At 32.9% G+C, this 62,785-nt stretch overlaps 1 protein-coding gene and 1 pseudogene across 1 annotated transcript; both read right to left on the bottom strand.

The window, feature by feature from the left end:
* Nucleotides 1–10,173: 10,173 nt before the first annotated feature.
* On the bottom strand, nucleotides 10,174–10,292 carry LOC112485032 (annotated as a pseudogene).
* Nucleotides 10,293–18,990: 8,698 nt separating this feature from the next.
* Nucleotides 18,991–60,671, bottom strand: TYRP1 (tyrosinase related protein 1). The gene is made up of 10 exons (XM_006918362.1): nucleotides 60,665–60,671; nucleotides 59,465–59,473; nucleotides 36,411–36,470; nucleotides 35,530–35,984; nucleotides 34,180–34,502; nucleotides 31,517–31,721; nucleotides 27,622–27,789; nucleotides 25,317–25,496; nucleotides 20,178–20,324; nucleotides 18,991–19,344 (listed from the first exon to the last, which is right to left on the bottom strand). The coding sequence occupies exons 4-10, from the start codon at nucleotides 35,912–35,914 to the stop codon at nucleotides 19,139–19,141; spliced, it is 1,614 nt and encodes a 537-aa protein (XP_006918424.1). The 5' UTR covers nucleotides 35,915–35,984; nucleotides 36,411–36,470; nucleotides 59,465–59,473; nucleotides 60,665–60,671; the 3' UTR covers nucleotides 18,991–19,138.
* Between the last annotated feature and the right edge of the window lie 2,114 nt (nucleotides 60,672–62,785).

A 62,785-nucleotide genomic window follows, 5' to 3' on the forward strand; every position in this document is an offset into this window, starting at 1 on the left:
TTTGGGTTTCCCATAGCTTTGACTATGCATTTGATTTACAGCCATTGTTTACCCATACAACATACTCTAGAAGTTTATTATCACTTATTTTTCAATCATTTCCATGTAATTTAACATACTACATGAGTCTAACTAGTTTAAATTTTCTCTTTTGTAAGGAGAGAAAACAAATCTTTTTCAGTGTTTCAGGGGCCTTACTGAAATACCCCAAAGTTATTTCTAGGTCAAGAGTCTGTTTATAATTTGAATTTTGGGAAGTTTGTCAAAATATATCAAAAGGTTTGGACATTCAACTAATAGGATCATAAGTCATTATGAAATAATACTAATTATCCATTTAACCAAAGTGACAATAAATGATTTCAAAAACACAGTGGTTTCCCTATTATAATTAATTCTTGTAGCTCTAATTATATATATATCAGAATTCTAAACCTTTAAAACTCTTAATTTCTAGTGAAAACTAAGAAGCGATTGTGAACTCTCTGTTATACCAGTATATTTTAGATTGACAAGTTTATGAACACATTTCATAATATCTAAAAATATATATTTCTCACAATACAATTTTGTCAATGTGGCACAAGACATGTTTACTAATAGACCCAAATATCTTTAATTCCTTTATAATAAGAAGCAGAAAGTGAATAAACTTGTGCTCAATAATTAATGTTTCATTATTTTATCTTATTTGGAAATGATCTAGACATTCAGTGGCTATCCACCATTTAATATAGCTAGCAAAACTTTAAAGTTTCAAGTTACCAAAGAGATTTAGGAAACCAGATTTTAAATACACATACCATATAATTATTGCTAAAGAGTTTACCTATAAAGATATGTTTTATCCTACTTACATTTATTTAATTTACTTGCTCTTAATTATATTTAGATTACTTATGGAATTTCATTATACTGAGTTATTTTTCTTGCTGACAAATTTTGCAACAGAGATAACATGAGTTTATTTGGCTAATAAACCCAGGTAGAATAAAAGTATTATAGTTAATGCTGAGGGCTCTAAAAATATGCCTATTTAACAAAATTAAACTCAAACCAGCTTTAATATCAAATATTTTCGAATATCACATGATTCTGAAAAGCCTTTGGGTTAGTTTCTGCTATATTTTTGATAATTCTCATATAAGCACTTGTTTGTTTAAGCCAGTTTGAGAGAGTTGTATTATAAATTAACAATACCATCCAGAGGTAGAAAACACCACACAACACATATGAATATACAGACAGACACAGAACTCCTTGCGTTCATTTTTTAATTGCTGCCGTAATATGTCCATTCCCGTAAGACATTCATGAGAAAAGTTGACATATTTTTAAAACAGAAACCCTGTTTAAACATTCCAATTTTCATAATTTTATCAAGCCTTACATTTCTGTGTTCTTTTAATCTAATTGTAGCCTGATTCAGGGCTTCACCAGTGGTACCACAGTTCATGAATTCTCATATCGAGGAGTCCTAGATTCTCTTTTCTATCCCCTGACCATTTTACACACTTTTTACTTGAGTAAAAAGGCTTTGGGTCAAGCCGAAGGAACATGCTTGGCCTGTTGATTTAAACAATGACTCTTGCCCCAAGCTACCGCTGGTCAGGTCTCTCATTATCATCTCTTCCTTCCAGTCTTTTAATTTCTCAGCACAAGGGTAAATAAAGCAGACTTTGGCGCTCTATAATGTTGTACGACCAATAGTGGGTCAATTTGGCCCACTCAGCCGTTGGTTGTTCTGTATTGTAACCTTTGTTTTAACCCCATCGATGTCTGTTTCATTTTTCTTCTTTTTTTTTTTTTTTTTTTTAAGTAACCATCTAAAGACTTCCACTCTGCTGGGACTAGTCCTATGACTCTCCTTTCTGTTTTCTCTTTGTTTCATCCTTATCGATATGTAAATATGGGTATCTCATCATCTGGTTTGATTTGGAAACCCTTGCTTTTTAAGTGCTTTTAAATGATCTAATCTAATTGGAACATTCCTCATAATTGCCTTGTAATTTTAGGTTATAATTTCCTTGAGGGCCAGCAGCAGTTTGATAGAACTCTAGCCGGAAGCAGAGTTTTAGCCCACATTTCTGTCTGGCCATAGTTCAGAGCTTTCAACCTAACAATTACCAAGCTGAATTCTTAGGACATAAAAGTTTTAGGTTGTCTTTTAGTAAGATTTTGCTATTCTTTTTCTTCTTTTTTTCTTAAATACAGGACAATTGTATTTCCAATGTCCTAACTTTTATAATATCTTTAAATGTCTCAAGGTAAATAGGAAGGGGTCTTAGTAGATGTTGATTTTCGTTCTAATTAAGGTCCTCCATGGGAATCTTAATGATTAGTCACTATAACAATATGAGAGCTCACTAAATATTTTTTCTTTCCCTCGCTCCCTCCCTCCCTCCCTCCCTCCTTCCTTCCTTCCTTCTTCTTTCCTTCCTTCCTTCCTTTTCTCTCCCCCGACCTTCAATATGTAGTGCAAGAGGTGGACACTATTTTTAGGTGATCAATGAAGGCTGATCTTGAGGAGGTGGAATATGAAGTGGGTGGGTTCATCATCTGGCTTTGAGGAGGAGGATCTTAATAGTGACTCAAACTAATAAGCCTTTTATGGCTTAACCAAGCAAGCAAGAAAATACAGAAAGCAAAAACCTTTGTTGCACAGGCAGTAAGGGTGGTGTAGCTCCGGTTTCCCACAAAATTGTGAGACACTTCCAGCCACAAACCCACTAATATGTGGCACCAGGCAGGTGCTACTGGAATGGGATTTTTCCAGTATTATCAAGCAATGAAAGTTGAGACAACAAAGGCCCATTATGACCTAAGGCCCCTTATGACAAACTCCTCTGAGAGTTGCGTGACTGGACAAAGAGGACCAGTAAGACTTTTATGGCTTAACCAGGGCTTGAAATCCCAGTCTTTTTGATTGGCCACCAGATGCACCCTGGTAATTGCACTTTCCAAATGGTGGAGATGAGAGAAAATGTTCTTGCTGGTCATAAAGGCCAAACTCTCGGGACATACAACAATACAAAAGGAGAGACACCAAACAGAGCAAAGAAAAAACAGAATTAACAAAACCCATGAGTACTTATACCAAATAACCAAGGATCACTAAACCCAAGAAACTCGTGTCACAAATGTGTTTTGTTTTTTTTGTTTTTTGTTTTGCTAATCCTAATTTAGGAGGGAAAAAGAAAAAGGACTCTCACCATTCTGCTTCCAGCAGACTTTGCAGGTAGAGACCTGGGAGTTTGACTTGGAAAGTACTCTTATCTTTTCTGGCATGAGCTAACTATGGGGGATAAGAAATCTTTCTCTACCCTCAAGATCTTTTGGCAAATCTAATAGTCATACAAACATGAGATAGAATACATATGTATGGGAACCTTGCATACATGAGAGAGAGACCCTGCATACATAAGGGGTTCAAAGACAGAAAGGGAAAGTGAGGTATAGCTAACGTTCTGAGCTAGGGATGAGTTAAGACACCCTGGAACTTGAGAAGATAATTTCATGGAGAATACATGTTCATTAGTTTGCCCTGCCATAAAGGTAGGTAAAAGTCATTTCTAGTGATTACTCTTGTTATGGACCAGACCCCTAATTTAAATTCTTCTAGATAGTTAAGGAGAGTAGGGGCAGAAGTTCTTCTTGAACCTGCAGCGTCTCTGTTGCTTTTAGATCAAAATAATCTGCATACCATTGAGGCACGCATGTCTTAGGGTAACTTGTTCTCAACCCCTACACTTGCATAATAACAATTAGCTTAGATTGGATCGCAGCTGCCGCTTTAAAGTATATATGTTTCCTGAAGCATTTCATTCATTTTTATTATTTGACTCCTACCATAGCTTTGTGGGACTCTTAACACAGCAAAGTTATTTTGATGCTCACTTATTTTACAATACTTTGCGTGGTTGTTTTTCATTTGTAGGTTTCCTATATCATAAGTCTCCTGAAGCTAAGGCTCGTATCTCGCACACATTTAAAAACTGATTGTGCCTTATGTAGAGTATATTACTTGTTGAATGAATTGAACCAATGAACAAATAAATGAAACCTTTGGTACGTGCTATAAAATTGTTTACTCAAAATCGTTTTTTTATAGTTGCTTTGATTAGTCAACTGAAGAAAGCATGTTAGAACACCACACTGGTAGACAAATAAGAAAATCGCACCATGGATCATAATTACTGAACAGGCCCTGGTTGATTTTTAAAGGTGATATGTGAATTCTGGCCTAGCATTGCACCAACAAAAATTATTTGCTTACAAAGAATTTTGACGAATTCACTTTTGTTCTTTTATTGGTAGAAATATGTTTTGCCACCTGTCAAACAAGACAATGAGAGAAATGCTGAAAACATAATAGAGCTATCACTTTTGCAAAATGCTATTAGTATGTCAAGCTGTGATGGTGAAATTTTGGAAAGAATCTTAACAACAGTTTTAACTTCTATATTTAATTTTGTGAAGGAAAGCAGTAAAGTATCATTTTAGATTCCCTTACCACACATCTTATAATTGTAGTTGTTTTAAGTGAGGGGGAGAAAAAGGTGGATAGCAAATGAAATAATTTTGGGATGTGGAGAAATGTTCATAAAGTAATTAACTTTTAATTATGATTTTTTCTGTAAATGCTCATAGCTGGAAGATAGGCTAGAATTTAAAACACAGTCTTCAATTTTCTTATGTATTAAATTAAACTTATTAACATGTGTGGAATGACGAGAGAGAAAGATCTAGATGTATGGATAAGAGCTGTAAAGTTGGAGTTGCTATTTTAACAAGGGTTCCTTATTTAGAGAGTTCATTTTCCTTTACTGTCCATAACATGGCAGCTTGTGGCAATATGAAATGGGAAAGGCAGAGCACTTAGCATAGAACTGTGGCGTTGATAAAAGTCAGTCTTGTCTTGGTCTCATAGTCTGAATTTTAAATACATGAAATTTGGAGTTAACAGATTTTCAAGCTCTACCATGTAATGTGACATGGCCTCTCTACAATTCATTTTACCTAAAAATGTGAATAAATATCTTACAAATACGAACCTCATAACATGGTTGGTATTATTGAAAATCGTTGATTTAGTCTTCCCTAAACAGCCTCCCTTTTGCCCTCAGGTTTTGGAGACTTTATGGTTCCTCTACCCTTACCTTTCCAAACCTGCTTAAGGGGAAAGGGTTCTGATAAGGTCACTCATATTTAGATGCAAATAACTGATAAGACTTAAGAGTTACCTACCCTTATGTTTATCAGAGCTCAAAGCCTTTGGATCAAAAGAATGAAACTTCAACTGTGGAATTTTAGGAATTAACTACTTATTGAGGGAGATAATTGTTGCTCAGATATTCACTTCCCCATGTTTTTGTGTTCAACTATGGAAGTGGTAAGCAGTCTGCCTATATACTAGCCCACACCCAAGGGCACAATAGTGACAAGTAATATTAAAAAATAAAAACTTTCTGGTTAATTATATTTTTATTTTAAAGACACCAAGTTTCTTCTGTGGCTGCTCAATATTTAAGAAATAAGTACCTAATCTCTATTTAGGAAGGACAGAACTTCTAAATAAAATATTATTGTTATCAAGCATTTTTTTTTTTTTTTTTTTACCCAAGTAGAGTAAGCAGAAGCATAGGATTTCAGGAAGCATCTATAGGGTTACATTTGTCATGTTAATATACAGATCAGGCAAAAGGGCTTTGCTTCCTAAAAGGGAAAGAACACTTTCTTACAGATAAGAATGGTCAAAAAATATATATTAAGTTCAATTTTTAAACCCCATTGAAAGATATAAATATACTTTTTTAAACCCAGAGCCGTTTAGTGGGTTCAACATTCTGAACTGTAATGTGTTTTGGACTGTGGTTTGCTACTAATGGATAGAGCTTTGGACAAATAATTTTCCACATCCTGGACTTCTACCATCTTGCTCCACTATTACCATTAGACTAATAACTCATTTTTAAGTCAGTCCCTCAAACAATCAAATGAGGCAGGGATTGCTATAGGGTCCATATTATAGGTGACCTGTCACACATCAAAAAAGTGGTTGAAATAGATTCCAGCCCAGGCAGTCTATTGGAGAAAAAAAAAAAGCAGCACTTCGAATTTTTAAACTTCTTAAGTTAATTAAACAAGGAGACTTGATGTGGTTCTACTGCTTTGGCAGTTTATAGTATAAACAAACTGAAATCTAAGCCTGTCAAAGCCTCAAGGTTACAAAATCAAAAATGCTAAGGACCACCATCACAAACAGCCCACTAGGCTTGAAGTTATAAACAAGCAAATAATTTTCTTTCCTTGATTCCATACTTTCTTCATATCAGTCTTTTGGCTGGTTCCTGCTGGCAGAGTGCTCCTAACCACTTCCAGTTTGGCGTTCCCTGATTCCAATTGATTTTTGCTCAAATAAACTCTCAAACTTTTTAATATGCTTCAGTTTATCTTTTAACAAACTTTAAGACCAGATGAAATTTATGTTTCTTGATCTAACTTCTTCTACTAATAATCATCAATTACATCCTCACTTTCTTCACTGTGCCAGGTACCTTAAATGTATTATAGGTTGCATAATGTTTAATCTTGTGCTCCTTAAAGATAGGTATAATTATTTAGTTTTTATGCTTGAGACCATGAATCTCAGAGAGTTTAATTGTATCTAACAAGGATTGTGCTTATAAGTCCTCCAGTCTTTTCATTCTGTCTCTCTAGTTGAGAATAACTTGAGTCATCTCAAGAGTGGAAATCCACTGTCATCTCTACTCTTGAAAACCTTTAGGTGATAATACTGTAAATGAAGAGGATGCCAGGTCCCTTCTATTCAGAAATATTGACTACCATAACTGCCTAGTAATTTAATATTTTTCCCATTATACTTTTGTAAAGATCAAAAAGGAAGTACCCAAATTGACTGTTCATATTTTACATTAGTATAAATGGGTAGCAGTGAGAAGATTTCCACTCTATACACCCAAATACACGTGCATGTCTGTATACAAATACATTGGACACCATTCTTGCACTTCCTATTTTTTATGGTCTCTATTGAAAGTAAAATAGTGCCACCTGGTGGAGTATAGAAGATGTGAGAGCTGCCCCTTCAAGTTCGACCACTCAGTTTAGTTCAATTTGATAAATATCTACTTGCTTCTACCCTGCGCTAGGTAATTTTCAGGCTATCTGGTCACAAAATTAAGTAAGACATGGTTTCTGCCCTCAAAGAACAGCAATACCATGAGGCTGCCAGCATGGAAATGGCCAAAGATAAGCCTTGGGCAAATTTCCGTGCAGAGGAGGACTTGCACCCTATGCTTTAGTTGGGCTTTCCAGGGAGGCTATCTTGAATGGATGACTCTTGCCTGACCAGACTCCTGAAAAGTAGTGAGACGCAAACATGGTGGACCAGAGGGAATATTGTGAACAATAGCACATAAGTAAGAAAAATCACTAGTTTTTCAGAAAGGCAAGGAGTTTGTAGTCCTAGAACTCATAATTTGGGAAGAAGAAGAAACAGAAATGAGCCAGCAGAGCTATCCCAGATGTCACAGAAGGCATAGAGGTCATGCTAAGGAGAGTGCTCTTTGCTGACTGTTTTAAGTAGGGCAGGGAGACAATTAAGATTTAGTAGATCAATTTGTTGGCAGAGGAGAAGATAGATTTCACAGGGGGAAGGAGAGTATGGCTGATCAAGCTTCAGATTTCCTTAGTCAGGGAGAGGCAGGGCAAAGGGAAGTTACAGGAGGACCATGTGGTATTGGACTCACATTTCCAAAGAGCCTCAGGTATAGATCATTGATATCATCTTGAAATGAAATTATGCAACCAGACTCAGCTAAACACTGACAGTTTGAAAGAATCCATTATGAAACAATTTTAAACTTGTGTTCTAATATTTAGCCATATTTCTTATAATACAGTCTTAATTGTTTGTTTTATAATTGTCTTATGAATAGCACAATTTTACTTGTATTGAGAATTATTCAGCCTAAGTACTTAATGTAGCCTAAGTACTTAATATATATGTTACAGTTTATAACTGAGTTGGATTTTTTTTTTTTTTACTTGTTATTATACTGAATGTCTCACAAAAATGAGAATATCTAAGTCCTCTTTTTAAGTTCTGGAAAAATCCAGGTAGGCAGTGGTAAAAGGGTTAGAGGAAGAGAATTAAAAATATTTTGGAGGATAAACAAGCAGAGATGGTGTGGATTAATTATAAAGATGGGTTAGCCAACTGGCAGTTAAAGGAGAAAGGAGGAATCTAAAATGATTCCCAGGTTTCTGCCTAAATGACTCAAGGATGGCGGCACTTTTAACTGAGGCACAGAATAAAGGAAGATGAGGCATTTTTATGTAGAAAAGGAAATAGTTCCATTTTGGATATATAGAATTTGAAGGTTCTTGAGAACAGGTCAAATGAATTTGTCTGTGAGATCACAGTTCAACATATGAAACCAAAGCTCATGGCAGTGGCTAAAGCTAAATACAGAGATTTGGAAATTATCAGCATAGAGGGGTAATTAAAACTACTGGAATGGTTGAGAAAACCTAAGGAGAGTTCTTAGTCTGCAAAGAACAGTGGAATGAGAGCGCCCCCTTGGGACTATTCTTGCATCTGAAATAAGTTTTTACGAGGGCAAGAAGGTTATATTTTTCTTGTGAAAGCTGTGATACATACAGCCACCTTGATTGCCCGAACATTTAAAGAAAAGGTGAAACAAAACAAAACAAAAAAATTAGGATATAAAAGAAGAACTTGAAAAGTTATGCTAAATGGTTAAACCAAAATGTTTATCATAGAGGTAGTTTGAATAGAAACATAGCAGAAAATAAGGATTCTAGGTAGAGAGAAGGGAAAATAATTGGAGAGTGGGAAATTCCATAGCAGAATTCCTACATCAGTTTTATAGTTTTGGTTTAATGTCTTCTATCATTGCCAGAAGAGAGGCTAAGGATAAACTTTTTATGACAGTTTAATGAAGAAAAATAAAGAATTTGGAAATAGCTTCGTTTTTCTCTATTAGTAATAACTGAGCCAGTTTCTCAAAATGGGCCCATTTGTGATAGGCTGAAAAAATAGCCTCCAAAGATCTCTAGGTCCTAATCCTTGGAACTTGTGAATGTTATCTTATATGACAAAATGGATTTTGTAGTACTGATTAAGTTAAGGATACTGAGATGGAAAGATCATCCTGGATGATCTGGACAGACCTTAAATGCAATCACAAGTATCCTAAGAAGAAGCAGAGGGAGATTTAAGAAACAGAAGAGAAAAAGGCCATGCAACACAAAATCAGAGAAACACAACCCTGCTGGCTTTGGAGATGGAGAAAAGGGCCATGAGCCAAGGAATACAAGGAACGAAGCTCTGTAGAAGCTAGAAAAGGTCGGAAAAATGATTCTCCCCTAGAGCCTCCTAAGGAAGCATGGTCTGCCTACACCTTGATTTCAGCCCAATAAAACTGATTTTTCTCCTCCAGAGCTGGAGGAGAATAAATGTGTATTTTTTTAAGTCATCATGTTAATTTGTTACAGTGGCAAGTAGGAAACTAAAACAGTATTTTAAACTTATAAAATAATTGCTCTAGGGATCTCCCAAAATATTCTTTAAAAAAATTCCTTTACTTCAGCAAATTAGAAAAAAATTTTTTAATGTTTTGATAAAGTGCAAAATAAAGGCTCAGAAAAAGTAGACATAGTTCTGGAAAGAAGCCAAATACATAGCGCCCAGCAGTGAGTGATCTGCTGCTCCCAGAGATGGTGAGACCATCTTCTAAAAGCACCAGTCAAGTAAGAATGTTTCTGTCCTTCTTTCCCATCTTGTCCTTTTTCAGGACTGTACCTTTTTTCACTCTCCTCAGGGTTAGCAAGTTAGAGAAAAAAGAGTGGAAGTCAAAAATGAGGAAAGAGGAAAGAAGTTACCTTTTAACTATGAGAGTGACATGATCAGTAGAGTTGGCCATAGGACTGTGGAAGTAAATTGAATAGATGAAAATTTGGTGCTCAGGATAGGATAATATTTTTCCAGCTATTTGAACTGATCATGTTCATCACAAAGTTTAATTTAATTTAATTTAATTTTTTTCTTAAGCAAGGTAACCCTTGTTTCACTGCACAGATTGCAAGGAACTTGTCAGTTTACAATTGCTTACTTTTTAATTTTTACGCCTACAGCACCTGGTCTTCCTAGGTGGCCTCCCTTCTAAGTACTAACCAGGCCCAACCCTGCTTAGCTTCTAAGATCAGATAGGATCGGGCTTGTTCAGGGTGGCATAGCTGTAGACTAATTTCATTTTTTTTTAAGTTTGTCTCCTTTCATCAGAGAGGGACCACTTAACGTTTTGCCATAAATGGAAGGAGTTGTCTGTGAGATCATTAGGACCATATTTCTGAATATTCAGTGATGTCTTTTTAGACCCTTATAGATTGGTAACCCATGTCATCTACCTTTCTCCCATAATTTTCTCACTCAGATGACAGAATAATGCTACTGATGTAAGACATGAAGTACCCTGTGTGTTTAGAAGAGTTAGAGGTTGTGCTGTCTATAGAGTGAGCTCTGGGAGGGATTGTAAAGATTCTAACATCTTATTGTTGTCCTTTGTGATTATCTGCCTGATCCAGATCTCCAGCCTTTTGGGGGGACTACAGTCATACCAGTAGGCAGATAGACATATATACATACATACACGAACCCTTTGCATGTCATATAGTATAAGAATTGGACTGAAGACTTCATGGAAACAATGCTATCAAAGCTTTAGATTAACAGCAATTTTCTATGCCTCATAAATATATTCTCCTAAAATTAAATGTCAAGGTATTTGCTCAGAGAGATAAAACATGATTAATGAAGTAGATGAAGGTATATCAGTATTCATTCTTTTGCTTTTTCAGTTTTCTGAGGGTTTGACATTTTTCAAAATAAAGTGTGGGGAAAAATTAAGAGGTAGGGTGTAATGAATTTCTGAAATGCACTAAATCTCTAGGTGTAGATATTTCACTGATTTTTTTTTTTCTGGTCTGATTATTGGGAGGCATCCAGATGATATGTAACCTACTGAAGAAAAAAAAGAAAAGAATTTTCTATGGCTGAAGGAATAGGGTTCCAGTGTTTTAAAAGATTATATGTTATGATACATATCAACTACACACTCATTCAAATCTTTGAATATTGTTGTATTTTTAAATTTGATGTTAATTTAATTAAACAAATGCATACTGTTGATAAAAATAAAGGTCAAGACTACATGCGAGTGGGCATGTTGGATTGTAGTAGATATCAATAATTATCTAAGTTAAAGTTTTCAAACATTAATGTCTCTACAAAGGAGAGTGTAAATTATGATAGCAACAGTGAATGACAGGGTCTTAAAATTAAAAAAAACAAAAACAAAAACAAAACATTGTGTGTTTGCAGAAATATGTCATAGCCACTTTTTGTTCTTTCTAGTAAAAAATCCATTGTTGTCTGCAGATGAACATTCACAGTTGCAAATTTAGTTCAGTTTTCAAAATAAAAATCTTTCAAATGTATAAATTGTATGGACTGGCAATAAACATTTATTTTACTGTATTCTTGTTCTTTTTTTTTTTTTTATTAATGCTAAGGTGTCTAAGTTCTGGGACTATACTGACATCTAGAGGAAATCATTTTTAAGCATCACTTCTTTTCAGTTTCTTTCAGAGTCCTTGAAATTTCCCATGGTTGGAGCTTATTTATAATACTTTATTTTTTTCTTCTTTTCTAAGCAGACTTTGAATTTAGTTTCTATAGAAAGATCCCATAGTAAAAGGTAGAGTAAATGTAGAGAACAGAGGAAACATTCAGAAACTTCATCCATTAAAGGAGTAAAAATTCATACCAAGATTAAACTGTATCCTTGTCATTTTATAATGCAACATTGCAGATTTCATAGTTGCTTTGTGACATTATTAATTTGAAGATAATTTAAAAATTTGAATAAAATTTGTTTTATTTTTTAAAGCACATATTATGTAGTATATTTGAAGAATAAAGTTTCTAATTGAACAAAATTATAATTTTTTACATGTATGTTTAACAGTTTAGGACTCATTGTTTCTGTCTGCCTATGCTTTAATAATTTATTTATGTATTTAAAATCTAAATTGGAAAATTAGCTAAGGAAATGCATTTCTTCTTAATTTGGAAAACTCGATATGCAGTCTGATTCTATCTTAAATATATATACATTTAGAATTTAAACAGAAACATCACAGTCACTGAACAGGGTCTATTAACATATTGAGAAGAGTTTTAGTCTTTCCATGGTAAAGGGACATACATTCAACATGAGTATGGAAAAGATCTATTTTGAGATTGCCTCACAAAAGCTGTGAAAACACAAAAGAGGCAGACGGAGCAGCCACAAATGAGGCTTCTGAAAGGAAATGTTGCCAAACCCAGGAGCTCCCACAGCTATTTGCATAAGTGCTAGCAAAGTTCCTCAGCCGATCTGGTTCTGCACCCCAGACGCAAAAAAGCAGATGAGGCAGCAGATGACCGTTTACCTTGCCAGAGTGTGTGAACCAGTGAACATCCCCCACATTACTCACTAAGTAACGAGGAGGGGCCTTAGATATGTTCCCCAATTCAGATGGGCCTGCCAGTTGGCCCCTGGGCTTCATTCTGTGTGATCCATACACAGCAGAGACACTCAGGAGGCAATGCAAATGAACCAACAGACAGCACGGAGGTCCCAGCAGCAGCAGGCAAGGTACTGCCTATGCAACAGGGCGTGATGACAGATAATTAGCTGTGACATGCCCCTTGATGGCAGCGGGATAAGAGCATTCAGTTGGAAACCAGCGTGCAACATGGCATCATGAACCACAAGATTTAACTTTGGAGCATAAATTCTTTTTTGGCAAACCATTTTTTAAGGAGATTATTAAAAAGTTAAATTTTCATATGATTCTAAGAATGAAAGTTAAAATTTATTAATCACTTACTATATTCCAGGCATTAGGAGATATATTTACCTCACACTGTCATTTTTAATGGTCTGAAAATTCCTATATTGTAAGAACTGCTCTTATTTTACAGATAAGAAAACTGAAGCTTAAAGTGATGTAACTTGCTCAATGACATTTCCAGTAATAGAAGAGACATAAAACCGGCCTAGGGCTGTTTGGATACAAAGTTGATCCCATAATGCTACCTATCATAAACAGATGTTGAGACGTCCTCCCTCTTCTCTTTCCACCCCCCTACTCTTTGGGTTTACTCAATTTGAGTTAAGTTTTTTCATGTTTTCGATATTTTTACGTCAAATTATTTTTATGTCAGACTACTTCAAAGTGTTGAATTGGTTATTTAAAAAAAATTAATGGACTCTATCAGAACAATTGGAGCAATTTGATGTGGACTGTATCTTAGAAAATAGTATTGCATCCATGTTAAATTTCTTGAATTTTATCATTGTATTGTGGTTATGTACAAGAATACCATTCTTAGGAGAAACACGGAAATAGGGACAAAGGGCCATGATATCTGCTATTTATTTTCAATCTTGTTAAGGAAAGATCTTAATATGTACATAGATATGTGTGGAAATAGAATGACAAAACAAATGTGCAAAATATTGGCAGTTGGTAAATTTAGTTGTGTTGTATGTGGGAGTTCATTATATTTTTGGAACTATTTATAAGTTGGAATATTTTCAAAGTAAGTTAAATTCGAATTTTTACTTTTTTTTTCGGCCTTCTATTAGGCCAGTTTTCCTTTGAAAGCTTTAGGTGTACATTTACAAAGTTAGCCATGACTTTCATTATTTGCAATTTCAGTGGCTGAATGGAGCAGATTCCTATAGCTGGCTAGCCCTTTCACCCTTGTCACAAATTATCAGTGTCTTTGGTACTGGCATAATCATTTATTGTTTGTGAAACCATTTGGGTGATGTGCCACTCGTTCTTCATTTTGTGGCCCGGTAGAGCCTGATGATAAGTGATCATGATGAAGGAGCATAATGTATACGAGAGAGTTCTAGTCAATAAGAAGACACTTTTTTTATTTGTTTGTTTCTTGGGGAATTTTTTTTCCGGCTTTATTGAAACATAATAGATAATTAGTTGCTCGAAGAAGACATATTTTTTGTTATTATTATTTGATTGAGAATTTAAGCCAAGCGAAGATTACTAATCTCACAAGCCATTTTTTCTACCAAAATAAAAAATTGCATTTCTTCTGCTTTGAAAGATCACATGAACATTTTTAAACCAGATGAGGAATAGTAGCAGATGTCTTCACTGTTCATTTCAGTTGGAGGCATTTGATATTCATAATCAACATTTTAAAATATGTTCAAAGCTGCCATCTTGTGGTAATAGTCTGTTCAATTTTTAACAGATACATTGATAAAAGTCTGGCTAAATCTGAAAACTGGAAGGAAAAGCACATTGCAGAAATACATTTTAGGATGCATCAGAAGCCCGTATTTTGAAGTGTACATGAAAACAATACAAGAGTGTATTCCCATGTATAATTTGCTTAATCTAATTGATTAATAACTCATTTTGCTGACAGTTTCTGTTTGAAAGCCATGACAGATTTTATTCATTGTTCTTTTTTTCCCTCTTCCCAAAATTTAGTCTAAAGATTCCTAATTCATAAGGAAAAGATTAAGAATAAATTTCTGCTCAGCGATATTTATTTTGAAATCAATCATTCTTTATTGAGATTTCCAGAAGAGTCACTGTCTTCTTTAAAATTTCCTTTCAAAAAGTCAATGTTCATGAAAAACTACCAACATCCTCTGCTCCAGTTTTCTTCACAAACAGATCACACTTTTGAACACAATAAATGTCAGATCTTCAAGTTACTTCTTTGGATTTTGATTCCCTGTTCTTAAATAATATATTTAAACTATTATCTTAAAACAATGTAGAGGTAACACATTTTAGCATTCTATTTTGGTTAATGAGGACTTGGCTTTTATCATAGCCCTTTTTGGTTAACTTTTCTAGCAGTTTTACCATCCTCTAGATTTCAGCTTAATTTTCACTTCTTCAGCTAATCTTCTGTAGTCTCTTTTCTAAATTAGATACCTCTCATCATGTATTTTCTTTAAAGAAAGCACACTGTGTGCTTCTTTCATATTGCTATAATTATCTTGATTGCTTGTTTATTTGTATGGTAATATTTCAGGTTGCCACATCTCAAATTCATTCTTTTTTATCCCTTATATTAGAGTTTGATTTTATTCAGGATAATAACCAACTAACCAAGAAAAAAAAACCCTTCAATTTTTTATATTCCCTTGCCATATGCTTCTAATGAAATGTAGGCAGAATTCTTAGGAGGATATTCATTTGTGAATAAAAGGAAAATTTCTGCATGGGATTGCTATCAATCTGGAGATGTAAAATCCATTTTTTACAACTCCGGCAGTATAAATAAAAGGATAAAAACCACACACTTTAGTGGTAGTGGAGAAAAGTTATAAAGAAACTGAGTCTTTGAAGCTATCATTGTGCTCCCTTACCTACCTTGGACTCTCTATCTTTCAGACTTTCTGTTTTGTGAGAAAATAATGTGTCCCTAATAGAGTACATTGGTTTTTGTCATTCTCTTCCATTCACTACTAAGCTCTGTGAGACCAGGAGTAGTATGAAACGTGTTTATCCTTGTAGCACTGTATCAGGTTTTCTTAACTTCCAAGTTAAGAAAGTCAGCACTGCTGACATTTGGGGCTAGATAATTTTTTGATTGTGCGGTGTTGTTTTGTGCATTGCAAGATGTTTTAACAGCAACCCTGGCCTCTACCCAGTAGATGCCAGTAGCAAGTAGCAAACCCCTCGCCTCATGTCTCTTTGGGGTAAATCATCCTCCAGTTGAGAAATGCTGCCTAGATGATGGGTTCAGTGCTCAGGATATAGTGGTCAATAGATATTGACTCTATTAACAACATCTTAATTAGTCAGATATGAGGATTGAGAGAGATGATAGAATTCAGAGGTGACTCCTAAGTTTCTCTCTTGGGCTATTAATTGTATCATTGTGTTGCTTGCAAGATGAAGAGGCAATGTTCCAATTTGCAGACATTCCCCTTAAACTGTTTGAAAGCCATGACAGATTTTATTCATTAAACTGTGGCCTTAAAGTTGAATAAATACTCCACATATGACTCAAATATTACAAATTTCTTTATCTGTATTAATGAAGCACAGTACATTAGTATTTGCATAGTATTTTTTCCCCTTTATCAGTTGCATAGCATTTTTCCTCATTATTGGTCACATTGCACTACTGGCTTATATTGAACTTGAAGTCCACTAAAATCTGGTTATTTTGTAAAGAATTCCGCTAGTTCTGGTTTTCCTTGACCCTTTAATTTTGCAATTGTGCTTTTCAAGTGCCAGATTTTGCATTTTTCCTTTTAAATTTTCTCTCTTTCATAACAGGCTCTTTTCTCGGTTTGTTAATATATTATTATTATTTTTTTAATTTCACATTAGCTCTCTCTGCTCAACTTTATGTTTCATTGGTTGGTTGGTTAATAAAAAATTTTGACTAGGAAACACAAAGGACAAAATAGATGAAATTTTGGATATTCATAAAGTGACCATAGAATAAATGTCTCATAACCAAATCTTGGAACAGTTATTTTAATAGCCCAAATCTTCCTTTTCCCTGCATTCAATTTTAAAAATCACATGGAACTGTAAATTATGTCTCTGAAATCTGCTTTTAGGAATGAAGACAGGATATAACTTCAGAGAACACAAAAGTAGTAGCTTTTCATTCTTGATTGTATAGGAAGGTGCATTCAGGCATTTTTACTCTGTTTAGACTATTAAGCTTACCTCAATTTGTGGCACTGGTATGCAATAGATGCTTATATAATAGCAAATGAGTTTAAGTGGTCTGGAACATGCTTTCCAATGAGTGCTTAATAACTTCACTTACCGTGTTTTATAAGAGAACTGGAGAACTGAGAACAGTGGGAAATATCCAAGATCGCAAATGAGTATTATTCACAATGAATGATGTAGTGTATTATAGGGATGGTAATGGTCAACTGATCGAGATAAGTCATAAAATCTTCTAGAGTAGTAAAATGAATAGAAAGAAGGCTTTGAATGAAATAAAAATAAAGCAATACATTTAGGGAGAAATTATCAAAGTTATATTTATAAGATAATGGGTGTAGCTTTCTCTTATAGTTAGGATTTCCTAGAATTATGTTTATCTTTTGAGACAGGTCCTCCTTCTCTCATGAACTACATTAACTAGTCACTTAGCCTCCTTCTATTCTTACCATTAATAAATATTATTTACAAATAATGTAAATAATTATCACAATAACCATTCTCTTCATAAAACACTTTGTGTCTTGCCCCTATTTCCTTCTACCTAGAGGATAATTCTAAATTTCATAAGATTGTGTATAAAACACTCTGATTTTATTCCTAATTTATCTTTCTACTCTCCTCCATGAAAACTATGCTCTAAGCACCCTGACTTACTTTATATTTTTGAATGTTCCATGCTCTTTCAAACTTCTGTGACTTTGCTGATGCTGTCACTTCTACATAGAATGACCTTCTCTCATTTTATATTTGGTAAATCCATTGACCCTCCTTGAGGACCAAGTCAAATGTGAACTTCTCAGTTTCACATTCCTGACTTTCCCTTTCCCAAATTCACGTTACCTTGATCTATGTTTGAAACCTAGTATGTGCTTAATAAATGTTTATAAAATGGGTAATTAGTAAATGACTCCAAATCACTCCAAAGTTTTGAATTGGAAGACTTAGTTTCATTGATGTTTATATAAAAATATCTTATGTTATGCAATAATTTATCTGAAAATCTATAAGTATATAAATGAAAATTCTCAGAGAATGAATTGAGTAATGCTATTTGAAAGTTAAAATAATGCTATTGCTATGTGCATTCTATTTCACTAACACATTTTGTCTACCGGTATACATAGCCTTAAGACTGCTTAATATCAAGAAAATCAGTAACCAATCAGATATACATAACTTTAATCTTGTTCCTGTTTACTGTGTTAGGAATATCAGACTAGCCATTTTTTATAGTGTATGATTACCATTGTTATTCTTTATTTCTTTTTTTAGCCAATTTTAATTAAATTATTTGTTCAATATGACCAGCCTATAGCATTTTTCATTTGGAATATTGTTTCAGTAGCACAGGATCAAAAAGAGAAAAAAATAGTTTATGATAGAAGATAGGAAGAAAAAGAATGGTATTCTTGAAAAGTTGCATAGAAAAAGAAGAACAATGAAATAATATTTTAATATTTTATTTTTAAAATGCATGAAAGGCTGATAAATGATAAGAGAATGCTATTTGAATTAAGCACAATTAACTGAATGCTTTTTGTAGAGCACTATGATGCATGTTCTCCACCTTTATGCCTTCCTGGGGACCTCTACGATATTAGAAGAGGAATTGAGAGGTGAAGTATGGGGATGGTTAGTTCCTTTTTTGGTGAATTGAGAGGTAGCAGAACACAGTGTCAAATAGGTAGTACGAACTATCTCTTAAACAGTGAAGCTTTTACCTCTTCAAAATGTGACAGAGATTGTGATTTTATTGTGTTTTTGAACCTTAGAATAAATAATATATACTGATACCCAAAGGGGAAGACCAGATTGAAGAAGTTGATTGGGATCTCACATATAACACCACATAAATTATTTTAACTGTGGCTTCTTTTATATTTGTTGGTCAATGTCAATGAATGGAAATGTATTTACATTTTAACATTGTAAAAATGCCTACTCATGTATTTTAATCAGGGATTTACTATCAATCATGATTTTTCCTTACACATAAACAAAGCAGAAATAGCTTATTTACATTGTCATATAGCTGACCTTCAAAGCATGCCAAAAATCTTGACACTTGCTACTTAAATACCATGAAGCTGGTGCAACCTACCATTTCAAATAGAGCTGGAAAATAGAGCCCATTGAAAAGATTGTGACTCTTTCCAGCTCTGGAAAATAACATCTAGAGCTTTAATTTCAACATTTGAATGCTTAAAGAAGAAAGTAACAGTAAAAGAAGATACAGTTAGTAACTCAACCAGGAATTTTGTGATACTAATGCATAAGAAAATAGGTCTTTTATAGTTTAGACCATAGACTGATTATGATTCTGGATCGTTTCATATTCTTCAGCGTAGTGTCGATACTGATCAGTGAGGAGAGGCTGATTTGCTTCATCCCTTTTGTTTTTGGCACGAATCAGACAAGAAGCACCACCAAAAATTACTGCAACCAGTAATAAAGCAGCAATTACTGCTATGGTAACAATCTCAGAAATACTAAAATTCCGACCTATTTGAAAAATAAAAGGAGAACAAAAAATAAATAGTATAATAGTTACAACCAAAAATTGAGTACCCTAAATTTAGGCACTTTACAGAAATCCTCATATTTAATTTTTATTGGCCACTTTGCCTTTTATAGCATTTGTCATCTTGTAGGCACTTCCTAACTTCTCATAATGAGTAGACCCTATTGAGATAGTCATTATTATTTCAATTCTAAACATGAGGAAATGATGGCTCAGTGTCTGAGTCACTTGCCAAAGATCACTTGGTTAGTAGGTAGTAGAGTAGGTTTTGGAGCTCGGGTTTTCAGAATTCAAATCCTGTGCTCTTCTACTACACACAACCATCTTTCTTGAGAAAGAAATTTAAAGTTAAAAAGTTTTGAATTTTAAAATCTGAGAAAAAACAGCTCAGGGTATCTCACTCCATTTTTTTTTTTCAGGATAAATAAATGGAGAAAACATTATATAGTAGAAAAGTATGGGTATCTTACATGGGCCTAAGCTCAAAACTCATATTCTCTGCTTACTAAAATTATTATATTTCACAGTTACCCTCTCCAAGCCTTGTCTTTTTAACTTGTAAAATGAGTATTATAATACTTATCTCAGAGAGTTGTAAAGATGAAATGAGATAGTGTGCTAAATAATCAACCAGGCCAGAGTGGGCTCTCAACAAATGTTAAATTTGCTCTCTTTATTCCTACACAAAAGTCCAAATGAAAACTCAATCCAAGTGGAAAATGTACGCCTCAGAAATACTGTGATTCCTTTACTTTAAAGATAACAAATTTGCTTTTGGAAATTTCCACAGTAAAAATACATTTTCAATACTTACTTGGCCATTGAACTTCGTAAGTATATCCCAGATTGTCTGGAGCAGTAACAAACATTTCTGTGTTGGTAATTGGAGGCCAGAATGGTACCATATTGTATTGTCTATTATGTCCAATAGGGGCATTTTCCAGTGGAAATACGGATATATCTAAAATATGCCAAAGGCATCTTGTTAATATTAATATATTACTATGTTCTGATAGTGTCCTGAAACAGTCAAGGGTAACATTAAAAATATTCTCACATTTTACACTGAATAAAGACATAAAAAGTTTTACTATAGCACAACAGAGAATTGCATAAAATGGATTTCAGATGTCTTGAGCATAGTATTAACATGTCATTCAATGGAAGAAGAAAGTTCAAAGGTTGGAAAGTTTCAGTATTTTATCATCTATGATTATTAATTGTTTTACTTTTAAATTGCAGAAATTAATTTGCATAAAATTCGTTAAATATTTTCAAAGCTAAATAAAAGATGGACCTATAGTTTGCTGTGGCATCATCTGTAATTAAATTCGAGAGACAGTTAATCTAATGGAAGTTTGTTTCTCCTTCACTGTGTATATTTCTGTTTAGTATTTTTTATTTTTTCTGTTTACTTTTAGAGAAATAAATATTAACTTATTCCTTGGGGTTTACTCTGTTAGCAAAAAACACTTAAAATTTTGAGTCAAGGTCCTGGAATCCTATTTGCTTCCTGCTACCTCTCTTCTTTCTACAGTAGCGTCCCCTTATCCATGGTTTTGCTGTCCACGGTTTCAGTTACCTGCAGTCAACTAAGGCCCCGAAATATTGATTGGAACATTCCAGAAATAAAAACAATATAAGTTTTAAATTGTGCGCTGTTCCGAGTAGCATAATAAAATCTTGTGCCCTCCTGCTCTGTTCTGACAGCAGTGAATCATCCCTTTGTCCAGCATATCTATTGTATGTACACCTGTCTGTCGGTTACTTAGTAGCCCTCTCAGTGGTGATATTACATTGCTTGTGTTCAAATAACCCTTATTTTACTTAGTAATCACCCCAAAGCCATTCATATAACTTTATTACAATATTTGTTATAATTGTTCTATTCTATTACTAGTTATTGTTGTTAATCTCTTATTGTGCCTAATTTATAAATTAAACTTTATCATAGATATGTACTGATAGGAAAAAAAACATAGTGTATACAGTTACAGGGTTCAGTACTATCTGTGGTTTCAGGCATCCACTGGAAGTCTTGGAACATATCCCCCCAACCCCCCATGGGTAAAGGGTGGGGGACTACTCTATTTAAATACAAGTCACTGGCATTTATATCATTATTGAATTTCTGTTATCAGGGATAAAGATACTGAAATGTTCTTCGTGGCAAAAGATTGTTCTTTTTTGTTGTTCTATATTTATGTTGGTACAATAAAATACCAAATGGAATGTTACAAAACCAGAGTTGGAAGTGGGCTCGGGCACTACATTAGTGTGGAAATATATTTAGAAGAGCTGAATATGAGAGAAAGCTTGTGAAGTATTAGATTTTGTTTACAAGAAGTATATTACCCAGATAGTCTCTATGATCTCATGAAGCACAGAAGAATATTTTAGAATCTAGTTTGAACAACAATTGGTTATAGAAATGGTAGGTAGTATTTATATTTTTGTCACTTTAAATTTAGTATATATTAACGCTAATTAAGTATTTATCTATTAAAATCTGTTGAGCTCCTACAAGTACTAGGCACTGGTCTAGGCATGGGGGCTATAGCATTGAACAAAACAGACAAGAATCCTGCCCTCAAGGAAGTCACGTTTTGGTGTATTATTGCTAATTATTTATTAAGGTTAGATATTAAAATTAATAACTTAGCTTTTTAAACTTCTCATTTTATCTTTACTGAATCCTGACTTGATCAGCTCAACCTGGTTCAGCTCAGCTGTGTGCTAGAGTTATGTCCATTAAGATGAAGGAAAGAATAATAGTAAACATAACAAACAATAATAATTGAATTGTAATCTAACTTTCCTATTCAAGACCCTTTGATGACACCTAATCTCTCTTAGAGTAAAATGCAGCATCTTTCAGCATCTACCCCATGTTATCCCTCTGATGTTAATTATTATCTCTCTCCATTCTCTCCCTTCTCTCCACTCTTCTCCAGACACAGTGCGCTCCTTTGTTCCTTTGTCTTGGGAGGGCGTTCTATAAATTTACATAGTACTCCCTGTCACATTTCTTGTTTTTTGTTTTTTGTTTTGCAAAGACTATGCATCATCTAACATACTGTTTATTTATTTACATGTGTTTATTGTTATTCTACCAACAGGTAGGAAAGTTCCAGGACAGAAAATATTTTTGTGTGTTTTGTATGCTACTGTATTTCTTGGGATACTACCTAGAAAATAGTAGGTGCTCAAATATTTTTTACAGCTTTATTGAGGCATAATTGACAAATAAAATTTTATATATTTAAAGTGCTCCTTGTGTTGATTTACAATTGGCCAACTGGTATAAGAAAAGGTACTCAACATCACTAGTCTTTAGAAAATGCAGATCAGAAGCATAATGAGATATTACCTCAAAAATGTGAAGATGAGTATTATAAAAAGACAAATGATAATAAGTGTTGGTGAGAGTATCAAGGGAACCATTGTGCACTGTTGAAGGGAATGTAAATTGGTACAACCATATGGAAAACAGTTTGTAGGTTCTTCCAAAAATTTAAAATAGAACTATCTTATGATCCAGCCACCCACTTCTAGATGTATATTCAAAGGAAATGAAATCAGTATCTCAAAGAGATATCTACACCCTTATGTTCTTTGAAGAATTATTCACAATAGCTAAGATATAGAGTCAAATAATATTTGTGAAAGGAATTAAGAGTGTGTGTGTGTGTGTGTGTGTGTGTGTGTGTGTGTGTGTGTGTGTGTGTTCTCTTGAGGCTTAATACGTAAAATAGTGATTGGTTTGGGAAATGTATGCACTGTTTCTTCTGAAAAATGCACTAAACTTCCAGGCTGTTTTTTTTTTAAAGCTTATTTCATTTGATTCTCAGTTAAAAAAAAAAAAAGGGGGGAATTGAATTAAATGTGTGCATGGACACAAACTTTACTGATTAGAATTTAACATTATATTAAATTGAGTTTGGATGCTCTGCATTTTACTATCTCTTACATCTAATGAGTGGATTCTGTCGTATATACTACAGTGTGAATGACTGCAATTTCTTTCACCCATAAAATGTATTTCTTGTTCCATTCTGACCCTAATAAGTCTATGATTTTTGAAGCATAATCTGTAAACTTTGCATGCATTTTGAAAAATGATTTTATCCTCCTCTTGTAGACTTATTTTCAATGAAGACTTCTGCTACATGGACATTTAAAAAATTCTTCCAATCTTTTTTTCCCTTCCTAACATAGTTGTTCTATGTCTTTCTCCCTCCCTCCTTTTCTCCCTCCCTCTCTTCCTTTCTCTCTCTTTCTTTCTTTTCTTTCTAATTTAGCTTTCATACAGTTTGTGTTTACATTGGCTTTTCCTCTAAGTTTGTGTCCACATTTTATTAGAAATATACTACAGGCTAGTTCTCTATCATTTATGGTACTTCTTCATTCACTAAAACCAGGTAACTGAGAAACCCTATACTACATTATATATGGCACAAAAAGAGGGAGTAGAAGGAAAATAACTAAGAAACAGAGATATTTTTTCTGGTTCATCAGTAACTTAGATGAAGATATGGAGAAATTTTAACGAATTATTTTGAATGTGAAATAATTTTTTCAATCAAGATATGTAAGGCAAAGGAATATATGTTTTCATAGTTGAAAGAAAACTTCACTTAAGAGACTTGCCAATTACCCAAGATTCTCTATTTCCTCTGAAAAACTAATATCCATGGCATTGTGTATGGCTGAATAGCTGCAGCTCATACATTGCTGTCTAGGTCCCAGAAGTATACGTGTAACAAAGTTTGTTTTGTTCATTCCTAAACCTGTTAATTCCAGTTTACTTGTTATCACTATAAAAATAAACTAGGTAAACGTACATAAAGCAATAATTATGATTTTAAAAAGAGATGTTTTTATAATAAATAAATGCTTTTGAAAGAATTGTTAAAGATGAATGACTGAAATATTGCTATATAATTAGGAATGGACAATATGATTATAGAGGGTTAGAGAAGCATTATGAAATCTAGAATAATACTGTGCTTAGACTGCATCTGAAGGGTTATTAATTTCTTGTTTGCTTTAAACAAATACTATAAATTCTAGATAATTTATTATAGTTGTACATATATCTGTAAATACACATGAAAAATTAGATGAAACTCCTGTCAGTGAATTCATAGCAGATTGACAGGCCAGTAAATAGGTATACATAAGTTATTTGATTGTTAAATGAATTTCTTTTGGAACAAACTATTTTGACTAACTCATCAATTAATAGTCCTTATCAGGTTGAATTAAAGGATTCTACTACACACACACACACACACACGCAAACACACAAATAAGAGACTGGCTGAATTGGATAAATACATAGTTTATCTCCAATATTATGTTTATGTACATGATGAAATAAAGGCACAGAAGCCAAGACTTAGAACACTTTTCTTTTAAAATACGAAAATTTTTGCTGTTTTAACTGAAAGAATATGTTTTGTTTGAAAAGTAATATTTTCGATGATGTGATATAAAAAACAACATTAATTTTTCAAGTTGAGCAAAATTTCCATTTTTGAGAGGCAATAAAGTAATACAATTTGTATTATGAGTATAATTTTTTTTTGGTCTTTTGGAGTATCAAAGAAGAACTCTGTAAAATTTTCCTATTTATATTAGAAAGCAATGAGAATGTTTATTGGAAGATATTAGTAAGAAAAATTTGAACAGCGTAGTAAAAATAAGAAAGGACTACCTGCTTCGTCCTAATGAATGCTAATAAACATCATCTTATAATAACTATTCTGAGAGAATTCTGCATTTTCAAAGTGTTTTTGGAATATTTGGAAACAGCTAAATGTTATAGCTATTTTGTCCTTATTTTGAAGTATAGTTTATGTTTGTCAAGTGCTTAGCCTTAAAGTAGTAACTATGCCATTGGAACAATCTTTTTTGCTGAGCCTGCAAAAAGCATATGAAAGTGTCTCACCAGCATTATATCTCCTCAGCCATTCATCAAAGAGTGCATCAGTGAAAGTATGCAGGAGGATAAAAATAGGATCATTTGGAGATAAATGGGTTTGTCCCCCTGTTCCATTCAAGAATAGATGAGCCAAATTGTGAAGGCTTCGAACAGCAGGGTCATACTTTCCTGTGGGATCACTGTAACCTAGATATAAAAATAAAATGAGAATAGTAAAAACCAGTAAAAATATCTTACTTTTCAAGTCAGCAGTACTGATTATATTGAGAAACAAGTTTTCCTAAGCTTGTCAGGCCAAATTTTACCTTAATATAATAGCATTGTTTCTCTGAACCTATGATTGGTGACATTTGTTTGCTATACCAACAGCTAGGTTAGTTTTAAGCTAGTGGCATAGCATTCTAAATGCAGCCTTTAGGTTAGGAATAGTAACCTGCGAAGGACACGTCAAAATGTATAGAACTCTCTATTTCAACAGGGCAAACATTTGTCCTACATGATATTGAAATCTCCAGCTTCTACTAAAAACTGCTGACACAGTTGGGAGAACACCACTCAGATTGTCCTGGAACCGAAATTGCCAGATGTTACTTTAGTTTCTTACCTTATTCCTTTTGAATGACTGTCAGCATGTTTATTTTTGGAAAGTTATTTTTGTGGAAAAGTTATAATTTCTCAGAGCTTCCTTAACACCTCTGTACTAGTTATAAACATCTGGAAAGCCTGCTGTCAAAACATTTATAGAACTTTTGATAATGATCTCTATTCTATATATGCTTCTATATATATATTTCCATATTGTCTATTATATATGATTTACATATATTATATATCCACATACATATTTTATATATATATATCACATATATAATACATATTTCCCATATTTTATACATATAGTGCGTATATATATGTATATATATCATGTATATATATTAGGGAGAAGATGAGGATAGATCACAAACAAAAATAAAGGGTTCATGATGTGGGATGGAGTTATGTGTGTGTGTGTGTTTGGTTTGAAGGGCCAGAGATGGGAGGTTAGGGAAAGGTTATACATTATTAAAAAAAAAAAAATTAAAATACAATTAACTCACTTGTGTAATCACACTAATTTATTCATTTTCATACATCTTTAATTATTTTTTAATAAAAAAACAAGTTTAAAAATTGCCTGTAAAGTGCATGATGTGTGGCACTAGTCTTTTCATAATTCTATTAGGAAATCAGTATATTTTGCCTTTTGATTAGGTATCAATAAGATACAATCTGTACATTCTTTTAGAAATCAGCACTTATAGCCTTAGTTTATATATACCAATTTAGTCAAAACATAGTGATTATTTATTGAATTATCTCCAAATTAGTGATTCACATATAGTTATTAAAATTAACAAAAAGATAGAACAGTTTGGTATCTAATTTTGATAATAAAAGGTAATAAAATTGAAAATTATCAGATTTATACATCAGGTATCTCAGATCATGGGGAAAGAGAGATCAATTTTGGGAGTGTGGAGGGGCACTCTATCATGTACGACGCTATATATTTAAGGTAAATATTGACAATAACTAGCTTATAATAAAGTTAAATGTTTTTCTATTCTTTTAAAACTTTATATCAAGCATGATTGAGGGGTATCGAAATTTATTTTATAAAGAAATCAAACTTAGAAAATTATGATTTAAATCTGTAGTGTGTTACTAACTAGCTGAATATCTTGGAAAATTAATTTTACTTATTTGGATCTCAATTTCTTCAGCTTTAAAATACTTTGAATTAAATAAGGAAAACCAAATAAATATCACTAGAGGCTAGTTTGAATTTTTAAAGATCTAAAAAATGTTATAGGTTGACACAGACCTAAATAACACATATGCCCAAACCAGGCTTTATTGAATGTCAACAAATTAGTTAGAATTTTTTATTGTTATTCTTTTAAGAAAAAAATTTAATAAGCTATCAAAGTGTTGAATATTATATGCCTATACTAGAATTTGATATAGTTATACACATACTGGCCAGGCACTTATCAAGGAATTTGAATTTAAATACTTTTTAGGTATTTAAGAGATTGGAGAATAATTTCCAAGAGATTCTCCTATGATAATTAAAAGTTTTATTGTCTGACACTTTTCTTTGAGGAAGTTTTTTTCTGATCAGAAAATTGTGACTATATGGTAATAGGTAATACCACATAAACACAGGATCAATATGGCATTCAAAGATTTTTCAAAGAGATCTAAATTTGAATACTTCAGTTTACTGTGATAACTAGATCAGTTCAAAACATTGATTTTGTTTACTTGCCTTCTACTGTGTTTCGGAAACTGTTTGTAGAATTAGAATAAAAAGGAGGCGTGTCAAATAAACCAACTTCCAAGCACTGAATGACATCCTGTGGTTCAGGAAGACGTTGCACCATTGGTCTAGCCACATTTCCAGCTGGGTTTCTCCTAATTGGTCCACCCTCAGTGCCTCGGAAAAAGATGGGGCATGCAAACATTTTTAGAACATTTAATGGTCTTATCATTGCCCTTTAAAATATATACACAGTATGAACACTGAAACAGGTTCTTCTTGGTAGAAGAGTAAACATTTTTCAATGCTTATTTAGTGGTATTAAAGTGAAGAAATCTAGGTTATCATGTCAACTTCTCTGAGAAGAGTAGATGTGATACATAAAATCATCTGAGGGAAGTGATCACAATAACAGAGGTCTTGATACTTTTTAGTCGACATATACTTTTTTCACAAGAATGTATTAAAATGAAAATTCTGTAGAAAATTGAATTTAGCCAAAATAATCTCATAAACCTAAATTCCACACTGAAATCTGTATTTCATACACACACACACACACACACACACACACACACACACACACACACACAGAGTTTTGTGCTTGAATACTGTCAGTTTCAAGCCTTCAGAGAAATAAAAACAATCTGCAATTTCAATCAACGCATTTTTCAGCAATTAATTTCAGAAATAATTAAAAATTTTGAAGGGTAGTAAGACAAACCGGTAATTGTGATACTAGGGGTAATATGATAGATGCCTCTTATGGAAGGCAGAGAGGGTGGGAGATATCTTTCCCAGTTGGTTGGCTCCAGAAAGAATTTCCATATATGGAATAGTAGATATTTTATAAGTCAAGCATTTTAAGCAGATGTAATAACAAGAGATGGTAAGCTTTCTTCTATCTATAATGTAAGCTCCATCAGAGCAAGAAACCTATCTGTTCTTGCTCACAAGTATATCCACGGTCTTGATGCAGTGCTTAGCATATAATAGTTGCTAAATAGTTGTTTGGTGTATGTTATCATATGGGATAGATAATGTTGGCTGTAAAAGAGGGCCTGTTTGAGGGATAGTTTGCCTAGAGTATGTGGTAATGTAAGAGAATAGTGGATGGTAGGGAAGATGGGAAGCTAAACCAGAACCATAATGTGAAGAAATCAAAAAGCACGATGAGAAAGTTATATTCATTCAGGAAGTGGGGAGAAGCCTTAGGTAGATGGGAGGAGAGGATATTGGTTAGAAGCATTTTGCATTAGTCTGTTCCAGTGGTTTCTAGGGAGGATTTTTGTGCCCTAGAGGGGACGTGCAGAATAATCCACTGCGGTGGGAGAGATAATATTATAGCATCTACTCATTTTCATTTTACCTGATTCAGAAAATTTTCTAATTGTATGTTTATAATTAATGTAATGAGTAGTACCTGGTGAGTTCGCATAGCTAACTTTATATAATATTAAAATAAAACACATACCTATATTGAGAGTGGAAAGGGATGTGAATTTTTTAGATGTACATTATCAAAACTTTTTGACAGCACTGGCTAAGCTATCAATTTAAGCTGATATTTTGGAGATTACTGTTCAGGGAGCTATCAACACATCCCAAAAGAAAAAAGTATTGATTACATGGGTTTCAAAAACACTACATCCTCATTTGCACTCATGGAGTTTCATAGCACAGAATTTTGATAGTAAAGATACTAGTTAAACCCACTTAACTAGTGATTTTAACCAAGTGATTTTTTAAATTTGTTTGTACATGGACAACTTCTGCCATTACACCTAATTTTTATTAATCCTTTAAAAATTTTCAATTACAATTGACATTCAATATTATATTAGTTTTCAGGTGTATAGCATAGTAGTTAGACATTTGTATAACTTGAAAGGCAATCTCCCTGATAAGTCTAGTACCTATCTGACACCATACATAGCTATTACAACATTATTGACTATATTCCTTATGTTGCACTTTACATCTCTGTTCCGTTGCACCTGTTAACACTGTGTAGATTGGATTCCCTTGGAATTTCCATGCAGGAATGAATGAAAAGTTCTGAGTGTCTAAAGGAGAAAATATATTTGAGAAGTATTGTAAAGAAAATAATGCTTTTCATATGATGAATCAAAGCATATATTTTAGTGGCTGAAAGAATTTAGTGGTCAATAATTCACTCTTTCAGTTTATATACCGAGTTTGGTGCATTAATGGAATATTGGAGAGATACCATGCAATAAGCATATGAAACATAGATATGGAATGTCTAAGGAAGATTTGACTTAAAGATGTATATATATGGGTGTCCTGTAAAAGATAATCAGAGAAACCACAGGAATGGAAAATTTCATTCAGGAAGAAAAGTAGAGAGAAAAGAATGCTATGAGGATTAAATAAGATATATTAAAGCATTGTGACACCATATCAGACACACAATATGTGTTCAGTAAAACGTTAGTTTCCTTTTTCTCTTTCTTTGGCCTAATAAATAAAATATATTTGGTATTTTTATTTCAAACTAAAGCAAAGAGTAATCTTAAAATTTGTTTCACCTAAAATATTATAACTTCAGTTTTTCATGAAACTGTGTGTCAGAATTATGTTATGTTAAATGACAAAAAAAATTGTGATGAAAACAAAATCTCCTCCTATGCTATTTTATTTATCCATTTAAATTGTGCTATATTTTGGTGTCCAATCATCAGGGTGATCAGAAAATGTCTGGAAAACTTCCAGGCCAAATACAATAGCCTGGTCAGAAAAAGATGATTTTTTTGATATCTAAATAGATCTTGATCCTCAATTTAATTTCTGTACCACAAGGTGAGACTGCTCATTCAGCATGCTGAACAAACAAACATTTATTCTAATTTTTAAGCTTCTACAGAAGAAAATTTTATATATATCACTTCTCTATTCTTAAACACTGCTAAATAATTTTATAATGGTGAAACTCTACCTAATTCCTTTGTTCCATTTAGAATATTCTCTTTTTAAGTTTAGAAGAGAATTCAATAATTGATGCTTTGAAAAATATGTTTAGAGTAAATATTATGAATATAATAAAATAAATTCCCATAATCCTAATTTTTTATATGGAAGAACAAAAGTTCAAAATGGTCAGACATGCCTCAAGAAGAAATATGAGATTGGATAAGGAGACTAATAATTAAGACCTTGTGTTAGTAGCAGGGGGGCAGATAATAATATGATCCAAGGAAGAGAATAGAAAGCTCAGGAACAGATCCATATATAACAGAAACTTAACCTATGGCAGAGGTGGTGTTCAGATCAGTAGAGAAAGGATGTTAAAACAACTGCTTAAGCATTCCTTTTTTGTGTGTTAAATTTTAGAGAGCGGGAAAGCAGCTAGCTGGCAGACATCTTCTATACAGTATATTCCTTTTCTTAAAGGTATTCTCCATATCACCTTTTGGTTTTTAGCCCCCTGACTAGATTAACAGTAACATACTATAATAATTATAAATATATTAATTATGATTATAAATTTGTACTCCCGAGGCTCTTGCAACTGTTTCTGCCTATTTCAAATTTCCTTGGGAAACATTTTTTCTGTGAAATTCCAATTCAAGACACATGACTACTAAGAAGTATTGACTGTACTAATAGGATTAATTTATACAATTAGACATTTCCAAAGTAAGAAAGTGAGCAATACACTGACCGAATTGCTCAAGTAAAGCAATGTAAAATGTTTAGGCACTTTCTGTTTCACGTGGCACACCTTATAGATTGCCTTGAATATCCTAGTAGTGCCATGAATATCTGTACATTGATTCTCTATAATAAAAGCAAATTTTAGTTTGAAGTCCTTAGTAGAATGAAGGGCAGCAAATTTAATCTAATAGAGAATTCTGAATCCTAGATGTCATTTGGAACTTACTGTTACAAAGGGTTCCTAGAGTATCATAATCTTCCAAGGATTCACAGACCACTCTCCATTGAGAAAAGACAGAGTTCGGGCTTATAAGATTGGAATCGAAGTTGCTTCTCGATCCCATCAAGTCATCGGTGCAGATGTCACAGGTGTTCTTCCCAGTTGCAAAATTCCAGTAAGGAAGAGAGAAAGAAGGATTCCGTAGCATTTCCTAGATCACGGAAACTCTGTTAGCATTCTCTGCCTTTATTTAAGTCTCTCCCTTTGCTTGGTTTACTCCTTGGCAGTCTATTTCTATTAGTTCTTTTCAGCCACTTAGGAACCAGTTAGTGTGTCAGTGGTGTCTGAGGTGTTTGGAGGACTTAAATGCCTTATTTAACAAAGCTTTTAATTTACTTCAAGGAGTCATTTTAGATACTAGAAGGAATGAAACTCAACTCATTATATAGAAGTTCTAGCAAGTGATTTTTTTTTGGAGAGTAGGGTAATGATCTTCCTTTTCTTTCTTAGACAGATAATTATATTTCTATTGATTTTACCAAAAATTAGTAATAATAACTTCTTGACATCTCCATCTCCTTCCATTTTCTTATCTCTAATTCAAGCACCACTAACTCTTAATCTGGAGCCAGATCCAGCCTTAAAATAGTTTATGTGGAGCCGTACTTTTTGTTTTGTTTTTGTTTTTTAGTTTAACTTAAATGACTTCAGGCATTTAGATTCTGGTTTGGCCACAGGCTACATAGGTTCTTTCACACTTACCTCTCCGCCTGGGCACTAAAGGTGTTTTACCTAGACCTCTGCTTCAGAATATAAACTATGAAGACTCAGGCTTCTGTCTGAAACTCATACCTACAAGAAATGCTAAAGGAAAGCAGAATATTTCTTTGTGCACACTGCTCTTCAATCCAGAGACCAAATTTTTATTTAGAGCTGATCTCAATTCTAGTAAAAATGCTGGAGTCAAAATCACATGCTTATTTTATTAGGTTTTTAAAAACATATATTTATTGTACTTGTATTTCTCATTTTGTTTTGCCTTTGGGGAGTTATATTTATAGTGTTGAATTTAAATGTAGGGATTGCCATTGTTGTATTCTGCCTCACATGCATTTCGTATGTTACCATTGTTTCACTTTAAACCCTTTCTAGAAAGCATTTCCTTGTCTTCAGGGTGTTTTAGAGGGCCAAAAGCTTTCCAAGGTATCTCCAATTATGGATCTCCAGAGATTTAGAGTCCTCATTTAGAAGCCATTGTTCTGGTTCACAAATACTTGTGACAGCTTCCAAGGGATTATTAAGAGTCAGTTTGTGGTTCAGCAACTGACATTTGGGAACTGGAGCATATTCATGTGGCATTTCAATGGCGCGTTACATTTACATTGCAATTTGTTGGATCCCTTGTGCTATTGGGTTTTAAAAATGTAAGTTATAGAAGCTGACGTTTACATAGGCAAAATTGAAGCTTTTAGTTACTTTCCATTTGCCTTTTCATTTTGGTGTGCTCATGGGGAAATGACTGGAAGGCACGAAGATCTGGAGTCAAATACGAATGACAGATTTATCAGCTCAATCTCCTAAATGTCTTGCTTGTAATCAGAGCTATACAACATGAAGTTCAGAGTATCAGATGAATTTTTTTAATCATTCTCAAACTGCATATGAATAGACTACTTTTATTCAAATACTTTCTGTATTTTAGTGCATTGATTCTCTTCTAACCATTTATTTTCTTGGAATAATTCTGGGCATAAGCATCCTACAATTCAAGATTTTTTTAAATTAATTTTTATACTTTAATGAGGGGAGGGATTCATTTCTGTTATTTCATATAGAAGACAGGTTTAATTTGTGGATTTTCTAGTTGAGATCTAATAATTTAAAATTTTATTTTAGAATTACAATACTTTTCTTAAGAAATAGCAATTGGTAAAGTAAACAATGAGGTATCTATGTTAACAGATACTTTAATGTATTTCGAGCTTATCTGCTTAAAAATAAGCAGGGAATGACTATGTTTGGGTTGAGATTCGGTTTATGCCTAAAGAGCCAATACCTCTTAAGTAAAAATAATATTTAAGTGATGTGATATTTTTAATAGATTTCTTCTGTAAGCCTTAATGTGGTGAAGGGCATGGCAAAAAAAAAAAATGGTGTTCAATGAAAATGTGACAATATGAATGGAAAGGAACTTTTTTCATAATTTAAACCTTATGCTGTATTAGAAAGAATTATCCACCAGAATATTTGGGACTTGGAAGACTGACAAGTCCATAAACACTTGCTTCATCCAAACCAGGAAGGAGCATTGGTTGACATGTGAGAAGAAACACATATGGAATGAGATTATTTTGTTGCAAACTATATGAGTCATTGTTTCAATTACAGAGCTATAGAACATGTCTATTGTTTTAATTCACACCTATAAATGTCTCCTTTGGCTTCCTCATCATTGAGATTACTTTCTTTTTACTTTGCAAAAGATAAAGTTCAGGTAATAAGTAAACAATTAGTACAGGGAGAAACTTAAAATTCCAAAGGCAGATTAATAACTTGAAATTGCAGTGTTATCACATGTTTTGTTCTTCTGGAACACAATGAATCAAACAACTTACAACTAAGGCACCTTGTCTGTAAAGGATCTGAAAATTGAAATATTTCCTGCATACCTGCATGTCTCTCTCCAACTGCAGTAGGTGATACCTGTGCCATGTGAGAAAAGCTGGTCCTTCATGGGAGAAATCCACTTCACCAAAGCTTTTCTGTCCTGCCCCAAGGAAAGTCTTCTTGACTGAATAATAGTGTGTCCAAACAAAGTAGTTATAAATGGAAATGTTCTCAAATTGTGGTGTGTTGCCATCTGGCCCCAATATTTCTTCTGATCTCCTGGTGGCAATGACAAACTGAGGGTGAGTTGTTCGCTTTGCCATATCCAGGGCCTGGACAAAGTACTTCTTTTCTTCTGTACTTAAGTCCAGAAGGTTTCTCCTGACTTTAGGGAATACAAAATTCAAACATGAGAACCTCTGCCTTGTGGAGATGGGTAGAGAATGAGTGTAATAATCTTGTAACACAACATGTCCCATTTACCAATAAAGATAATTTGTATATGTGCTTATATGATTTTATAGTTTTTAAAATACCCCTTACTATCTAGTCCTCCCTCCCACCTTCCCTCCCTTCCTTCCTCCATTCCTTCCTCCTTGCTTCTCTTCCTTTCTTCCTCCCCATGTTACTCTAGAATTCCTTTTAGCTTTCTGTAATCTTACTTGTGGACTTTATGATTGTGTTCTATTTATTTCTGCTCACTATAGGCTTTTTCTTGAAAATTTCTGCATTTTTAATATTGTAAATCTTACAAAAACAAGGTGTGTGGTAGTGGTTAAGACCAGAGACTTATTCTATGACTGCACACATTTCTCTTTAGCCCTAGTTTTTCATCTGTAAAGTGTGTGTAAAAGTAATTCTCTTTACAGAGTTGTAAAGGTTAAAGAGTATACACCTACAAAGCAATTAGACCAGAGCCTGGCTCATAAGAAAGTCAATAAACATTCTGTTAAACTCTTAGTCTGGCACATAGAAAACAATCAAGTTTTGCTGACCATTACTATTTAATGCTTTGTTATTTATTGATATTTAGGCTTCAGGCCCATCTCATCTAAAATGACTGAACTTTATCATCACAGTGGAAAGTTTCTTTGTGGGTCAGGAAGAGTAGTAGAAGACAGATCTCAGTATAAATTCCAGGTTTTCTAAGTACCAGCTATGTAAATTTTACCTTCCTGAACCATACCCGTGATAATTAATGTAACTACCATGAGGAATTACTGAAAGTATAGCCATAAATGTCCTCAGCTTCAACCCCAACCCTTTACACTGAATAAATTACTTAAGCTCTCTAAGCCTCAGTTGCCACATCGGTGAAGAAAGGATTGAATTATATGGTTTCCAGGTGTTCTTCCAGCTCAAATGATTTGGGTCTCGTGCAGGACTGTGTATCCATTTATATCTCTGCTTACCTGTGAGAATCCTTTCGTCACAGGCAGCTCCTCTCCATCCGGGACGGCAGGTCCCACAGTTGTGTCCTGAGAAGTTGCCATTGCAGTGGCATGTCCTATTGAAGAACCGTGTGGGCCATCTCTCTCGATCATCTCTGCCATCATGTGGGTACAGGGGACTGTGGGGTCGGAAGTCTGCAGTCACTGCTTCACACCTGCCCCTCCCTGATGAGGAGCCACAGAGGTCAGTTCCAGGCCCAGACAGTGCAGACAGATCTGGGCAACACACACCATTTCTCAAAGCTTCAATGGTGGCACACTCTCTTGGAAATTGAGCCCATGTCTGCTGAAAAAATAGCAGGGACAAGAAGATACATCCCAGAGAGAGGAATTTATGATCTTTCATTCTGCTTGAAGCAAGGCTCTTGTTCTGCAGCTCTTTGTTTAAAGACTGAGGCACATAGATAAAAATCAAACTGAAAAAGAGAAAGCAAAATGGAATTATGCAAGTTTTTTGTACTGTTATAAATGGCATGAGCCCTTTCCAAGCCCCCTTCAAAATAATTTTCAAATCTGTAAAACATTTCAAACAAATAATAAAAATAGTAATTTACCTTTACAAATTTGGCATTTATAATACCTACATAATTAAATCCCCTGTCCTTGTCATTTAGTTCTCTTCATTTTTAATTTATATTTATATAAAAAAATACTTATACTGTATATCATTTATCAAAAGCATTCATTAGCAGGTCACCACCATTAATTACATTTAACCATGAAGCTGAAAGAAGAATTGGGTGGAGATTTCCAGCAAGTTAATTTTTCATTATGTAAAGTCCCCATCCTAATGGAGTTTTGGCGGGAGTCCACCTACTTCCTACAGAGCTTCTCTCCAGTACCTTAAACTCCTGAGAGGATTCTTTGCTGAACCTCTCTTACAGCTGAGCGTTTTATATTTGCTAGTCCCCTGATGTCAGAGCTGTTAATTGCATGTGGGTTTCTGTCTGATAATCACAAATCTGTTCACCCAAACGGAGAGGGGCTGGTTCTCTTCTCCACCCTTACTAATTGCCTTTCACTTCAGTGAGTTTTTCTGCCCTCTCAGTTCTTGGTTAGCACATGATTCCCTTCCCACTGATTTCCTTGTGATGTTTAAGGTTTTAAGAAAAGGTCAGAGGCACCAATTTGGAATATAACAAATCAGAGAAACTAGAGAGCTTTTGTTTCCATTGTAGAGATTTTTTTTTCCTTTGACATATATCTTCAAAGGATGAAATGAGATTACTTACTCTTTCTTAGTGATATACAAACACTAGGCTAGTGTTTGTGCCCGGTAGTTGTGTACGGTCTTGAAAACAGATGCTGCCATTCTTACAATTTCTGCTGCCATTCTTACAATTTCTAGAGAAAATAATGGATGTAGACAAGGCATCACATACAGTTTACACCAAGTCACATGACATTGGCTCTCATGGTGCCTGCTGGTGTTGACACTCTACCTCCCTTACCTCCACTGTGGTGGCGTACATCTCTGTGGCAAAGCATTACAGGGTCACAGCTGCTTCTGTGGTTTAGGACCACTAAACATCTTCTTTCCTACTTTCTCTGTGAGCAGTGTCTTAAGCCACTGTCGCTAGTTTTAAATTATTTGAGTGGATTGCTAATTTTAATGGCTTCATACAATCAATCATTAACCAATATCTCAAGGTTTCAAATCCACTTACTTGGGGCAAAGTTGATTGTGAACAGTAATGTATATGAAATAATGTTTAGATAGTCTCTTTGGTTGTTTCGATTTTTCAGTCTGATGTCTTGCTGGATCAAAGTAAATTATCATTTTTCTCCCTTGAATAAAGTTAGAAGCAATGTGCCAGTATTGATATCTTAGTTTTGACAAAGATACTAAAGTCATGTGTGTTAACATTAGGGGAACTGGATGAAGAATATATGGAAACTCTGTATTATCTATGTAACTTTTCCATATATCTAAAATTATCCCTAAATAAAATGTTTATAGTAAAAAGCCATTTTAAAAACTAGGTAATCTATTCGTATGTATTCATGTGTGCAGATATAATTAAACTCTAATGTGTCATATTATGATGAAAGAAAAACAAAAATAAAAATAAAAATGAGGCTTTGCCCAACACACATCCTTGTATAATTTCCACAGTTACCTCAGTACACTCTGTGTGCAGCATGATATGTAAATGACTGATAAAGAGACTCTGAGGGCATCAGTATCAAATCACATAATATTAATTAAATATACAAATAAATATAAAATTATCTCATATTTTCCTTCTGGATCCTAATGAATTTATGCAAACTCTAGGAGAGTGTGGGAATCTGACCTTGGGTATCATTACTAAGGATAATTTATTCAATCACATGGAATTCATCTACGACCTAGTGAATTCCAAGTTAATAACTAATAACAATCTTTCCTCAGAGATTCTGACTTATATATCTAACTTCCTATTCACTAAGTCCACTTAGATATCTGATAGGTTAGACCTTTATAAAACATGTTCCTCATTCTTTCCCATCTCAGTAAGTGAAATCACTGTTCACCCCATTTCTTAGGCGGGAAGGGACACATGCAGAAACCATTGTTTCTTCCTCTTTGTTTCATGCAGACTGCTTTTATCAAGCGGTCTAACAGTCTAACTTTGAGCCATTGTTCTCTGTTACTTGGCATATGACAATAACCTAATTTATCCCCTCACTTTCCGTGCTTAACCACACAGAAGTTTATTTTCCATACAAGATGTTATTCTCCATTTAGCATGCTGAGAGAGCTTTTTATTGATTATACCTGATTACTTCTGCTCTCAGGAAAACCCTCAATGATTTCTAAACACACCTAGAATAAATCCAGTTGCTTACAGAAGCCTACATGATCTGGCCCCTCCTATCTCTGACAACCTCCTAGCCTTCTTCCACTGCCTTCCCTGTCATTCCTTTGTTCAATAGCAAGCTTATTACAGCCTCTATGCCTTACACTTACTATTTTCTCCGCCATTTCTTCAGGTCTTTGTATGACTTACTCTGTCACTTCATTCAGGTCTCTGTTCTATTGTTACCTCTTTAGAGCTGCCTGGCCTAACAGTCCCATCTAAGATCTCTTGACACCTAATACCATCATTCTTTATTTTCTTTTTAAGACAGTCTTTTTCATAGTACTAAATGCTGCCTGAAATTTTTATCATTTATTTATTTTCACTTATTGTTTGTTTCACTCACAAGAAGGTTAACTTTTGTCATTCTTTTTCAGTAGTTACCTAAAAGATCTCTAGAGAGCCATATAGGCATTTTTTAAAATGAACTAGGACTAAACATCTGATTTATTTACTCCAAGTCTAGTGGTAATCAGTACTTTCACTGAAAGGAATAGATAACCTACCTCCAGTATTTTTATTAGTTACTATTAATAAGCATCTATTATTTCCCTAAATAGTATACACTTATTATCTCTCATTCTTTCAAAGTGTTACTTTTATTCTTGTTTTTGCAGATGAAGAAACAGCGGCTTATAGAGTTTAAAATCCTTTTAAAAATTATGTAATTTTTTAAGTAGAAATTTCAGGTTTTTAAGCCAACTAAGTTTGGTTCCAAAATGTTTGTGGTTCACAAGTACTGCTCACATTCTGAAACTGGGGAATGGAAAGAGTACGGTATTTCGAATAATAAATTATATCATCCTTGCCTCAGAGAGCAGGTGCCTTTGTTTTTCTGTGTCTCAGCCCTTCATCTGTAAAATATATATAATAAATATATATTGTTAGGGCAAATAAGCTCAGATAAAAATAACCACTAGAGTGCAGACAATCAATCAATACTAGTTTTAATAAGTAAATGAATCAAAGGTAGAAATTTTGAAGTAGGTGAAAAATGCTAAAATTAATACCTTATTCATAACTACCTTACTAGATTCAACTGTATTTTGCACAATCTCTTCATTATTAATATATAACCAAATCAGTGTTACAAATAGTCCTGTGAAATAGGAATTTCACACACCAAAGAGGGATGAAAAGCTGAATTGGCATTCTCTGTTAATAGACCCCCAGCAGTGTGTTCTACCACACAAATACTGACATAATTCCTTAGCTTACTGATGTTTTTAATGCAGAAGGCTGGTGCAAAGTGTAAAAAGAAAAATGTACTTATGTCTTTTCTCTTTGACTGAACGTGGGGGAGTGGTTAAAATGCCCAAATCCTGGAAGTTATTCACAGAATAAGTCAGAAATGAATGTCAGAATACATGTGCAACACTCCTTGGTCCACTGCAGAAATTATTTCTAAGATTTCTTTGGTGGAAATAAAGTTTTATACAGTAATTTTGCCTTATGATAGAACCGTGGGCTAAGTCTGAAGCTTTGCTCTCATCTATCTCGCTACATATGAACCTTACAATACATGCATTTATAGAAAAAGAATACTTATTATTACTAGTTAATAATAGCAAATGCTCAAAGATCTTTAGATAAACGATACTGCTGAATTACATAAATTATCTCTTAGCATTCAAGCATTATTAAACCAAAGAAATAGCTTTGAAGATATAGGGAACTAAACACAGAAAGAGTAGTTAACAAAGAATTAAGAATTGTGCTGCTCAGAAAAACACACAGCAGCATAATAAGACTTAGTAAACATCATTAGGTACATGTCATACATTCATAGCTGATATGAAGGTAGCTCAAGAAAAAGGACTGATCCTATGTTTTTCTTTGAAGTCTTATGGTTGTCATTTATAAAAGACGTAAGAAAAAAATCTTATAATTAAAGACCAGAAATTTAGGCTAAGTTGAAGAGAAAAAGATTCAGGAGCATCTTTATTTTTCCAAAAAAAATTGTTAATGAATATTAATAACTTTGTAATCATTTGTGGCAAATGATATTGAATATATTCATTGTGCATATGTTATTAAATTATATGCTTAGTTGTACTAAGCTTAGATTAATGGTCAGAATTCCAAAGGCATTAAGGCAGTTCAAAGTCATCTGTTAGGCCAGTCATGTGTTTTTACCTCATGGAAAAGCTTAAATTCAGTGAAAGGAAAGGGGAAGAATTTTAGGCCTCTGTTTTTGTGTAAGCAGAAATTCAGTCAAACATACCATCGCTATTTTAGGGCAGAATATTTGAAGTCGAGGTCTCAGATAATATGATCCCTGATAAAATGTGCCATTAATCTCTTAATTGAGTTTTTAAAACTGAACAAAATATTGCAAATACTGGTGTAGGGTAAATTAATAATTTGATTTCTGTTTAGTGAAATTCTCTTGATAAATTAATATTAAAGTATTTAAAGTATTTATTCTACTGATGATTTATATTCTGCTTGTTTTAGAAAATGACCTTGTAAGATTTCACTATAGAGACATTTCTACATGTGTGTTAGGCATCAAAGTCAAAATAATCAAAGATACTTGAGTTTGGAGTAGAACTAAATAGTGCGTTTGTTGTGTAGTTAAAATTATTGTGCTCATTTCCAAAGATTGTGCCTGTGCTGTGATATTGGTAATGATAAAGTTTCCATTATTTTGACCTTTCTAAGTATATCTCTATGGTTGTCATTATGGTCATCTTTTTATTTATCTTGTGTGTGTTAGAGGCAACAACAGGGCTGATGCTCTGAAACGATGGGTAGTATAGTCATTATACCACAAGTGCTTATAAAATTGTTAAATATACATATATAAAAATAATGTGTGTATACATGTAATATAACATAGTACATATGTTATATATAATGTGTTATATATAGGTATATATAGATATGTATATACCTACATTTATATAATGTGAGTATTATATATAATGGATTGGCTCACTTTTTACTTTTTAACCATATTTTGGAAGTATATGAAAAGCAAAATATGCCTATATAATCTATATCAATGATGTTGACATTTTTTCTTTTAACTTCTATTATAATATTCATAATATAAAGTACAAGGATAGTGATAGATTTTACTAGCAAGAGAAATATTTAAAAAGGCATAAGCATTCTAAAAGATGTCAGTGTATACAGAATGAATGCATATACAGAATGATATAAAGCCAATTTTATTAACTACTTCAAAAATCTATGTATGGAACATAACTTTAATTTTTATATATATAATGTACTATTTATAATAGTCACATATATAAAGGTATGTATCATATAATACATAATAGTTATATATAATTTAATATACTTTATATATTCTATGATATATAAAGATATGTAATATATAATAGTTTTTTATACAAATATCTATTTTTGTAACTTTAGTTGCAGTCTGATAGACAAATATGAGACACTCAATAGCTTATAATATCATAATTGTTAATTTTTTGCTCATATGAATTGTAAAATGGATGTTTCTAATCAGAGTGGGTCTCCTGTGAGAGAACATACATTTTTTTCATTTTGTAAATCTTTCATCTTCAACGAATGCTTCAAAGGTCACCATGCATATTTGTATCAATATAGTGAAAAGGGAAGGAGTATGGGGTATTATCATACAGAAGATTTTTTTTTATAGGCCAGACATTAAAGTAGCTTACCTCACTGCAAAGTTTCATTGGCTAGAAATTAGTCATTTGGCCACACTCTACTACAAGGGAGGTTGGGAAATGTAGTCTAGCTACATGCCAAGTAAAAGAGATAGGTTCGATGATCAGCTAATACTCTCTTCCAATGACCAACTATTAGCTATTTTGAAACCTCCAAAATAGGCAGCATAATTGCAGTTATTTTTATTAATGTTGCTGATGGAGGAGTCATCATATTTTTGAGATGTAGATATCATTAGTGATTCGGTTATCTCTCCTGATCCTTTTTTTCCTCTGACCTATGCTCAAGCCACTCATTAGAAGTGGTCTGACAGAATTCCTAAATAAATGTATGTATCATAGAGTAAAATTTTTCACAAACCAGTTAATGCCTCAACCGTAGGAATAGGAACTGGCCTCCTCCCTCAATGAGCTTATATCTAGCTGAGGAGACAAAAATTATGATCCCCACAATATGTTTGCTGAAATGCCTGATAAATGTTACAAAGGAAATGGAAATTTTTTAAGAGATTATTATAGAGTGATGCGTTGTCAAGCTTGTTTTTCATACGACAGTGTGAAATATAGTATTGAAGCTTGGGGACTGTAGTGCTGCTATGGTGTTAAATAATATTTTGTGTTTATCTTGTGCTACTTAATTGGAATGTATATCATATGTTTTTAATATATTAAGGGCAAGGTAGCACACTATGTTGAAGATACCATGATAAGTGCCTCTTTTGATTGATGAAGAAGCATAGGAAGAAGTGAGGACCTCAGTGATCCAGAAGACAAATAGAGGTTGACTGAAAAACATAAGTAAAATTTAAATCCCTGGTATAGTTTATAAAATTTGGGGGAATTTCATGGGCTGGAGAAACCAGGGACATTTCTAGCTGTGAGAAACTATTTATTATATACTTCTAACTCTACAAAATAGGAAGCCCAGAGATCAATGAGACTTCTCAGTGCTGGCAAAATCACGTTTTCTATTTGGGAATATTTCTGGTCCCTAAGCACAAGTGATGCAGTGAAAAACATGAAAAGAGATGCAAAGAGTTGTGGCTGTCCCATTGGAATCATTGACCACTGAGTTTTAGAAGTATCTTTACTTAAATAAATAAAATGGATGTTACCAGAAAATAAATACTACTAACCAAAGGACACTCCCCCAGTTTTAGATTCAACTCCTTTTTATTACTCATTACAATTGGTAATTATTTTACTGGGCATTTCAAGACTCTTCCTTCACTACTAAAGAACATCAGATAATTCAGAAAAAAAATACTAGTTTTGAGTAATGTCAGAAAAACTTTCAAATAGAGAGGAAGCGTCTTAGGAAAACATGTTGATCAATTTTAAACAGTATATTCAAGAGCAGATGATAGGGGAAGCTCAAAGGTGGGAAGTTACTGTCTTTAAAGCAAGTTGTTTACTGCCTATTGACCAAAATGATTTGCTCAAGTTTGTGTACCAGTACAAGCCGGGATTGAAATGTTTTCTTATTCCCATTTCTAGTAATATTTCCACAACAATACAGCTGATTGTGATTGTGTTATCATACCGTTCAAATCAACAGATCAGTTGTAAATAGGATATGGAGATGGAAGGAACAGAGAGGGAACTATAATAATCAGTCACTTGATGTCTAAGGACTGAGAAATTATTTGATAGAAAACGTGTTTCATTTATGAGCTGTTTATATCCTGTCTTAACAAGTATAGTCTATAACCTTTTAATATTTAACTCTTTGTCTAACCCTGGCATAATATTCCAGGCACTATTTGAGTCTCTTTTTCATCAGTGGTCATTATTAAATCTTTTCCTATAATTTGAAATGTGCTCTACCAGTAAGTTATTTTCGTAGGCAGAATTAAAAATAGGCCAGTAGAAATATAGCTCTATATTTTTTCTGAATTGCTCAATGATTTTCCTCCAAAATGCATGAAAGTTTTAAACAAACAAAATAGGAACTTGATAAGAAAGAAAATTAAGCCCAAATGTTAATCAGTAGGAAAGATCAAATGCAAAGCAAATGAAACTTTCTTTTGAATAGATGAAGCATAGTAATCCAATTATAAAATAATTTATGTTCTCTTTTCATAGAATATATGTATTAAATATGTATTCCTGTCATAATTTTCATCCATGAATTTAAAAAGTCAGGTTCTTAAAACATTAGGCACTGCCATCATTGCAGTTTATTATTTTTTATACCTTATGTGGTACACTAATACTTTTACCTGGCTAATAGGTTTAAAGGTATAGCCTAAAATTGGCCAAAACAATTAAGCTTTCTTTTCTTTTGTAGTTAGACATTTTCCACATAAAATTATCCTTTCAAAATAAAAGTATTACATACACACAACCAGAACATAAAGCAAAAAGAAAAACATTAAGCTCCCCCCTGCACTACGCCTCTATCCCCAGCTTCTGAAGAGTAACTTTTAAGAAATTAAAACACTAGTTGACTGATCATATGTGTGTGTGTGTATACATATATATGTATATATATGTATATATGTGTATATATAGTAATTTTCACTAAGCTGTTTTAGCATTTAAAAGTGATCTGTTCTTTTTTCAAGTATTTGTTTATTCTTCGTTCTTAAAATTATACTTTCTCAATTTTTACCTTATTTTCTATAGTTGTTTTTTCTTTTTTAATAAAGTACAAACATTGGCAGTGACAGCCACAGAGTGGAGCAAGTTTTAGGAATTATAAAGAAATAAATTTTAGTTTAACAAATTCAACAAAGAAGAAAATCTTTAATAATGAGCCATGAGCCCCATGTCACTCACAACATTTAAGCAAAAGAAATACTTAATTTTACTTGACCCACCTGCCTTAGCTCACAGAATATTTATGTGGTTACATGCTGGATTAATCATCAGCTGCTATACACAAGTAGAGTTGTTATTTGTTGCTAAAACATTGAAACGCTTTGTCATCAGTAGAGAAATAGCTTCCCAGAGCCCAGTCCAATGAAGTTCTGGTAACATCCTGGAAGAGATTTTCACATTAAGAACAAGTTTGGATCACTGAGTGTTTATCTAACTTGCAGATTCCATTATTGCTTTTAATATCATGATAAATATTATGGTAAAGACTTGTAGTACTCACCCATACTGGTTCTTTTTTCCTTCCAGGCATATGGTGATTATATTTTGCTGCCCTTTTGTAGCTAGGTAGGGCTACAAATTTACCTGGAAATCCTGTATTTTTATTTGCTAAATCTAGCAACCCTAAGTAAGAGTCTTCAAGGCACACATTGTGCCTATGAATCTATAATCACAGCATATTCTATATTCTGAAGAACAATGTAATTTTTTAAAATCAAAGATGAAAGGGCATTGTTTATTTTACTTCTAGATTATTCTCAAAGAATGTGGATAATTTGATATGAATATTCTCAAAGAATGTGAATAAGTTTATATAAATAAAACTGATATACTTGATATACTCACTGCTCCTTAACTCAAGTGCAAAGAACCAGCTGTCACCACTTGGTCTAAGCCAGCACGTGATAACAGCAATAGACAAACCACAGGGCCCATTTCCCTACCGGCATTCAGCTGCATGTGGAACTTTCACCAATTCATTACATTCATTCTTGTGGATGCTACATTGTGTCAGATAATTTAAAAAATTAACATAAATCCTTCTATGCTAAAGCCTTTAAGGAGAATATCAAGTTTCCTTTTTAGTTTTCTGGGGGATGGTGGCGGGGAGAAATAGTTAAGCTATTTCTAATTTACTCAGACTAATCGATTTCCCAACTTTCCAGAAGTTGGGAGAGACATCAGAATTAAGTCCTTTTACTGTTTTTTTTTGTTGTTGTTTCCTAATGCAAAGTATTTGAAATTTAAATTAGGAAAACTCAAATAGCAATGTTTGATTTGTCAGTGACTTGATGCTAGATTTTTCATATGACTTTTAGAGTAAGAGCATGCTTTCAGGCAGAAATAGTTTGCATTCCTTTCTTCTTTTTTCTTTGTAACTCATATGACCCTGGAATAAACCCAGTGTTTTGAGATTGAGATCCAGCCTTTGAATAATTAAGCATCTCAGAGTCTAGATAAATAAGCATGTATTTGTTGCAAGAAAGTAATAGAAGCAGCTTTCTTGGTTTCCATTCTCATTTCAGCTACCATATAATAACTATCTATGGGCTTGTTAATGGGATGGCATACAAAGATAATGAGATATGCCCCCAATTCTCAATGAGCTTAAATCATTAAAAAATGGCACATAATATTAATCATTAAAATGGAGGTAAACAACCAAAGAAATGGGAACATAGAACATGAAGTGATTAATTTTGGTTAATGATCTAGAATATTTTATTCAACAAATTATTGATCATCTATGTGCCAGGTACTGTGAATACAAAGGGAATACATATATGTACAATGGAAAAGTGGTCCTGGTTTCAAAAGTAGTCCTTGTTTATTCCAGTCAAAGAATCTGTGTAAACACACATACACACACACACACACACACACACACCTCTAAGTAAAAAATAAATCCCACACCTTGATAATTAAACAAACAAACAAACACAAATTTAAATAAAAAAACATTGCAAGTTATCATATGTGGTGGAATCAGACACAGGGATGGAAAAGAGGCTAACAACGGAGGGTTGGGAAACACTTTATTTTTAATGAGGAGATCAGGAAGGTTTTTGTGAAAATGTGGCATTGAATATAAAAAGTGTTAAAATACTGCTTAAGATGGTATGTACACTTACAGTGATTTTAAAATTATATCGTTTGTATATCATCTATAACACAGGTGATCAATTTCATTTTCTCATTTCTACTATAGAGAGAAGAAATACTTAATTTTACTTGACCCACTTGCCTTAGCTCACAGAATATTTATGTGGTTACATGCTGGATTAATCATCAGCTGCTATACACAAGTAGAGTTGTTATTTGTTGCTAAAACATTGAAACCCTTTGTCATCAGTAGAGAAATAGCTTCCCAGAGCCCAGTCCTATCAGAGCTCCTTTCTCAGGATGCTTTGTACATTTTTATGTTCTAATAACTACAAGGCTAAAGCCAGGTGCTGCCAGGGGCTTTCAGGACTCTGTGCTTTATATCTTTCTTATTGCTGTTAAAATTTTTGAATATTACTCTTGGTTTTAATCTAATAGTTATCAAAAATAATTGGCCTACTATGGGATACTGGCCATTTACAGAAGTCTCCTAGGAGGTTCCAAGATGAAGAACATTCAAAGAGCTACAGATACTGGTTATATAATCCTAAAAAAATACATAATCAGAGACTGAAGGCTGAAATTGCAAAATTGCAGTTAATTTCCTGTAAAGCTCATGACCATCAGGATTTTACATTCACTGCCTTACTTATTAATGGTTTTATTTCTTTTGCTCCTGGGTCCTAAAAAGTGTATTCTTTTGACTTCATTAATTTGCCGTAGTATGTATCCTTACATACGTTTTACATTTTTCTTAACTAAATGACATCATAAAAATGATTTCATATTAAGAAAATTCAGAAAGCAATATTTGTGATTTGTCAGTGACTTGCTGCCAGAATTTACATGATTTTTAGAATAAGATCATACTTTCAGACAGAAATATCTTATAAAATATACTATGTTATTGAATAGTTTTTATTCATTCTTTATTTTTCTCTTCCCTCTCATTTGTGTGAGCCAGGCTTCGGGAATCTCTACCTGAACAGTAAGAATAACTTGAAAAAGACTGTTTCAAAAGGTTCAAACCAACTGAAGAGATTCCATTTGATTTATTGGCAAGAGAGGAAAAGGGATGGTATCTTTAAGAAGCTGATGGAGAGGCTGTGTTAAGTAAGGAATGCTATAGGATGGAAATGAGTGGAGATATGTTGGGAGAATTGTCTAGGGAGTAATGGGGACCCAGGAAGTGCTCCCTGGCAGAGAGATAGGAGGTGGCCAGTTCTCACAGTGGGTTGGTAGTATGGTGCACATAGTGAAGTGGGACTTGAATCGCAGGATCCTAACCAAAGTAAGATTCCTATGCCCAATGTGTGGCAAGAAATGGAGAGCCACTGGATGATTGTGAGTGCTCACTCATAACTCGGAAAATAAGGATGCCAAGAGTGACTAGGATATACTGAAATGAGCATTTCTTTCCACAGTTTCTTGGCATCTTTTAAAGTTGTATATTTTTATACTTCTGGATGGCAACAGACTTCCATTACTCATTGAAATTTCTCACATTTCGTTGGGGAAGGGGCTGTCTTAAGGAAAATAATACAGTGTTTCTCTTACACCTGAGTTGTGGATCAGGAGCTTCAACAGACATCCTAGAAAGCAGCAGTTTCTGAGAAGTAAACATGTCTAGTTCAGCCCGCATTGTGTTAGGAAAAAAGAATGCACATGTCTTTAGGCCAGGCTTGCACTTCCAATATTCCCTACTCCTCTCGCCCCAATTGTCTCACACCCTCCTATCTGGCCTGAAATTTACAATTTCAACATATCCTCTCCTGCTGACAAGAACATAATAGAGCTTTAGAATCTCAGACTTGATAGTTTTTAAAGACCAAAGTTGTGTCTTTGAAATTAATTATTTTCAAAAAATTTTTAAAACAAGTCATAATTCATCTAATTTTTCAATTTATAGGCCACATTTTTAATAGGATTTGAATCAACTTGTGAGAATATATATACACTAAATACTGAGATTTAAATAATCAATTGACTGAAGAGCAAAGAAATTAGAAAATCAAGATGGGAGAAACTAAGAATGCATATGCTCATATATGTATATGATACATTTCTAAAGAGTTGGCAGCATTGTAGAGCAATTGATTATTTTAAAGACAAGAAACAGATCATGCTGTTCCTTGTTCAGGAACTTCGAATGACTTCCCTTCAAACTTGGAGTAAAATGATAATTACTTCTTGATACTACAGTATGAGTGCTATCTATTCCTGCCCATCTCTCTGACCTGACTGCACACTAAGCCCAAACACTTTTGTAGCCTCCTCAACCTCCCCTTATTTTCTATCAACAGTCCAGATTCTTGCCTACCTTTGGGCTTTTGTTCTTGCTGTTCCCTTTGTTTAGAAACTCTGATTCCAGAGTTTTTTGACAGTTGTCCTGAATTAGTCAGGTCTCAACTCTCAATCATGTCAACTTATTTTTCTCCGTAATATGCTCTCTACTGAAATTACTCATGTATTTCTTGTTTCATGTCTTTCTTTCCATCCTCCATGTCCAAAAAAATGGGTGTTTCACAAGAGAAAGTTCCTTTTCTGTCATTTTCACTGTTGCTTTCCTAGTACCTAGAACAGAACTGTTTTTGAAATATAATAGACGTATATAATAAGGAAACATTGAATAAATGGGTGGGTGAGTAAATTCTGAGTTTTCAAGTACTAAAAAGGAAAAAGGGAATATGATCAATTACAGTCTTTTCATTGTCAAAAAATAAAAGTTCTGATGAAGGTTCAAAGTTTTTCTATAAGTAATAATAAAGAAATTTCACTGATGGGCTTTATATATATATATATTTTTTTGGCTTGTTTTACAGTGTCCTGAAGAGTATCTTGGAGGCATTCTTAAAAAATTAGTTTCCTGTACTGCTATCCAGCCATTGCTTGAGCCCATCAGAAGATAGACAATGAAGCAGGGATTTCTTTTCTTATTCTAAGTGCAACCTTTAAATGTCAGCCATATAAATAAATTTAGTCACCCAGTAATTTCTGCTCTATTGTGTCATGTATAACATCACAAAGAATAAGACCAGCTTAAACTGGGCTGATGTTGTGGTTGTCACTTGCCCCAACCTAGTCCCTCTATTCTTTGTTCTCCATGATTATTCCATGATCCCATTTATCTATCTATCCATCTACCTACCTACCTACCTACCCATCATCTATCTATATTTGTCTGTCTGTCTGTCTGTCTGTCTATCTATCTATCTATCTATCTATCTATCTATCTATCTATCTATCTATCATCTATCATCATCTATCTCTATCTGACACTGGTCAATGTAGCATTAAATTGTGGTACCCAGAACTGTAGCCAGGTTTCTTTAAGTGTGTTTTCTCCACCATGGAATAACATGGGACTCTCAGCACCATTTTTCTATATTCTATTCTTTAATTAAAAATAAATCCTAAGATTGTGTTATATTTTTTTGACAGTCTCTTCATCCACTGAAGTTGTAGTAATTTTAAATGTGAATTTACACATGTAGCTGATAGAGCGATAGCTTCCATCAAATTTATTTTACCTTATGATCTGCTTTTGATATTTGATTGTCCTTGTTATATTTCACTTGCCCAATTTTGCCAATTTTTATAGCCTGATAAAATCCCTTATAATTCTAACCTATTATTTTTCTGATTTTTATATTCAGTTATGTCACTCATGAATTTGATTTATGTCTCCTATTTCTTCATTTAAAAATTTGACACAATTTTAACAGCTTAACTTCTACCCCTGTATTTTACTGAGATGTTCTTTCATATGGACTTTGCTTTGTTGGTAACAACTCATTGAATAATCATTCAGCCCACTGAAAAGCCACTTAACATTAATTCAGCACTCATGTTTTAGCTTTTGTAAGATGAAATCATAAGACTATAAAAATGGCTTGTTCAAAATCAACCACACAATACCTGTAAATTCTAGTAATATTACATTAAAGATGTAGAGGTTAAAATAAGGAATTATTAAATGTTTCTGAAAATTGTATACATGAGAAATTTTATGACAGTTGAATAAAATTTAACTGAAAAATGATACAGATTATGATAGCAGCTTCTTTTAAAAATATATTTTATAGAATACAGTGCCCTTACTGATATTAGTACTTGTTTGAAATCCCACCAATTTGAAGGAAAATTAATCATCATTATAATAATAATAGTTATTGGACACCCACTATATGCTATGTACTGTAAAAGCATTTACAGACATATCTTTTTAAATTTCACCACAATCTTATGAGGTAGGGTTTATTGTTATTATTTTTCATATGAAGATACTCAGAATTAGAGGATTTAAATAAATTAGCTTTGAATAAATGAAAGTAAATTAAAAAATATGAATTCACCTTTAAGTCATTAATGTGATTCGAAATGCTACAAATTACATTATGTTACATGGGTTCAGATCTTGGAAATCATCAAATCCAATGGAACCTGTTTTATATGAAGAAACTGAAACAAAAAACATGAAGTAATTTTATTGACCAAGTCAAATTGGAGAAATTCCAAAGTAAGAAAATTAAAACCATTCTACTTTTTTTTAAATAGAAGGAAATGCCTAGGGGATATATACAAAAGGGAATAACTGAATAAGTTCCATAAATGTGGTTCTCCTGGATGTCTTGATAAGTTGATATTGTTCATTGAGCCAAATGACGTCAGTTATGTACGCACGCATATGTACAAGTATAACCCATGATCTGCAAGACAAAGAATGCAATATTGTGTTTCTCTCACAAGCTTGAAAGTCACTAGTTTAAACTTTGAAAATGTTTTAAGTTCAGCAGCACCGTATCTTTCTTTTTCTAATTAAGTTTGTCATGCCACCGTCAGGCACCCAGTGAGAGCCTATTCCATCTGTAGTTACTTGAGATTTAAAGGCATTAAACATAAAACAGCATCTTGAAAATAAGTGCAATAGTTGGAGAAACAAATTATTTGTTTTAAAGACAATCTGTCAACTACTCAAATGACACCGTCTATATGTTAGTTCATTAATTATACATTAACAGAAATTAACTTCTGAGAATAATTAATACCAAGGAACAGCTATAAGGTGTACAAATCATATTAGTTATTTAAAATGAATATGATAAGGGAAATTTAACTTTGGATGGTGAATACACAACACAATATACATATGATGTATTATTGAATTGCACACTTGAAACCTATTTGATCTTATTAACCAATATCACCTCGATAATTTTAATTAAAAAATAAAATATTATGAAATTCTTAATTTTTAAATTGAAAAATAAACCTATTCCATATAACCACGAACTGGAAGTGCTGCACTATTGAGTACAATGGTTTAAAAAAAGAAGCATACAAGAAACAAAACCAGTATTATGTTGGTATGGAAAGGCAGGTGTAAAATCTGTGTTGTGTGTTTAACCAAGCCTTATTTGATATCTATTTGGGTCTATATTAGAGAGAAACCTTTTGAATCAATGCAAACAAAAATTTTTATATAAATATATGACTATTTATGGTTGTTGGTTTCCTGAGACTAAACTCTGTGCCATACAAAAAAATATTTTACATATTTTTAAATAACAGGAATTCTTGATGTTTTAGGCATGGAGGATTTATTTGGAATCAAAATGTGCTCCTCACTATTTGATGGGAGATTTGGGGACCCTGATAAACTTAACCTTTATGATTATCAGAAACTTATAAGGAAAGTTAGGATAATCCTAGTCCCAGTTGTTTTCTGTAATAGAAACAGATTACATAGATTTTCACTAATCTACCAATATTTTTAGTTTCCCACTTTTGATAAAGATTTCTATCTATAAATAGCAAGATGTACTTACGTTCAGAGTGATTTAAGACCAATGAAAAAACATTAGCATTCTAAATTGTACTAGAACATAGAAAAATGTTGAATTCTTTCAGGTTTATTACAGAAAACTCTAAAAACTTTAATCCACAAATCTCATAAAGATAGGACATAAAAACAGAACTACAGATGAATCTCATGTAGGAATTTACATACAAAAATTAAAAATAAAATACGAGTAAATAAATTTCACTAGCTTGTTAAAATATAATAAATTTTAAATTAAGAATTTATTTAGCATATACAAATGAGAACTTAATTTTAAGAAAATGAATAATATATTCTATCAACAATTAAAAAGAAATATAGAATTCTTCATAAATGTTTAAAATACATATAAGGAAATATAATAACTGTTTTTGATAAAAATAAAATCTTGATTACCTAATAACAAAAATATTTTCTTAACTCATTAAAAATGCATATGTAAATCAGCAGCTAACATTGAAGTTTAAAGGGAAACATTTTAGTAATTATCATTAAAATCGATGAAATCAATGTGGTTACTGTTACCACTCTTTTGAATATTGTTTTTGAATTTCTAGTGCAATGAGACATGAAAATAGGAAAAAAAATTGTACCTACTGGAAATAAAGAGAGAAGTTTATGACACTGCTGCTGTGATGATAATATGATAGGGGAGAAAATCGAGTTAGATTTTCATCTCATATATTGTATCAATAAGAAAAAAGGTTAAATGGATTAAAGCAGATAATGTAAAATATAAATTTCTATAAAAAGAGGTAAATAATTGAAATAAGAAGGTACTTCAGCACAAAACCATTTTATTATAAGGAAAATATTTATAAAATTTACAGTCTAAACCACACACATTATACTTAAAAATCCATTAAAGATATCAATTGATTAACAGGCACTTGTTTTACACAGGCAGTTTAAATAATAGACATGCATATTGCCAATTAATTTAGGAAAATCTATGCCATTTTATAATCAGTAGAGACAATTTCAAATGTTGTTTTTTCACTATTAAATTGAAGACTTTAAAAAAATCCCTTGTAGTCCTGAGCGTGTAATGCCGTCTATATTCATACACAGCAGGTGGGCGTGTGAATATTTATGAAATTCTTCTTTAAAGAAAATTTATATGTATCAAAAAATATTAAACTGTACATACTTATGACATTGATTAGTTCAAGAACTCTTATTATTAAGTAATAATCAAGTATACGATGGCATTTATATGAGGCTTTTATTGCACTTCCTTATTCTAGTGATAAATAGTTCAAAAAAGTGAATTAAAGAATGAATTACAGTAAAGTCATAAAAGCCACTGCAAGATCCCTGACAGCAAGAATCCTATCTGCCTTGTTGCCTGCTGTATTACATGAATCTAGAATGGTGTCATGAGCACCGTATGCTCTGAATAACTATTTGTAGAATGAATAAATTGGAATAATATAACATTACTACTCGTGCTTATGAAGATTTGTGGGGAGGATAATTAAAACATAAAGCTAAATGAAAACAAAAACAAATTTCTCTATATAGTGGGATCTCAGGCTTTAAAATATGTTATTTACACTTAAATATAAAGGTATCCAGGAAAGAATAAAATTATTAAATATTAAAGTAATGGTTCTACAGTTTTTACTTTTCTATTTTCTAATTTTCCTACAATATGCATACATTATTATTACTATATAAAAATGGAACTATAATCATTTGAAATTTTAAATTTACACTAAGCCAAACAAAATAAACACAACTGTTCAAAGAGAAATACTATGATTGTTGTGAGGACTGCATCTGTCTTGCTCACTTTTATCTGTCAACACCTTAGCATGTTGTCTGGCTCAGAGTACTGGATCAGTATTCATTCACTGAATGAATGAAACAGTTTTGATTATGAAGATTGTATTTCAGAATCAGTTTTTTTAGGCCAGAATGCCTTAAAAATGTCTTATAATGACAGTATTTATTTAACTCATTAAGTTAGAGATAACCTAATTTTGATTTTATTTCTATCATCTGTCAAATATGTCAATTTAATTTCTTCTAATTTTGAATTATTCTTGAAATTTGACTTTGAAATATTTTATGATTAATAAATAGGTTTCTCTGTGATGAGTGGTTTTATTCCTTTCATTGGCAGAAACTCCTCAGTTTTCCCCATTGATTGCTATAACTGTTTTTGCATTGTAGTAATTGTCATGTCTGTCTGTCAATCACTCTGACTTCTGTGTATCCACCTACTTTCTGACTTCCATAGCCTGTGGAAGATCTCCATTATAGAAAGAACTATGTTGTTTGTCTTTTTATTCACTATTTAAACACAATTCTTAACGTACAATAGGCAGTTCAAGTATGTTGTTTTCATTACCACACAACAATCAGTGTTTTACTAATCTATCAATAAATTCTATTAGTAACTATTATATCCTTAATATAATATTAATCATTTTATAAAAAATTTATATAATTCCACCAAGGAGGAAATACTGATGTATATGAAAGATTAGCAAACAATATAGAAGTGAATAAGTGTTAAGCATGTGGAATGGACCACAAGTACCATTGAAGATAGGGGAAAATGGTGATCCAGTGAGGCTGTGGTTCATCAGGGCTGGCATCAGAATGGAGGTAAATAGCAGTGTAAATTGAATTATATTTTCTGGGCTTCAAATGTTATTACAGCATGAAATACTGATCTGTTAAAAATATCAAGTATCTTATTCGCTTCTGAAAATGAAATATTAATTAGAGTTCACAACTTTCCTTTTAGTGGGTAGATATTAAAGTGTTCATTGTATCACTAGTGTTGAATTTTAATCAATATTTCAGAAATTATATGTGAATTATCTGATGACATGTTAATGGAGCATTACTTTCTTGCAGCTTTCTTTAATATCATAGTTTATATTGAAGGTCTAGTACCAATGACAAAAATTAGGGAATAAAATGTGCTCCCGTAGATCCCTACCACATGTAATAAATTACCTCCTCCAGGGATCCATTAAGTCTTACCTATTATTATATATACTGTGTCTGGTACACTTCCTCAGGTTTTCACAGTGCCTCACATTTTAAACATCTTTTTTTTGTACACCTGAATAATGAGAAACTGATGGAAAACATTTTTTTCCTTTAATTTTCGATTGATAGTTTATGTTAATATAGGAAATTATTTTAGTTTACAGCATTGTATTCTACAATCAGTAATTGTCAGTCTTTTCAATGAAAACACTCTATGTACCATTAGTGACTTGCATGTAAGCCTACTACAAATGGTGAAAATTTGAAGTCTGGTAATGTTAAATGCATTTTAAATGTTTGAAATATGTAAAACTGTGTATGAAATGTGAATGAACTCTTTTTCTTTAGACTGCCAGTGATAAGACTTATGGTAGATTTTATTTTTTTGTCTCCTGTTATTTTATAATGGGTCAGAGGTTATTTAGGCCTCATATGCATATTTCTGAAAGGGCAGCATGCATTCAAAAAATGTCACTGCATTAATGTGTGCCATTCTTGGCTTCCTTGGCCATGCCCACTTGTCATAATTATTGCCAAAGCAATGCCATTGTGTGTCCTGTGATTCTCTGCCCATGCAATTTAGACCAACCCATTTCCATGTTCTTAAGGTAATTATGTCCCTCCAAATGTCAGCTAAATGACTTTGACATTCAAGATTCGAAACAGCTTTTGAACACCATGTTATCTGTGCTATTTGTAATTCATATTCATGCAAATCCCCAGCCCCAGACACATTACACCATCCCATCTGCTGAGAAGGTTCCCAGTCCTTCCGCCTTTGAATTGTAGCTGGCTAGAGAGGCTATGTACCTTTTGAAAATGCTTTTAAGGTATTTATGGACTCCATAGATTGTACTACAAGTACGATGTTCTGATTATTGCAGGCGAAGAAAAAACAATATATTTATGTCAACATGAAAGTTATTTTCTTTTAATTTAGCAATTAGTTGTTGTCTTGTGGAAATATGTTAATATTTTCTTTCTTTCAGCAGTAGCAATAACTTGCCCAGATTACTTTCTGGCTAAGTTTATCTTTGATTCATTCGTAAAACAAATAAAATATGAACTTATACAAAAATCCCAATTAAAAGAAAATATGTGGAGATATGTCAAAAGAGATGGGTCATTCTGCATTTTTATATGACATAAAGTAAGTGTCTGACTGGAAGACACACACAAACACTCACTCACACAGGACAACTTGCTCAATATAAACGTGAGAGTTAGTAAAATTATATGGATAATTCTGGCAAGTTATTTTGGTTGTCATGAGATCACTCTGCTAGATATTTTGAAAATAATTTTTTTAAAGAGCAATTATTGTATAGTATGAAAAAGTGACCCAACAACACAGTATCACGTCCTAGATGGCTAAACCTTCGGGAATAGCTCTTTATCTCATAGCACAATTATAAACCCCTCAACTCTTTTATCAGTCATATGAATTTGTGTGATTAGCTGACCTCTCCAGCCATTCCCAAGGAAAATAATTTCCCATCATAAAATTAATATATTCATGATACTACTCACACAAGAAATATACTTCATAGAGTTGTTCTTGTGAGTACCAGTTTAATCACAAATCAATGCTAGTAATTTTGTATTTGTCCCTGTGAATTACAATTTATGGCTCGTATTGGAATCACGCCATATACTTCTGATTAGGAAACACAAGGGCTTATCCTAGCTTCTCCTATTTCTCAGTTTCAGCTACTTTTTATGTTAATTGCTTATTTCTTTTAGATTTATCTTTTCTTTGCGCCAGATCAATGCAAAGAAGACATTGTTTGTGCTTCATAACCTAGAAGTAATTATAATAGAAACTGAATTTTAGTAATGGCATGAGAACATCAGTCTCTTACAATTCATTTAAGGTGAATGAAATGTCTAACCAAATTAGACTTCCTTCACTCCTGAATTGTTTGAAAATATTTTTTATTACATATTTTATGTTACTGTTGTGTAATCATATTTATTTAAAAACAAAGTGAAAAATCAAGTGTTGTACGTCAGATGTATTGCATTGCAATAATTAAAACAGATCACCCTGGTTTACCTTTAATGAAGCTCAACATTGTTCAAGCTTTTACTATTATACCACTAACACAATAATTCTGTCATACCCTATGAATCATACTTTATGAGGAATCCATATTATTAAAAGGGAAATTTTATTATAGAATGAAAGAAGCAGTTTGTTGTAAAGCTTGCATATTAAGCATAAGGTTAGCTGTACATTTTGTTAGGAAGGGAAGGAAAGTAGTAAGAATTTTTTAAAACATGCTATTTCCTGGCACTGTGCTGGGTTATATGTTCATGATAAATTTCATAACCTTTATTCCTCACAATCATCTTTTATTTTTATTGTTGTATATATGTTACATGTCAGGCAATGAGTTAAACACTGAGGGTACAACAATGAATAAGATCTTAAGATCCGGTACTCTATTCTCATGCAGTGAATAATTATTTGGAAATGTGCATATAAACTAATATTAGCAACACAGAGTGAACAAGCAGTCAGAACAGTCTGTGTAAGAGATAGTCACTGTCTAGAAGATGAATTGTTGGCTTTTTAAAATTTAAGTATAATTTAAATATAGTGAAGTGTCTAAATCTTAAGAGTATAACTTGATGAATTCTTTCATATGTACTCTATCTATGTAACAACTACCTAGAGCCATATATAAACCATATCCAGCAGATATTGAAGGCTCCCACATGCCTTCTTCTAGTTAATACACCTCTTCAGATAAAGACTATTCTGTACTCTTCTCATATGTCTTTGAGATTCATCCGTGTTGTTTTATGTAGCAGAATTGTATGCTTTGTCATTTCTATATAATAAATAATTGTATACATATACCACTATTTGTATTCAATTTTAAGTGGGCATTTATATTGCTTCCAGTTTGGGGCTATTACAAATGTACTACTATGAATGGATATTTTGTATATTATATTTGATGCACAAAACTATGCATTTCTCTTGGGTATATACATCAAAGTGCAATTGCTTGGTCATAGATTATGCGCATATATAGTGTTAGTAGTTATTGCCAAACCGTTTCCCTAAGAAATTGTACAAATTTGGACTCATACCAGCAATGGAAGGGATTCATTATTTGCTCTACACCTTCCATTTATTCAGGTCTTTAATTTTTTTATATTTAACGATGGACTTTTAAATAGCATTTTAAAATTTCTGTTTCTAGTATATAGAAAGGCAGTTAATTTCTTTCTTTTTTCTTTTTTCTTTTTTTTTACATATATTGACCTCGAATTCAGTTACCTTGTTAAATTGTTATGGACTCTTCTGGGTCAGGGACCCAAACCAAGGTCCTGCCCAATGCTGTTCATGCCAATAGAAAAGACTGAGTTTGGCAAAGCATAACAGGAACTTTATTCTTTGATCAAGGAATGGAGAAGAGTGAGCTCATGTTCTAATGGCACTACTGGGAAAAAGCCTTATGTATTTGTAGGCTGTGGCATGGAATGATTAAACTATTTTAGGCAAGTGTAGTTATTCTTCTGTCATACTTGGCCCTTTTGCACACGATGTCTCCTCACCATCTTGGTTTTTGCTCTGGGCATTTTGGTCTTTGCCCTCACCCTCTTAATTTTGTGGTTGGAGATCCTTTTCAGTTCCTGTAAGCAAGCATAGCTCATGACATAGTTTGGGTATTGAGAGACATTAGGTTTTTTTTTTTTTATGATATCCTGATGACAAATTCCCTTATTAACTAATTTTTTTTTGTGTGGATTCTCTTTGAATTTTCTATGCAAACAGTAAAGTCAATTTTAGTACTTCCTTTCAATCTCCTTACCTTTTGTTTCTTTTTTTAGCTTTACTGCATTGATAAGGCTCTCCAACACAGTGTTGACTAGAATAAGGAATCTATGTCTTGTTCTTGAATGCAGGAGGAAGCATTCAACATTTCACTAATAATTACAATATTACTTGTAGATTTTTTAGTACATATCTTTAATTAGATTAAGGAATTCTCTTAATCTAATTTGCTGATACATTTTTAAGATCATAAATGGAGATTGAATCTTTTTAATCTCTTAAGATTATATGGTTTTTACCTTCATTCTGTTAATGTGGTGAATTACATTGATTTATTTTCTAATACTAAACCAATTTTACATTTATGGGATAAACTCATTATGTGCTATTATATAATTATTGGATTTCTTCTGCTAATATTTTATTTAGGATATTTTTTTTGCATCTATGTTCACAAGAGATATTTACCTATTATTTCTTTTAATATACTTGTCACGTGTTTGTGTCCTTATTATACTCGCCTCATAAAATAGTCTGTGAAGTATCTCCTCTCTCTGTTGTCTGGAGGAGTTTCTGAGATACGTTAATTAACATATGTCGATTAAAAGTTTGTTGAAATTCACTGGTGAAACAAACTAGAGCTTGTATTTTTCTTGTGGGAAGATTTTAAATTATAGACTGGAGTGTTTTTTTTGTTATAGTATTATTCAGATTTTCTGTTTCTTCTTTGTCCTTTTCCTAAGTTGTGCTTTTCATTTTCTCCAGTTCACCAATATCCAGATATTCTCTACTATCCTTGTGGTCATAAGACATACTTTGTATTATTTCAGTCCTATAAAATTTGTTTAAGCCTAATTTATGACTCAGAATATGTTTGATTTCAATAAATTTCCATCTACACTTGAAAATAATTTATATTTTGTACTTTTTTTTTTAGTGGAATGTCAAAAATGTCAATTAAGTAAAAATGGCAAATAATGTTCAAATTTTCTATATCTTTTCTGACTTTTTTTTACAGCTTTTCAAACTATGCAAAAAACTTTAAAATAACATAATTTCTTTTTTCTCCTCTCACATATTTTGCTTTGTGGTCTTATTAATTCCTATGCCTATTACAAACTTCATTTTGAATAGCATTTCATTGCATATAATATAAAATTCTAGCTTATCAGCTTTCTTCCATTATTTTACCTATGTAATTCCATTATGTATATTTATTATTCCCCTTTTGAAGGACTTTGTCCTCTCACCACCACACTCCCCTTTCTTTTCTATGGCTGCAATTAAGGCTTTCCTATAGGTCTTTTGTTCTCAACAATTTCATTACAGTGTCCATATGTGGTTTTTTTTCCTGGTTAAGATTTGCTGAGCTTCTTGAATCTATGAGCTAGTCAATGAGAGAAAGAATCTGAATCAAGATTTTTTAGTCTTTCTCAAGACTTGCTTGATAAAATAAATCATAAAATGTTGTATAATTTATAAATTGATTTGCAAGTCATAGCTAAGTAGGGGGGTAGCATTTTAATTCGATGCCATAGAAATTATTTTGGTACCTTAATTTTTAATATAGTGGAATTTTATTTTATTTTATTATAGAAAACTCCCTATAATTTCCCATAGCAATATTTGGGTATACTATATGTATTCTAGAAACAATATGGGCTCTATATGTAATCATAGCTACTTTATTTCCAGTTCTAATACATTCTTCCTAATCTCAATGCCTATAGCAGCATGTGTCATTTTTAGTAATTTGTGTTCACAATTATTTTACCTAGCTGCATATTCTGTTATAAACACTAAAGGGCATGGAACATGTCTTATTTATATTTTTAAATCCATCACTTAGAAAATAGTAGACATGATGACTGTTTTTGAATAAAGTTAAAATTTGATACATTAAAAATGGATTGTCATTCTCTGAAATCAAACCTAAGTATATACATATTTCAATAATAATCGTTAGAATAGACTGATTTTCTGATTAAGTCAAAGTTTTAATTCTGTCATCACCACCACCATTACTACCACTAAGATAATAGAGTCTACAGCTTCTTCCCTTCTTTCTCAGACTACAGATCAAATGTTGAAATCTTCCAGCATTAAGTATTGTGTGAAAGTCTTTGTCTCATTTACTCCTTATACCAGCCCTAGAAAATGGGAATTATCATCACGCCTACTTCACAAATATGGAGAATGAAGCTCAAAGAAGTTAAGAGCCTTATTTAAGGTATGTGGTTATAAATGGTAGAAGAGGGAAACAAATGATATGGATATCTGGGACTGAGAAATTTATGAGTACAATATTCTAGTAGATACTTTTGAGCAGAAAAGAAATATGGAACTTTTAAAAGTAGGTTTGTTTTGTAGTAGTATCGGTGAAGCAATCCTGATTGAGGAAGTATGTAAATGTGTCAATATTGTGGGGAGACAGAGCTCTCACTGAGGAAGGCGGGAGATAAAGATATAAAATAGGAGAAGAGAAGGGTGAACCATGTGAGGATGGATCGCAACTGAGGGATTGGAATAGACTCTTGATTCTAAAATGTGTATATTTAGATATATCCCTACATATTTAGGTATCTATATATTTGTTTGTGCTAATATATTTATGTATATTGGTGTATAAACATGCATATGTTTCCTAACTCTGTCCACTGAAAAGGCCAAGAAACAAAGATACCAGGGTATTGATGAACACACATAGCACTCAGATATTAGGTTCTAATACCTGACTCTAACAAAATGAATCAGGGCTCCTTGAAGAGATACTGAGTACAGAGCTGAGGCAGAGGGGATAACCCTGGAACATCTTGTTATGCTGGAAAATAAGAAAGTCCTGAAAACAATGATGAGACCTGTCACATAGACATGAGTCAGCAAAAGAGGGCTTTCTCCTGTTAAATCAAGGACAATTTGAGCATCAAATAACAAAGGAAAGTAATGAATTATAAATTCATTTTCCAGTTGGAAAAATTAGGAATCCACAAATCCATATCAGTAATAAATAGATTAAAGATAAATGTGAGAGAAGGGAAAATGGGGATCTTGTTTATAGTAAAATGCCAAATGCTAACTATTAAATATGGGGGAAGTGCTGGAGGTAGAAAACCTTTTTTTGTAACCATCACAGTAAAAACTGGGGCAAGCAAGAATCATAATAAGTGCTTAATCTAAGACGGAAATTTTGATGAAGAGCAAGATATTTTTTGATCTCAAAGAATCTCCCTGCAGATCCCTTATTAGTGGGAAAAGAAAAACTATACAGTAGGAGAATAGAATAGTACCTTAAAAGGTAATCAAAATTAATTTCAGAAATAGGGACAGATTGATTTAATGCACCTTGGAATGTGATATG

Source organism: Pteropus alecto, unplaced genomic scaffold, assembly GCF_000325575.1.
Source record: "Pteropus alecto unplaced genomic scaffold, ASM32557v1 scaffold95, whole genome shotgun sequence".
NCBI lineage: Eukaryota > Metazoa > Chordata > Mammalia > Chiroptera > Pteropodidae > Pteropus > Pteropus alecto.

Coding starts and splice junctions, on each gene's coding strand:
- TYRP1 (XM_006918362.1), bottom strand. CDS start 35,914: ATGAAAGATCATAAATTCCTCTCTCTGGGATGTATCTTCTTGTCCCTG. Junction 27,790..31,516: donor TCTAGGAACCCTTTGTAACA/GTAAGTTCCAAA, acceptor TCTTTTTCCGAG/GCACTGAGGGTGGACCAATT. Junction 20,325..25,316: donor GCTGAGGAGATATAATGCTG/GTGAGACACTTT, acceptor GGCATATTTTAG/ATATATCCGTATTTCCACTG.